This window comes from Lathyrus oleraceus, chromosome 7 (genome assembly GCF_024323335.1).
Source record: "Lathyrus oleraceus cultivar Zhongwan6 chromosome 7, CAAS_Psat_ZW6_1.0, whole genome shotgun sequence".
Lineage (NCBI taxonomy): Eukaryota > Viridiplantae > Streptophyta > Magnoliopsida > Fabales > Fabaceae > Lathyrus > Lathyrus oleraceus.
In genome coordinates, this window is record NC_066585.1 from 103,110,732 (window position 1) to 103,182,820 (window position 72,089).

At 39.2% G+C, this 72,089-nt stretch overlaps 1 protein-coding gene across 1 annotated transcript; it reads right to left on the bottom strand.

The window, feature by feature from the left end:
* Positions 1-7,066: 7,066 nt before the first annotated feature.
* LOC127102246 (uncharacterized) lies at positions 7,067-43,319 on the bottom strand. The gene is made up of 5 exons (XM_051039645.1): positions 42,964-43,319; positions 42,366-42,807; positions 7,744-8,097; positions 7,352-7,438; positions 7,067-7,309 (listed from the first exon to the last, which is right to left on the bottom strand). Exons 1-5 carry the CDS (start codon positions 43,317-43,319, stop codon positions 7,067-7,069), a joined length of 1,482 nt encoding a protein of 493 aa, XP_050895602.1.
* Between the last annotated feature and the right edge of the window lie 28,770 nt (positions 43,320-72,089).

Below are 72,089 nucleotides of genomic sequence, written 5' to 3' on the forward strand. Positions count from 1 at the left end.
ACGACGACGAGAAAATAGTTTGATTGGTTTAATGTATTTTTGGATGATGAGAGAGTTCAGAGTGACAAGAACTATATCTCGATTCCTAACTCTCGTGAATTCGTGGACTACACCCCGCTCCTTTTTCATCTTAATTGCAAAAGGGTTTTGATTGCTTGAGAAAGTACACTCGAAGCTAGTCGAGGTTTATTAAGCATTGTGGAATTGATTTTGAGGATGATGAGAGTTTGGATTAATGAGAACTTCATCTTAGATCTAACTCTTAGGAGCTTATTAACTACACCTCGTTCCTTTCATCTATCTTATTGAAAAAGTGTTGAATAATTGTTAAGTATTTTGAGTTTTATTGTGAAAATGGCTTGACGTTGGATCAAGCATTTGATGAATGATTACAAAAGGGTTTGAATGGAATGGTTTGAAAGATAAAGACGATGGATTGAAAATATACTTGTTTGATTGGAAATGATTGAATTGTTATTGAGAAAATAATCAACGTTGGATCGAGTTTTTATTTTTAATCTTATTTAATAAAGGGTTGATTTTATTCTTGTGTTAGAACTAACTAAATAATTAAACAAACAAAGAAATAAAGCAGTAAAAATTATTACACGTCATGGGAGTGGGGGTACAATTTTTCCAATGAGGATACGAGATAATAAAAAAGTTAAATCAATCCCAATCAATAAACATAAATAAATGAGTGTAAGTGCACAAGAGAATGTTATCATTGTAAGAAGGCCCAAGAGTAAGCCATATGAAAAAATAGTAACACACAAGTTATATGTACAACACGTTAAATAATTAAATCGAAAGAAGTAAAATCAAAGCGTGCACAAATTAAAATCATGATGCGAGGATGTGAATTGATGTCACATAACACAAGGATGTGCGAGGTAAATGGAAATTGAAGTGTAAGCAAAACCCTAGATAATGTGCTCAAAGCCGGTTTGTGCATATTGACAACAACGGAAATGTCGTATGCAAATGGTCAAAACGCGGTGAAATACCATCAATGTATCAGTAAAAATAGGTGGAATAATGACATGTGAAATGTCGAATCCACATATTATAATTCGATGTTTAACAATGAAAGTATTCAAAGGAAATGAGATAAAAATCCACAAGTATCGCATTGTATTGAACATTAAAATGACGTATTTACACTGACCGTAATCGGAGTAAAATAAATGGAAAAAAATTTTGAAAATGTAATGTCACAAATAAGAAATATTTTTCACAAAAATTAAAAATAAAACAAATTTGAATGGGTTAAAAAAATGTAAGAGAAAACAAAAAACAAAGGTTGAAAAAAATGGAAAATATGCAAAAAATCAGAAAAGTGGCAGCAAGGTATTGAACCCAAGACATGAGGGTTGGGAGGCATGTAGCTTAAACCATACCTCCATGGTCCTTTTTCTAATAAACAACTACATCCATAAATATATAAAAGAAAGTGCATTGCAAAAATCGAAAAGAACAAAAACAACATGAAAATAGCAATAAGGGGGCGCACATGGGCATCAAACCCGGGTCATGGAGGTTGGGATGCCGAGGTCTCAACCACTCCCCCACGACCCTCTTTCTGTCATATTATTGCAAACACAAATATATATAATATAAAAACTCTAAAATGAAAAAAATGCAAAACAAATAACAATAAATAACAACATCATGGTTCTAACATATTTTCACTATTCATCTTTATCTTGACTTAAATAAAAAAACACACAAAACAAACACCAACCTCTAAAAATTGAAGCTCAACAAAAACAACATGAGAAGTGTAAATCTAATGAAAATAAAAGCAAACAACACAACCAAAAACAAAGAAAGGATAACAAACACAAATCGTACCGGAAACGAAAACGCACGGCAAACCAACGGAAACAGAAACTTGGCACGATTGCGTGGTGTTCACGGTGGAGTTTATTCGAGTGTGTTTCGTGGTGTGAGTGAGTTTTTTGTGTTCATATTTTGGTGAAGAAGGAATGGTTTTGAAGAGTTTGAGAAGTGTTATAGAGTGAGTGTCACGATGTTGTTGTTGGAAGAAGAGGAAAGTGAGTTTTGAGTTGTTGTGAGCTATTATGGAGGAGCAACACCGTGTTTTATGGAAAGGTGGGGGAGCTTTTGAGGTATTTTGTTGTGTTTGAAGGGTGTTATGGAGGAGAAACTTGAGGGTGGCTAGAGAGGTGGAGCAAGGGAGCAGTGAAGGGTGTTTTGAAGGGTGTTATGGAGGAGAAACTTGAGGGTGATATGTTTGGTGTTAATGGAGGGAGGTAAAGGAGGTTGAGGTGGTTACGTGATGGTTAACGAAGGGAGGTGAAAGAGGTTGAGGTGGCTGCGCAGTGGTTAACGGAGAGAGGTCCAAAAGGGAGAAAATGAGTGAGGGTTTTAGAGTGAAAAGAGAGAATGAGTGAGGGAAGAGAATATGAGTGTGAGTATGAGAAAATATGAATGAGGGAATTAAGATTATAACTGTGCGAGTGAAATGAGTGTGAGAGAAAAATTAGTGTCGTGAGGGTTTATGAAGAGGAAACTAAAAAAGTGAAAATGAGAAAAAATGCGTGAGGGCTGCACCAAAGAGGAAGGATTAAAAATTCAATATTTTTTTTGCTCTCTCTCTCTCTCTCTCTCCCCCCCCCTCTCTCTCTCTCACACACACACACACACACACACACACTTCACGTGTGTGTATGATTTTCATTGGTCCTTTTGCTATTTCATGAAACGTAATACACTCTGAGTGGTGTTTCCACTCATAATGCCAACCAATTTAAAAATAGGGGACACATGGCACATGGAGAGTTGATGATAAGAGATATTTTCAATTTTTTTTGATTTTTCTATGATAAATTAAAATAATACACATAACTTCATCAATTAATAAAAAATAAATGACACAAATAAAAATCAAACAAAAAACACAACTAATTCTGAATAGTCGGCCCAATTATTTTGACTAAAAACATAAATAAATGGATAAAAAATGAATAAAAATTGGAAGCGAAAATGCCCAAAAAATTAAAATGACTGCACCATAATGATTAGTGCGAAATAAACTTCTCGAAAACATATAGGTTTTTGTCAAAATTTAAAATGGAAAACACCCGGTTAAAACGTTCAGACGGATAAAAATGTGACCGAAAAATAATTCGAGCACACCAGATAAAACTAGGTGAAACGTAGATTAATAAATCTGTTGTTTGCAAGCTTGATTTTGAAATTTTTTTGCCTGCTATTTTGATGCACATTTGAAAAGTGATTCAATCGATTTTCCTGTAGATCCGAAAATTTATTTTGACTGATATTATAGGCATTATGTGGTATGAAATGCATGTTATGCTATGTAGAGATGCAATGAATCGGTGATTCAGGGTCAAAATTGGGGTGTGACAGTTGCCTCTATTTAAATATCTTTAACCATAGAATATGAAGTAGGACACTCTTCATATGATCATAATGAGAGATAATTAAATACTAAGAAGACCCGAATTTTGATCCTAAAATGCAACTGTCATGATATGATATGATATACATGGATGCATGACTCTCTTTTGTTTGATTGATTTTGATCTGCTAGAGATATGATGAAACCTAATAGGATATTTCATGATGAATGAATGATGAAAGACATATCTATGGGGGATGATGGAGACAAGGTAAAGGTGGCCCACAAAGAACAAAAATGAGAGTAGAAACTTGATGAGGATAACAATTCAGTTGGAGAAAAGACACTGGTGAATATTCAAAGAGATTTTATGAACAAGTTCATATATGACCTGGTAACACTAAAAAATGTTCAAAGAAAGCTTCAACAACAGATTCATACATGACCTAACAATACCAGGGAACACAAACAAAGAAAGGTTCAACAAACAGGTTCAGACATGACCTGATGAGGACTTGAATATTTAAAGAAAGTTTCAACAATATGTTCATACATGACCTAACAACACTTGAAAATTGAGGAAAATTTCAACAACAAGTTCATACGTGACCTGGCCATTGGAATATTTAGAGAGTTTCAACAACAGGTTCAAACATGACCTGACAACACTGTAATATCAAGGAAAGTTTAATCAACAGGTTCATAAATGACCTGCCAATTTTGGAGATTTCTAATAATTTTATCAACAGGTTCATACATGACCTGACAACACTAGAAAACTCAAAGAAAAATTCAACAATAGGTTTATACATGACTTGACAATATTGGAAAATATACAAAGCAATTTTCATTAATAGGTTCATACATGACCTGACGACACTTGGAGTATTCAAAGAAAAATTCAGCAATAGCTTCAGACATGACCTGACAACAGTGGAATATTCAAAGAAAGGTTCAATAAATAGGTTTAGACATGACCTGACTACACCTTAGAATTGGATTTGATAGCTTAATCAACAGGTTTATACATGACCGGGCAATGTTGGGAAACATAAGGAATTTGAACAACAAGTTCAAACATGACCTGACGACAACTAGAAAATTCAAAGAATTCCATCAACAGGTTCATACATGACCTGGAAACATTGAAAAACATAAAAAGAAATGTTCAACAATAGGTTCATACATGACCTCAACATTGGAACATTCAAAGAAAAGTTCCACCCACTGGTTCAGACATGACATGATAACACTTGGTAAATTCAAAGAAAAGTTCAACAAGTTCATAAATGACCTGACAACTTTGGAACGTTCAAAGAAAATTTCCACCCACAGGTTCAGACATGACCTGATAACACTTGGGAAATTCAAAGAAAAGTTCAAAAATAGGGTCATACATGACCTAGCAACTTTGGAATATTCAAATAAAATTTTATCCACAGGTTCATTCATGACCTGAAAACACTTAAATATTCAAAGGATTTTTTTAACAACAACAAGTTCATACATGGCCTAAAAACGTTGGAATGTTCAAAGAGTTTTAATAACAGGTTTAGACATGACCTGACAACACTAGAAAATTCAAAGAATTCCAATCAACAGGTTCAACCATGACTTGTCAATATTAGAAAACATAAAGAGTTTGATCAAATAGTTTCATACATGACCTGACAACACCTAGACATTCAAATAAGTTTAGTCAACAGGTTCATACATGACCTGACGACATTGGAATAAAAAGTTCAGCAACAGGTTCATACATGACCTGACAACTTTGGGATATTTAAAAAGTTCCATCAACACGTTCAAACATGACCTGACAACACTAAAAACAAATAAAGAAAGTTTCACCAACAGGTTCATACATGATCTGACAATACCGGGGAATATCAAACAGTTCCAACAACAGGTTCAAACATGACCTGACAACACTGGAAAACAAATAAAGGAAGTTTCAGCACCAGGTTCATACATGACCTGACAATGCCGAAGAATATCAAACAGTTCCAACAACGGTTCAAACATGACCTGACAACATTAGAAAATTCAAAGGGAGTATATCAACAGGTTCATACATGACCTGACAATACTTTAGAATGTTCTTGACAATTATGGAGATCTCTCACAAGAAAATCATCCAATAAAAGATTCTAGAGATTCCTAACAGGCAAATTATCCAAAATGAAATTCTGGTATGTAGATATTAGATGTCCTAAGAGATGTTGAGACACTGATATCTGATAAAAACATAATGACAATATAACATACAATTATGAGTACAGAAAATAACAGAACACACATAGTTGGTAACCTAGTTCTATGTACAACAACACCTACATTTGGGGGCTACCAAGCCAGGGAGGAAATCCACTAAATAGTATCAGTTTGTAGACCTTTAGCAAACTATCTCCAGTTTACAATCTACTCCCTAATCACTACCCGTGCTTAACTTCTACCTAAGACTCTCCTAGGTATGAGACCTTTCTCACTTCCCTTTCAATCACAACAACGATGAATCAATATATTTATGAAAGTTTCAGAAGTCACACTTCACAGACACATAATCACTCAATGCTTAAAAGCTTGAGAGTGATTGACATAACTTACAACTCAATAGAGACAGTCCTACTCTTATAGCAAGATCATATTATAGAGGCTCATAATTAACATGAACATACAAACCTAACAACTCAGTAAAACAATATTTGATACGTACTACAATTAGGTTTGTGGCATTATATATATAGCCAAAGTCTACAATGGATTTGGGCTTCAAACACACAGCAAGACAAATGCCAAAAGTCTACAGAAACTTATGCACAAAATTAGGTCTACAATCAAGAGTTTCCTAAAATGTCTCAACATTTAGAAAAATAGAATAACTTTAAATTCATATAGAATCTCTGATTCCTCAATCTTGGACGCCACATAGGATTACTTAATATTCCAAGAATATCCAGTAATTTGTTAATCAAACAAACGTTACCAAGAGTAAACCTGTAACAGACAAGATGTCGGATCCACATGTTAGGACATCTTGTTCAACATGTTGCTTCTAAGTTAGTTTTACCAAAATTACTGCCAATCACAAATACAGAGAATTAACAATCTCCCCCTTTGGCAAAGTTTGGGTAAAATAACCAAATAACCCTTGCACACAAACACCACACTCCAGGTTACAACATAAATACATAGGTTTGAAAAACAAGATCAAACACACACAAATCAGAAGCAATCATGCAGTTACATAATAGACAGGTTCTATACTCCCATTGCCACATATAATCAGGACTCCCCCTCAAGGGAACATCCAAAACAAAATGACTTGTCCAAGTTCAAACATCAGAGGCATATGCAGCAGAAGAAGAAATAATCCTCACACACAAATAAATCCTTAGACAACATGATGTCAGGATATCATGTCTGGCATCTCTTCACAACAGTCAAAAGTTCTAGAACAGGGACCCCCCCTTAAAAGCATCCAGTAATTAATGGTTATTGGTTAGAGCACATAGACATTACTCCCCATTTTTAGCCATAATATGACAAAGGTAAGCAGCTAACCAAAACAAAGAAGCCACATTCATAAAGTTAAGTAGCACAAACAAAAGCACACAAGGGTGCTAGAAATCCTGGTCATTGACCATAAAACAAAACCATAAAAAAACCACACTATAATCAGATATCTTCCTGACTATATGAGTCTGTAGTAGCATACTCCTCTTCTTCAACTTCTTCATCATTCTCAACATCATTGCCACCAGCAGAGTCCTCAACATCAGCTCCAACATTGTCATCACCACCATGTTCAGCTTCCTTTTCCTCTTCTTCCATCAAAGCCTTGATCAATTTTTCAAGCTTTATCTTTGTAGCAGTGCTAGACCGAATGAAATCATCCAATTCTTTACATGTCTTTTTCAACTATGTAATAACACTCTTCTTAGAAGTGGCAGGGCCAGGTACCTGAGAAGATGTCATGACAATATTTGGAAAATGTGTTCCAGCAAACAGTTTGTAATCTAGGGATAAAGGAGATTCCCTTTTCTTCAACTATCAATAACCAGTAAGATTCCAGGATGTTCGTTCAGAATTATCCCATAGATGAGTGAGGGAAAGCAGATATGCATCTTAACAGTAGTTGAGAAGGCCTGCTTCAGAACTTGTTCAAAAATGTACTTCCCAAAATCAAAAGCTCTTATTATTCCAATAACATATATAAACTTCCCAAGCCCAGTATAGATGGTTGAAGTGTGATCTGTAGGCACCCAATTGGCAGTTCGAATCCTATGAAGGATTGCATACTTGACACTCAGCTTTCCAGCAGACAACTTTCCTCTGTTTGGCTAGTGTTTCACCTGCTTGGCAGTTATCTCCTTGCACACTTGGTCATCTGTAATCTCTAGCTCAGCCTGAGGTTCTTCAGTCCTTCCCTGAAACTTGTTGATCACATCAGGAGAAATTTTTATGACATTTCCTTTAACATACACCTTCCTATAATCTTTACTCTTCACATCATCACACCCATCAGGAATGGTCACCACAAACTCCTTGACTAGACTTTCATAACAAGGACCAAAATTTGTGACAATCTTCATTAATCCAACAGCCTCTATAAGCTCCACAACCTCCTTACATTTTAGGGCATCCTTACCGAATTCCCTCTCAAAAGCTATCCTCCTTTGAATAACATACTCGCATCTTCCAGCATTCTTCACATAATGTAATGACACATTGTCTGTAAGACCCCAATTTTGACCCTAAGATCCCTCATGGCATCATAACATTGCATTTACATTGCCTCAAGGATCTTTAGCATCTTGGTTCCCTTTGCCTTTGGGTGGGACTCCTTGTGATTGGTTTGAGATCATCAAGCATGCTTGAATTATACATCATTGTTTCTCTTACTTTTGTTTACTAACCAAAAGCACAAAAATGTGTCACTAACATCTTTTGTTTGAAGCTTGAGTATCATCCAAGACACTTTGTGGGTTCTATTTAGATGATCAGTCAACACAAGGGAATGACTTGAGATACTTCCAACAGGTTCAAATGGGGTCTATTCGTCAGTCAAAACGTTAATCTTGAAAGGAGCAAAAGTTTGTTCATGAGCTGTCATGCTTGCTAGGCGAGCAGAATGGGTCGCCTAGCGAGTCCCAAGAAAAGCCACCAGAATCACCTACGCTCAGAGGAATTTCTTGAACTGTCATCCTCGCTAGGCGAAGCCCACGTGTTTAAAAAAAAACGAATAAATAAATAAATAAATAAATAAAATATAACAGAAAAATTTTGGACTTGGGCCTCTCACATTTGAGCCCACATCTCCACAAAAATCAGGTTATAAATTCAGAGTTTCAGTGAAACAAAATTCTATTCCTATTACCCTGGCAGGGAAAAGATAGTGAGAGAAGAGCTAACAGAGTTTAGAGCAACCTCCAGAGACTGAAGGGAACTCATCGGCAAAGAACCAATTCCCTCTCATATAGACCCTCAGATTGCTTTGCAAACCCAACCGGACAATTCAATTTCATTCGATCTCTCCAGTCAGGTTTGCCTTATTCCCATTACTTTATGCTTTTAATTTGAATGCTCTGAATGTATGAGGTATTATGGGTGAATTTGATACCCTTTTGATGCATGTGTTTGACAAGAGGTTTGGGCCTCCTACCCTTGGTTGCTTTTTGTGAGCTTTTTGTGAATTTTAATGGCATGATTCATGTGGTTACATTTTGATTTGGGGACAACAATTGATTACCCTATCTTGTTTCTCTAACCTGTTTGTTGGGTTTTGTTTTGTGAGGGCTCATATGACTCTTGCAGAGATGGCTTGCCTGGTGTTCCACTTTATTTATGGGGTACCACCTAGAGGTCTATTCCGATTACCTGTACTGACTCGCTTCCTTTGATGGTGTTTAGCTTGGAAGAGTCTTTGGGTTTCTTATTTATCTAATTGCTGTTACTTCGGATCTTTATCCATACGGTAGATCTCTCGATCCCTTTACTTTTCCCGCATGTTACCGATTTCTTAGGTTTCGTATAGCCTCTCGTGGCATGTCATTTAAGGTAGCGCGGTTCCTTCATCTAGGACTGCCTTTTTGCATGAGCATCCCTAAACACCCCAAACTCATTGAGTTTTCTTCTCCTAAGAACACGTTATCTCCTTCTACTACATGCGAGTAAGTCTCCAAAGGTCGAGCATCCGGTAGATTGCGTAGTAACGTCGTTCACCCCAAAACACAACCCTTACCCGTAGTTGGTCGAACTACGTTTTGCTCTGATTTTCATCCCAAATGAGATACGTAGGCATAAGACGCGATGTCTTATCGAGCACACTCCTCTTTAACCCTTAGGTAGCCGAGCTACGAAGACTCTGATTCTCAGATTCAGATGAGATACGTATGCAGTGGATGCGACGTCCGTGTGAGTCATTTTCTTTTGACCCTTCTTTTAGTAAGTAGTACATTAGATAAACATACACGCTTTTCTCATCCCTTCAATCATGTTTGCACAAATAAATTTTCAAAAAAAACACAACCTTTGCAACAAATGTGAAAAGGGCTCCCTAGGAGTACCTAGGATGCTTTGGGTGCCTAATACCTTCCCATTGCATAACCAACCCCCTTACCCAGATCTCTGACATTTTTTACTAGTTTTTGATTCGATAAAACTTTTAGGTTTTTGTTCGCTTTCTAACCATTCCTTTGGATAAATAGAAGTGCGGTGGCGACTCGACTTGTATGATTTACCTTGGATTTAGTCAATATCTCTAATGGTAATGAATACCCCGCTACAGAAAAGTGGCGACTCTGGTGGGGACTATAAATCCTAGTGGGTTTTGCCTACTTTTCATATTTGTTGTATTGTATTGTATATTTTTTTTTTGTGACACATTTTTGTGCAATTTGGGATTACTGTATTATATGTAATGATTGAATTGCTTGAATATTAATTCCTTGTATGCTTGCTGATCTTTGTGAGATGAGTTCTATACCCGGACTCGAGTGCACTTAGGATAGGAGAATGGCATAGTCTTGTCGACTTGTGTGGAGTTATTCCTTAGCGAGTTGACTTGCAAGTCGATTCACTTGGTGGATGTTATGTTGGGATCAATAATGTCACACAAGTAAGTTGTGGTTAGACATTACTCTTTCCAATATAGACCTTAGAAGCCAAGGACCTTAGTTTACCAAGCCCATCTTGGCCTATTCGTAGGATGTAGTGCGAAAGTCGTTCAAGTGTAAGATTTGATACGATTGTTACGCGATACTACACTCATAAGAGTCTCTCTTGAGAATATTTTTGGAATACGAGTAGTCGTTTCTCCGATAATATCCAAAAGATGGGATGATGATTTTGGGAACCTGTTGTAGAACATGTTTGGCAGGTTTAAACCTTAATACACTCCCTTTGGGTGGTTCTTAACCTAAACTCCATGCTCGTGACTTACAACAAACCCTTGATTCATGGTTGATCCATTCAGGTATCCTTAATATCAATGGAACTTGGGTGTTGATAAGGTGTAAACCATAATCCACCAAAATGGATGGTTGATATTAAGGATAACATGATCCATCCCATGACCTTTGTTTGGTGTGCTTTGCTTGATCCTTGAGTGTGATTGTTGCATTCATGCATTCATGCACCCATTTGCATTCATATCATTAAAATAATAAGAAAATTTTCAAGGAACTTAAGGGGTTTATTTGCAAAATTTTCAGACATGGAAAGACAAAGAAGGAATACAAAGAAGTACAACTTCAGGCAACCAGATTTGAAAGAGTTAAGGAATCTGACATCCTATGTATTAGATCCTTTGGGTTTCAAGGCTCGTTTTGGGAAGCTTCTTCCTCTTCTGACTACTCAGGTGGATGAAGGATTGATGAGTGTATTGGTGCAGTTTTATGATCATTTGTACCGTTGCTTCACGTTTCCGGATTTTTTGCTTTTTCCTACACTTGAGGAGTATGCTTATCTTGTGGGTATACCTGTTCTGGATCAGTTGTCGTTCAGTGGCTTGGAGAGTATTCCTACTTCTCAAGAGATAGCTGACATGTTACACATAGATGAATCTCTGGTTGGTGCTCATATGACTACCAAAGGTGGAATTCAAGGTCTCCCTTCTGAGTTCCTCATTGCTCAAGCTACTATGTATGGGAAGGCCATGAGTGAGGACGCCTTTGAGGCCATATTTGTATTTCTCATCTATGGGCTAGTGTTATTCCCCAACATCGACAAGTTTGTGGATGTGAACGCTATTAGGATTTTCTCTACTCTTAATCCCGTTCCGACTCTGTTGGGCGATACCTACTTCTCTTTGCATATGAGGAATGCAAAGGGTGGTGGCGCCATTGTGTGTTGTTTGCCTCTGTTGTATAAGTGGTTTATTTCTCACTTACCTCAGACGGTCGCTTTCAAGGAGAACAAGAAATGTCTACGATGGTCCACGAGACTTATGTCTCTCACTAATGATGATATCTCTTGGTATAACCGTGTGTATGATGGTGTGCAGATTATTGACTCTTGTGGCGAATTCTCCAATGTCCCTCTTCATGGTACATGTGATGGGATTAACTACAATCCTGTTTTGGCACGTCGGCAGCTTGGGTTCCCCCTAAAGGATAAACCCAATAACATTCTGTTAGAGGGTGTATTCTTTCAGGATGGTAAAGATCCCCAAGGATTGAAAGCTAGAATGGTCCGCGCTTGGCGCAAGATTCATAAGAAAGGAAGGAAAGAGCTAGGTCCTAAGAATTGCATCGCTTTGGAGCCTTACACTGTTTGGGTTAGGAAAAGAGCGTATGAGTATCTCATGCCTTACGAGTATCCGAGACCTACACCTATGATTATGGCTGGGCCTTCAACCCTCCCTAATCAAGGAGTAGGGGAGTTGAGAGACGAAGACCGTTCACGTGCCTGGATCCGTGAACGTGAAGAGTTGCTTTAGCAGATTAAGGAGAAGGATGCTTCGATTGAGTTTCTTGAGCATCAGGTTATTGATGACCCTGATGATGTATGGACTTCTCTACTTCCTCAGTCTTCTAAGTTCTGGAAAAGGAAGTACGATCGACTCGCCAAAGAGAAGGCCGATATGGAGGCAGCCTACGAGAGGGAGGTGAAGAGGCTTCGCGCAACTTATCTTCCTGTGTCCCGAGCTTTAGATGATTGTTTCTAGGGATCCATAAGACGATTATTTTCCTTTTCTCTTGTATATGATTGACGATGCTGCACTTCTTTTCCCTGATATTATTTGATGAGATATTTCCATATGTGATAAAATGCTTAATATTTCCAGAATTTGCAAATAAAACTCTAAAGTTCCTTTGAAATAAAAAACAAATCATATGCACAAGCATTGCATGCATCATATGCATAAGCAGGTTTTGTTTCTGGTCCCTTGCCCTGTGGTCTAACTTTGTGTCCTTCATTTATTTTGAAGACAAGCTGACTCACCGGTACTACACTAGAGCCAACATTTCAAGACTGGTGGATCACTTAGAGCAAGAGAACCGCGAGCTGAAAGAGGAAGTGGCCAGATTGACTGCCCTAATGGAGTCATTCATGGCTGCCCAGAGCCAGTCTTCTCCAACACCTTCAACTCCTCCCCAGAGGAAAATTATCTCTGAGATTGTCTCCTCTACTGTGCCTGCTGCCAGTGCACACTTTGTTCCAACAGCCATGCCAATCGGGTTCCCGTGGGGGATGCCTCCCAATTTCATGCCTGAGGGTCCTGTTCCTACCTTTGCTTCTCTGCCGGCATCTAGCCCGGTCCTTGCCGTTCCTCCTCCCGTCGTGCATACTTTGCCCAGGGTAGACGACACCATCTATCATTCTGAGCCGTCTGAGGGTCCAAATGTTTATGAGAAGATGGATGCTATGAACGATCAATTTCTTGAGCTTCGCAAGGAACTGAAAACTCTCAGAGGGAAGGATCTTTTCGGCAAGTCTGCTGTCGAACTCTGCTTGGTTCCAAATGTGAAGATCCCTTGGAAATTCAAGGTCCCTGATTTTGAAAAGTACAAAGGAAATACTTGTCCTCTCAGCCACCTGGTCATGTATGCCAGGAAGATGTCAACTCAAACCGATAATGACCAACTACTCGTCCACTACTTTCAGGACAGTCTATCCGATGCCGCTTTGCGTTGGTACACGGGTTTAGACAGCGCGAACATCCGATCCTTCAATGATCTCGGTGAAGCCTTCGTCAAGCAATACAAGTACAACGTGGATATGGCTCCCAATAGAGATCAATTGAGAGCCATGTCCCAGAAGGATAAAGAAACATTTAAGGAGTACGCCCAGAGGTGGCGAGAGGTGGCAGCACAGATCGTGCCTCCTCTAGAAGAGAAAGAGATGACTAAAATCTTTTTGAAGACTTTAAGTTCTTTTTATTATAAGCGGATGATTGCTAGCGCTCCTTCTGACTTCACCGAGATGGTGAATATGGGGATGCGTCTAGAAGAAGGGGTCCGTGAAGGACGGTTAACCAGAGAAGAAGGCTCTTCTGCCAAACGTTATGGGGCGTTTGCAAAGAAGAAAGATGGAGAGGCACATGCTGTGACCTCCCATGAGAAACCAAGAAGACCCTCTGTGAGGAGGAAGACTGTGCGTCCCGCCGATAACCAGCACCAGGTGGTTCATATAGCACATGTCTTTAGAGATAACGAACAGTACCAGCATCACAACAACAATCAGCAACCACCTCAGCAATATCAACCACAACAGCACCGACCGCAGCAGCAGGCCTACCAGCCTCGAAACAGTAATCAAACCAGCACGAGTTACGAGAGGAAAAGGGTTACCTTCGATCCTATTCCTATGACGTACGCAGAGTTATATCCCTCTTTGATTGAAAGGAAGCTGATTACTCCGAGAGACCCACCGGCTATACCTGCTAACCCCTAGTGGTGGTATAAGCCTGAGTTACATTGTGTTTACCATTATGGTGCTCCCGGCCACGACGTGGAGAATTGTTACCCTTTGAAGAAGGTTCAAGACCTTGTGAGGTGTGGTATTCTATGTTTTGAGGACGTAGGCCCTAATGTGAAGAAGAACCCATTGCCCGAACATGGGAAATCTGTCAACATGGTCCAGGGTTGCCTTGGAAAATAAAAGGTCAAATATGTCAGTCATATTCAACAGTCTCTGGTCCAGATGCATCGTTTGTTGTGTGACTACAGTCATTACGAGCATGACCATGATAGTTGCCGAGTCTACTCTGTTAACCGATTGGGTTGTTGCCAGGTGCGCAAGGATGTTCAGAAAATGCTGGACGAAGGAGTCATTGAGATCCTTCAAAACAGGAATGTTGATGAAAATGAGCCTGAGGTCAATGTGATCTCCCTAGTGTTCCGGATACCCGAGCCTGTTATCATAAAGTACAATGGTAGCAAGCAGAAGGCTTCTTCCGCTCTGATCATTAAGCCTGCTGGTCCTGTGCCTTACTCTTCTGAAAAGGCAGTTCCCTATCGCTACAACGCCGTAGCAGTAGAGAATGGGAAAAAGGTGTCCTTGCCCTCTTCTTCTGTTGTGAATATTGCCGATGTTAGCGGTTTGACCCGTAGTGGCCGTGTATTTTCGGCACCGCCGAAGCCTCAAATTAATGCTGATTTTGTTGAACGCCCAATCGGGAACGCTGTGAATTCTCTGAATCCGGCACTTACTGTTAAGCCCTCCTCCGTACCGAAAACTCCTACTTCTGTTGGCCCGAGTGGCAATGTGAAAGAAGACTGTGATGAGATGCTGAGACTCATCAAAAGGAGCGAGTACAATGTTGTAGACCAACTTCTACAAACGACATCCAAAATATCTATGTTATGCTTACTCTTAAATTCAGAACCACACCGAGAGGCTCTGCAGAAGGTGTTGGATGTGGCATATGTAGATCACGATGTCACTTTGGAGCAATTCGATAGCATTGTTGCAAACATTACTGCTTGCAACAACCTGAGCTTTTGTGACTCTGATCTCCCTGAGGAGGGAAGAGACCACAACTTGGCTTTACACATATCTATGAATTGCAAAGACGACGTCATGTCCAATATGCTGGTGGACACCGGGTCATCATTGAACGTATTGCCAAAGTCCACTCTCTCAAAGCTATCATATCAAGGGCCTCCCATGAGGCAGAGTGGAGTAGTTGTGAAGGCTTTCGATGGGTCTCGCAAAACTGTGATTGGGGAAGTTGATCTCCCAATCAAGATCGGACCAAGTGATTTCCAGATTACCTTCCAGGTTATGGACATTCACCCATCGTATAGTTGTCTCTTAGGCAGACCATGGATTCACGAGGCAGGCGCCGTGACATCCACCCTACACCAAAAACTGAAATTTGAGAAAAACAAGAAGCTGGTGGTGGTAGGGGGAGAAAGGGCTCTCCTGGTTAGCCATTTGTCTTCCTTCTCTTATATAGATGCTGAGGTTGAAATTGGAACTCCTTTCCAAGCTTTATCTATAGCTGAGCCTATTGAGAAGAGAACTCCTTCATTTGCTTCCTACAAAGATGCAAAGTTGGTCATTGAGCGTGGTGCAACCACTGGTTTAGGAAAAATGATTGAGTTAGAAGACAACGAGTCCCAGGCTGGCATAGGTTTTTCTTCTGGTACTTTCAACAAGCAAGGGTTATTCAAGAGTGGAGGTTTCATCCACACTGGTCTAGATGAGGAGGCTGCTGCCGTTTTAGAAGAAGATACAGAGGATTCTGGCAATTTCATCATCCTTGGAGGGGTCTGCAACAATTGGGTCGCTGTGGATATTCCAACTGTTGTCCATAAGTCAACGTAATGATCACTTTGTTTAAAAACCCTTCTCCCATGCCAAAAGGAGGAGTGATGACATCGTTGGCGCATAAATACAATGATATTTTCATTCAATAAATTCATGTTAAATGTTTGTATTTCCATTTATTTTCCCTTTTCGCTTTTGCATGAAATTGGTGATCACATAAAACCTCAAAATGGAATAAAATCAATCTTTTTCATCTGCATAATGATTGCCTTGTTTGATTTCTAAAAAGCTTTTCATATCCAAAATCATTATACAGGTTGATTTCTAAACCCATTGAACATAATGACCCAACACCATCTCCCAATTTTGAATTCCCTGTATTTGAGGCAGAGGAAGATGATGTTGAAGAGATTCCTGATGAGATCACCCGTCTACTTGAGCATGAAGAGAAGATCATTCAGCCGCATCTTGAGAATCTGGAAACAGTCAACTTGGGGTCTGAAGATTGTGTGCGAGAGGTAAAGATTGGGGCACTTATGGAAGAATCTGTTAAGAAGGGGTTAATTAAGTTGCTACGAGAATATGTTGACGTCTTTGCCTGGTCATATGAAGACATGCCTGGTCTAGATACTGATATTGTGCAATATTTCCTACCTTTAAAGCCTGAGTGCGTGCCTGTGAAGCAGAAGCTCAGAAGAACTCATCCTGATATGGCAGTGAAGATCAAAGAGGAAGTTCAGAAGCAAATTGATGTGGGGTTTCTGGTGACTTCTACATATCCTCAATGGGTGGCCAATATTGTGCTCGTGCCTAAGAAAGATGGAAAAGTCCGGATGTGTGTGGACTATAGAGACTTGAATAAAGCTAGTTCGAAAGATGATTTCCCTCTACCACATATTGATACATTGGTAGATAATACAGCTAAATTCAAGGTCTTCTCATTTATGGATGGATTTTCCGGATATAATCAGATTAAAATGACACCCGAGGATATGGAGAAGACAACATTCATCACACCTTGGGGAACATTCTGTTATCGAGTGATGCCCTTCGGTTTGAAGAACGCCGGAGCCACGTATCAACGAGCTATGACTACCTTGTTCCATGACATGATGCATAAGGAGATTGAGGTGTACGTTGACGATATGATCGTTAAGTCAAGATCGGAGGCTGTACTCCCTGTAGAGGTGGAGATCCCATCAATGAGAGTCTTGATGGAAGCCAAGTTGACTGATGCTGAATAAGTTCAGAGTCGTTATGACCAACTGAATTTGATTGAAGAGAAGAGATTGAATGCCATGTGCCACGGTCAGTTATATCAGCAAAGGATGAAGAAAGCTTTTGATAAGAAGGTCAAGCCTCGTGTATTCCGAGAAGGTGACTTTGTGCTCAAGAAAGTTTTGTCTTTCGCGCCCGATTCCAGGGGCAAGTGGACTCCGAACTATGAGGGGCCGTATGTTGTTAAGAGAGCCTTTTCAGGTGGTGCTTTGATACTTACAACTATGGATGGGGAGGATTTCACTCGTCCTGTGAATTCAAATGCAATCAAGAAATACTTCGCCTAAAAAAATAAAAACTGAATAGCTCGCTAAGTTGAAAACCAGAAAGGGCGGCTTAGGCAAAAATGAGCGTCTCGGTGGATTGAAAACCCGAAAGGGAGATCCAGGCAAAAGTTAGAGACACAAAAAATAAATAATGATATATGTATCCCGCTAGATTGAGTACCTCATCCCGGGGCAATCTAGGAAAAATTAGGGATTTGGCAAGTAACTGCATCCTGACAAGACTTTGTTCTACAATTATCGTCCGTCAGAGATTCTTGCTCATTATCAACCAAAGCTTCAAATACATCGGATTCAGAATTGGTGGAGAAATGGTCATTATGTTCAATGTATCCCTTTTCCAATATATATCACTAATTTCAAATTTGTAAAGATCTATGGAGCCTTGCCATTCGCAGACTACCATTCTATCAAATAAATTTGAGCCTTTTATCCAATTATTGGCACTCTTATCTGTTTCTATTCAACAAATGTTTTGCATGTTTTGATTAAGAAAATATCATTGTTTTAAACGATCAAATTTTTTATAATTTGTTTTTAAACAAAGTGAACATTCACAATGACGAAAGGATACTTAGGAGCTTCTCAGTGCTCTCCCAAGGGTGGTACGATCCCCAACAGGGTAAGATTTTTGTCCATATTCCTGGCATGACTGTATCTCCTCCCTCCGGAACCTTTTATGGTTTATCCTACCAAGTGGATTGCTTGTTGAGAGTCACCTCTCTTCCCTTCAGCAGAGTAGCAATCTTTCTTCCTCAACAGCTTGGATCTCTTTGGGCAAGAGCGGTATTTGGTGGTTGATCCCGATAAATCCTTTATCTCCTCGGATAGATTCCCCAGAAGAGTTGTTGGTGTGGTGGACCTTGTCTGTGATAACTCTCGTCCCCAGCTGGAATGATTGATGATTTATCCCTTGCAAAGTTCTTTGCTTCCTGGTATCTCTGATCCCCAGCAGATTGGATACTCCCCGGTGAACTTGGCTTTCTCTCTTGAGATGTAGTACCGGGTGGTTGATTCCTGGACCTGGTTGTGTTAGATATGTCTGTTTGTCAGCATACATCATACATAAACCACGCATATACATGCATAATTATAACGTTCAGATATTCATGTTGCATTCTTCGCCATATATCGTTGTTTGTTGTCTCCTGCTATTGGGTGATATATTCCCCCAAGCAGATGTGTGTGTCTGATCTCTCCATATAAAGTCAGCTCCATAAGCAGAAAGCGTCTATCCTTTCTTCCATATTCCCCACCGGGTTATATCCTCGTGGATGTTGATTGTTTTTGTTCCTTCCCAACACATATACTGGGATGGTTTTCCCCATTGAGTTATATCCTCACCGGGACAAGTCTTGATTTGGTGTGCCTATCTAGTTTGATCCTAGATCGGTCTCTTAAGACTCTTTTCCTGTTTCCCCGTGGTAAACAAATAATTGCTCAATATTTAGTAATTATTATCCCCGACGGAGTCTGTGGTTCTCTACCCTCATACAGGTAGTCATAAACCTGTTCTCTGTCCCCTGCAGAGTTAACCTTTTATTCATCATAATCAATGACGGCTACTTTTCCGTGGTTTCCTACCCAGTATCCGGTAGGTGTAATCCCCCCTTAACGGTTATCTTCATCCAATATTCGGTGTTGATATTCCCTCTTTTGCTTGGATAATTGCCCTGATTACGCAATTTATCCCCAGCGGGTCATCTCTCGTCAACCTTGTTGTTGTTGGTAACGATTGTTTCTCCCCTGAATTGGTCATCATTATATACCTAGTTTCGGTATCCCGATGCCTTTTCTTTTCGGTCGATTTATCCTTTATTAACCCAGTAACCGGTTGTGGATAATCGTTCATGCGAGTATATTATCTATGTTTTGACGGTAATAGATAGTATATCTCATGCACTCTCAGGTCTGAAGCCTTTTGTTCTTCCCCAGTTGAGTAAGATTCGTATCCCCTTTGTGGAGTCGAATATCCATCCTGTAATCGAGTTTGCTTTTAGCCCTCTTTTGGATGATGAGTGTTTTGGGAATATTCCCCAATTCACGCCTTGGTTGGTCACCTATTATATGCCCGGTAACCGGTATCCCTGGTGTTCCTTCCTCTCTGCTCCCTATTATGACTTTTTGTCCCCTATGGAGTCAGAATCCCTGAGTTGAAGTATACCTTTTAGGTTTTCCTCAGACGTTTTGAAGTTTTGATATCTCTCACCCTTATACCGGTCTTGGATATTCATCTCTTCCTGAGCATGTTGTATCTCTCACCCTCATACCTGGCATTCAGATCACATGTCTCCTTGAGCTTATTACCCAGTAACCGGTAATACCTCGTCCCGCTGCTTCCCCAGGAGTGTCCTTGTGGACATCCCCAGCGAAGTCCCTTAGTGGATTGTTTTCATCCGGATTTTATCCGAAGTATACGCTGTGGATAGTTTTTTGCTGTATTAGCATATTCCCCAATACATGCATCTTCGAGTCAGCTCGAGTCTTTCCATTGGATCTTTTCCCTTTGGAATTCTGTTCCCCACGCTTTGAGTCGTGACCTGCTCGCGCATTTTTATCCCTTTTCTATCCCCAGGAGAGTCCCCAGGGTCTTGGTCCCATGGAGTGAATTGCTCATATGGATTATCAGTGGCTTCTGATTTCTTTGCTTTTGTGGACACATATCTCCATAGAGTGCTACCATTTTTCATACCTACATTTGCATCATGAGGTCTCTTAGGGACCAAAATTCGTCTCTTTGTTATTATTTAAGCCCATTCTACCCCGTCGAGACGAAGATTTTAACCTTCACTTCTCCGGCTAGAATGACCTTAAATAGGGGCATCTGTGAGACCCCAATTTTGACCCTAAGATCCCTCATGGCATCATAACATTGCATTTGCATTGCCTCAAGGATCTTTAGCATCTTGGTTCCCTTTACCTTTGGGTGGGACTCCTTGTGATTGGTTTGAGATCATCAAGCATGCTTGAATTATACATCATTGTTTCTCTTACTTTTGTTTACTAACCAAAAGCACAAAAATGTGTCACTAACATCTTTTGTTTGAAGCTTGAGTATCATCCAAGACACTTTGTGGGTTCTATTTAGATGATCAGTCAACACAGGGGAATGGCTTGAGATACTTCCAACAGGTTCAAATGGGGTCTATTCGTCAGTCAAAACGTTAATCTTGAAAGGAGCAAAAGTTTGTTCATGAGTGTCGCAACCTGAAAAATGGAATGCGAAAAAAAACAACCGGCGAAGAAAGACAAGAGAGTCACCACCGTGCATTATTTATCCCAAAGGAGGGAAAGGAAACGCTCGAAGTAAACCTGGAAAAAGGAAAGGACAAAACAGGGTCTCGCAACCAAATCTTGGGTTCAGAAGTCGATTATGCGAAGGGAAGGTATTAGCACCCCTACGCATCCGTAGTACTCTACGGGATCCACTTTTATAGTTCTTGTCTAAAGGGTGTGGGTTTATCTAATGTGTTATTTACTAAAAAAAAGGGGTCAAAAGAAAATGACTCGCACGGATGTCGCATCCACTCCATACGTATCCCATCTGAATATCAGAATCAGAGTCTTCGTAGCTCGGCTACCTAGGGGTTAAGGGGAAGTGTGCTCGCTAAGACATCGAGTCTCATGCCTACGTATCTCATCTGGAATGAGAATCAGAGCAAGCCGTAGTTCACCTAACTACGGGGTTATGGATTGGGTTTTGGACGAACGACGTTACTACGCAATCTACCGGATGCTCGACCTTTGGAGACTTACTCGCCTGTAGTAGAAGGAATTAACGTGTTAGGAGAAGAAAAATCAATGAGTTGGTAGGGTTAGGGATGCTCATGCAAAAAGGCAGTCCTTGACGAAGGAACCGCGCTACCTGTGGGGATACGAACACATACATAACAAACATGTATAAAGTAAACGTGCCAACAAGGAAATCAGAATAAATCTCCCAAATGGTATCCCACAAGCAAAGTGGAATATTCAGCGAGCTATCCCTGCAAAAGTCATGTGAGCCTTCACAAAAACTCAACAAAAGGGTTAGTGAAACACGATAAGGATTAGGAGAAAACATGCTATGACAAACGTAAGTCAGATTAGAGTAAAACAGAAAAAAGCAAATGCTGCTGTCGCGATCGCTACTATCTCGCCTAGCGAAGGCTTGGCGAAGCGTCGCTGCGTGCTCGCCTAGAGAAGGTGCTAGCGAGCGCCTGCGGGTTTTGGATTTTTCATGGATAACAGTATGGTTTCAGAAACCTCAAACCATGTGGCATACACTTCAGAAATTAAATGATTAAGCATTCAAGGCATACATTCATACATAATTATGAACCCGTGGGCAAAAACCTAATGAAATTCATCCATCATACCTCAAACATTAAGAGTATTCAACTTCAAAGCGCAAAGGTAATGGGAATAAAGGAAAACCTAATTGGAGAGCTTGATTGAAATTGAGTTGCACCCGTGAGGTTTACAAAACAATCTTTAGGGTTTATGTGAGGCAGAGGTGATTCTGTGCAGTTGAGTTCCCTTCAGGGTTTGAAGGCTGCTCTGAGTTCTCTATCAGGTAGTCACTCTAGGTTTCGTTCAGGGTTTTGTTCCAAGGAAACCTCAGAGTGTTTTTGCTTCTCTTTCTTTTTCTGTCTGTTCTCCCTCTTTTATAACCTGATTTTCATGGCTTTGTGGGCTCAAATGAGAGAGGTCCAAATCTGAGATTTTTTCTTTTATTTATTTATTTATTTTTTATTTATTTAAAAAATTTTATAAAAAAAAAAAACGAATATACCCCTGTTGGAAGTAACTCAAGTCTTTACCTTGTGTTGACTGATCATCTAAATAGAACCCACAAAGTGTCTTGGATGATGTTCAAGCTTCTTGGAACTAATCTCGATTGACATGATCAAATGCAATGTATCTAATGTTAAATGACCTAAAAATGAATGCGTGAATAAGGAGGGCAAATTTTGGGGTGTTACAGCTGCCCTTATTCAGTCATCAGCTAACCCGAGCAGGATGAAAGCGAACAGCTTATCAGACAAACAAGGTGAGCTGTGATTGAATACCAAAAACAGACCGAAAATTTGTGCTCTGAGAACACCACAAAAATGCTGAAATGCACCACACTGTTTATTTCTCTTCCGATCCTCTGGTTGAATCTGAATCAGTCTTCTGACTTAATCTGGAGTTTCGATCCTCTGGCTGAATCTATACTCAATTTAGTCCTCTGGTTGGATGTTAATTTTGATCCTCGGGCTGGATACGATTTCAATCTTCTGGCTAGATCTTCTTCGATCTTCTGGCTAGATCTTCTTTGATCTTCTGGCTAGATCTCCTTTGTTTCGATTCTCTGGCTGAATCTATTTTCTTTGATTCTCTGGCTGAATCTACTTCGATCTTCTGGCTAGATCTGAATTGTTTCGATTCTCTGGCTGAATCTATTTCCGGTCTTCGGGCTAGACCTGACTTCGATCTTCTGGCTAGATCTTCTTCGTTCTTCTGGCTAGATCTGAATTGTTTCGATTCTCTGGCGGAATCTATTTCCGGTCTTCAGGCTAGACCTGACTTTGATCTTCTGGATAGATCTGGATTGTTTTGATGATAAATTCCCATCATCAGGATCTCGCATCTGAGGCATGCACTAGTTGACCCCCCTTTCGAAATCTACACTCAATCTTCATGTTAGATATGCATCTTCGAGAATATTCCACTTTTTGGGCTTCGTACATATTCTTCAGGCTAGAACATGTTATAACGACTCTTCGATTAGACTTTGTTTTTTAAATGCGATCCGCGGGCTGGATCCTCTTGTAAGATGATTTTCTGTTGAGCTGTCAATCTATTCCTCTAGCCGGCTCGCTGGGGAAATAACACTCGTAGTCGACTCTCTGGCTGAATCTTCAAAACGAACCTTATGCTGACTCTTGGGAAAACGATTCTCAGGCTGAATCTTCAAAAATGACCCTCAGGCTGGATCACTGGAAAATGATTCTCAGGCTGAATCTTCAAAATGACCCTCAGGCTGGATCACTGGAACACGATTCTCAGGCTGAATCTTCAAAATGACCCTCAGGCTGGATCACTCACACTTGATCCTCTGGCTGGATCTCATGACTTTGGTTGTAAAGTAATTCTTCAGTCTGCTTTGAAGAACCTGTTTATCAGCTTATGTGTATGCTTGATATGTATGCAAATGCGAATGCAAATGTTATGCATGGTGCAAAAGAAAAAAGAAATCTTCTTGGGGAAGCAACTCTGGCAGGGAGCGGATCGCTGTATCAATCCTTGAATGCTTTGTGGGGAACGATCCGTCTGCCGGGACCAATGAGCCACCAAAAATAAATTGGCTGCTTGAAAAGTTGACCTTGCTGGGGGAGTATCAACTATGGGAACTTTGTTCGGCGAGGCTCTGTGAGGAGAGTCTGTGAGGAAAGCGCTTCCTGGGGAAATGTCGTAGGAATCGACCCTTGCTAGGGATATGAACTTGCTGATTGTCCTCAGGCTGGGGATTAAAACAAATCTGTTAAAAAATAATCTGCTGGGGACAAGATGAACACTGGGAACACCACCCTCTTGTCTGTTGGGTATGCAACCACTCCGCTGTTGCTGGGAAGATACAGTCTGGCACTGTCAACTCCGCTGGGGATATACAGTCTGGATACTGTCAACTCTACTGGGGATAGACAGTCTGGATACTGTAAACTCTGCTGGGGAACATGCTCTGCTGAGGAGAGACTTTGTCAACTGCTTGGGGATGAGGACTCATGACTTGGCATCCGGTTCCTGTGACTTGTAATCAAAAAATACACGTATGCCCCGGGGAATTACTCGATTTGAATTCACCGTCCGGGATTAAGCACATTCAAAGCAATTTTAAATGTTTTCCTGTGCAAATCATCTGCAAAAGTCACCATTATATTCAGATGCAATATGTTTCCTCAAGAATTCAGACATCTTTTGCAAACAAACTGATAAATGAAAAATAAAGAGGCTTTTTAACTGAATTATTCGACTTTTGTTGGTTGAAAAATTTGTGCCAGGAATAGGCGAGTACATCAGGAAGCTGATCCTTGGAAAGAGGCGATTGCTATAAATTGAACAAGAGAAACTATCCTAATGGCAATGTGGAAACGGGGTCCCACCGAGTTTCGACTCTGCTATGGCTCATATGTCCTCAAGACGCTATGCGCATCTTGCTTTCTGAAGTGGATGATTAGTCGATCTTTTACCTTCGAAGATTGCCGGATTGAATGAAACGGTGATATAACACGGATGAACTCAGATCGCAGTTATTCGCTTATTCCCTAACTTTTGCGTGGACCGCCCTTTTGGGTTTTCAATCCACCGGGATACCCTTTTTTGCCTGAGCCGCCCTTTCGGGTTTTCGACTCACCGGGTGTATATTTTTATTTATTTTTATATCCCTAATTTTTTCCCGAACCTCTTCATTCCTTTTTTTTGGTTCGTCAGGATGCCTCTTTTTTGCCTGGACCATTCTTTTTACTATCCAGCGGGTCTATTTTATGCGAAGTAGTTTTTAACTGCGTATGAGTTGACAGGGGATGGGAAGCTTCGCCATCCATGGTTGTTAGTATCAAAGCTCCGCCGGGGAAAACTCTTTTAACCACGCATGGACTTTCATAGTTCGGCGTCCATTTGCCCCTGTGGTCTGTGTTGGGAGGAAGAATTCTTTTGAGTACCAATTCACCGGCTTGATACTCCCGAGGGCGCACTTTCTGATCAAATGCTCTCTTCATCCGTCTCTGATATAGTTGGCCATGGCATATAGCTGCTAGTCTCTTTTCCTCAACTAGGCTCAGTTGATTGTATCGAGAACGGACCCATTCTGCTTCGTCCGGCTTCATTGTTGGTGTAGGGAAAAGTTATTCTGGCACAAAATTGCATATGAACCCCCTCCGGCGTGATCAACACTGCACCAACTCCGCGACCATTGACGTTGACCGCCCCATCAAACATCATAATCCATTTGAATTCAGGGTCAGGCCCCTCCTCCGGGAGTGGTTCCTCGCAATCTTTCGATTTGAGAAACATGATGTCCTCATCAGGAAAGTCGAACCTCATAGGTTGGTAATCATCAATCGGTTGCTCGGCAAGATAGTCTGATAAGACACTTCCTTTGATGGCTTTTTGTGAAGTGTATTGGATGTCATACTCTGTCAGCATCATTTGCCACCTAGCAACCCTTCCGGTAAACGCGAGCTCTTCAAAAATATACTTGACTTGATCCATCTTTGATATCAATAGAGTCGTCTGAGTCAACATATACTGTCTTAGTCAGCGAGCAGCCCATGCCAAAGCGCAGCAAGTTTTCTCGAGCAGTGAGTATCTTTGTTCACAGTTGGAAAACTTTTTGCTAAGGTAGTATATTGCATGCTCTTTTCGACCTGGCTCGTCATGCTGACCGAGCACACAACCCATTGACCTTTCTAACACAGTCAAGTACATGATCAACGGTCTTTTCCTCTCGGCCTGTAGACTGGCCCCGATCTTGATCTCTTTCTTGTCGTCTTCGGTACCAATATTGATGGTCTCAACCACCTCCTGATAAGGGGTGATAGCCCGGTCCTCCTGTTTCAACAACCTGGCTAACTCTTCAGGCAATTCACAATCTTCCTCAACCCTTCTTCGGCTTGATAGATAGGATTGTTGAAGTCATACTTGGCCATAGCAGTGTCGTTAGCAGTGAGATCCGGGTGATCAGTTTTACGAGGTGTTTTTTGGAAAGAAAAACGAAAAAGAAACATGAAAAAGAAACATTGTCGTTTTTGTAAAAGTAAAAATAATTGAAAGAAAGAGAACACAAAATTGTTTGCAAAAGCTGTCCTTTATTGATGATGAAAATAATTGTGAAATGTAACTAAATGGATGGCCCTACAGATGAGTCGTTACACCTTGGTCAAAGTGTAAGACTTTATTATGCATGTGATAAAAGGAAAACAATAAAAATTACTCCTTCAGTAGAGTAAACCGGACAACTTTTTCAGACGACCAATTGTCGAACGTTTCTCCTGGGACACACGGGCGAATCCAGCTATCCAAGTCATAGTCGCTGTCAGCCTTGTCTTCATCAGCAGCATTGACGGTGTGGGGAGAAACCAAACCCCCACTGGAGAAAGTACCGACTTCATTCTTCTGAGACCCCGGAGTATACCCCAATCCAAACTTGTCTTCTTTTATGATTGGCTCCACAAATTTGCCCCAGCCTTGGGCATTACCAGCCTTAACCACTTCAACAGCTTGCTTGTATGAAGAGATAGAAATCCCGACCTTCTCAGACTCAGGTGAAAAGACAGCTTCGGGCACGACCTCACTGATGTTTATGGCTTCGAAGCCCTGACACAGCATCTCATGCATCTCGCCATCCATCTCCACATACTTAAATGTAGACAGGTGGCTAACAAAAATATCCTCTTCACCACAGACAGCGACGATCTGACCTTCTAGTCCGTATTTGAGCTTTTGGTGGAGAGTAGAAGTAACAACACCGGCAGCATGAATCCAGGGCCGACCTAGTAGACAACTATAGGCAGGCTAGATATCCATCACATAAAAGGTACTCTTGAATACCTGTGGTCCAATCTTAACTGGCCACTCAACTTCGCCACAGACAGCTCGCTTAGATCCATCAAATGCCCTTACAACTAAATTACTCGGCCTCAGGGTGGCGTCATCGCAATCCAACTTCGTTAAGGCTTTCTTTGGAAGAACGTTCAGAGAAGAGCCTGTATCAACCAAAACATGGGAAAGCATCGTCCCTTTGCATTCATTGTGATATGCAAGGCTTTGTTGTGATTCCTGCCCTCAGATGTTAGGTCAGAATCGGTGAAACCTAGCGCATGGCTAGTGTGTACATTTGAAACTACCGACTCCAGCTGGTTAACAGTTATCTCTGGTGGAACATAGGCCATATTCAGTACTTTCAACAAGGCTGCTCTGTGTGCCTCAGAGCACATCAATAGTGAGAGAATGGAGATCTTTGAGGGTGTCTGATTTAGCTGGTAGACTACCATGTAGTCACTTTTCTTGATAATCCTCATAAACTCATCCACTTCCTTCTCGAATGCGGTCTTAGGAGGAGCTTCCTCGGTAGTAACCTCTTCGGTGGATACCTGTTTTCCTTTAGCCTTGGCAGCTGTCTCAGCTTCAGCATTCGTGCGCAATGTTGATGGTGCAAATAGGCGTCCACTGCGAGTGAGCCACCAATTCCTCCAACATTGTCTACAGCAGAGCTACCAATGTCAATGTCTTCTTCGTTAACTTTCTGCCCCTGGCAGTAGATATCAGCCTCATAGTGCCACGGGATAGCACTGTCTTTCTCATACGGAACAGGTCCTTGTACCGTGATGGTGACCGGACCAATCAAAGTCGGTTGAGGGTTGTTAGAGTAAATTGGTGCTGGACTTTCTGGGAAATATATTGTTGTCGGAGCGGGTATCTTGGGAACATATATTTCTTCATGAGTGAAATAAAACATTACTGTCGACACATCATTCTTCACTGGATTGGTCTGATCGAACTGAAGACAACCTTCATCTATCAGTCGCTGAATACCCCTTCTCAAACTGTCACATCCGTTCTCGGCAGCTTGACAATTTCCGCACTCTTCCCCACAGCCCGGGAAAATCTGTCCTTCCAAAAGTCGGTCTTTAACTACCGATAGCGAAGTCTTCACTTTAGCCACATCAGAAACCAAATTCAAAGTTTCCCCACTATCAACAGCATTAATCCTCTGCTCGCCGTGAGCTGGCATCGGGTTTTGGATAACATTAGGCACCGGAGAAAAATTGATGGCCTGGGCATCTCTAAAATCTTGTACCTTTAGCTGGAGAGCCTTGCAATTATCTGTAGTATGGCCAGGTGCGTTGGAGTGAAAAGCACATCTGGCGTTGACATCATAACCTCTAGGCAAATTATTGGGATCGACCGGTGGGGCCAGAGTTCTCAACATGACCAGATTCATGTCAATCAGCTTGGGAAGCAATACAGAATAAGGCATTGGGATTGGCTCAATGACCCGGTCTGCCTGTCTTGGACGTTGTTGATAGTGTCTCAGCTGACCCGGGTTACCTCCTTGTTGTTGATTGTTGTACCTGGGTTGCTGTTGCGGATGATACTGCGGTTGAGGGACAGGTGTTGGAATAGTGACTGCGGCCACTTGATCTTGATAATAATTAGGGCGTCCTCTGCCCCTGCCTCTGCCGGCATGTACAACGCTTGTCTCACCTTCTCTTCTTCGCTGACCGTTACCAGCAAACGGTTTCTTGGGAACTGATGAGTTGGAAGCACTATTGTCTTGAATTCGGCCCATCTTCAACAGACTCTCGATCCTTTCTCCAGCAATCACTATCTCTGCAAAGCTGATTGACGGGCAAGCAGCCAATCTCTCGATATAATTACCTTGAAGAGTGTTCATGAACATGTCCGCCATCTCCCTTTCAGACATAGGGGGTTGGACGGATGCAGCAATCTGTCTCCAACGCTGAGCATATTATCTAAAGGTTTCCTTGGCAGTTTGAGACATTCCTTGCAACAAGGTCCGATTTGGAGCCATGTCCAAGTTGTATTGATATTGCTTGATAAAAGCCTCTTCCAAGTCTTTCCAGCTCTTGATGGTAGTGCGAGACAAATGAGAATACCATTCACGAGAAGCTCCAGTTAGACTGTCTTCAAAATAATACATCCACAACTTTTCATCTTCCGTGTGAGCTTCCAACCTTCCCAAATAAGATTGGAGATGAGTGCGTGGGCAAGAAGCCCCGTTGTATTTCTCAAAAGTAGGGGGTTTGAACTTGTGAGGGATCCTTACTCCCTGAACCAGACCAAGATTGGTGACATCAAAGCCTAAGGAATTTTGAGACTCCAAAGATTTGAGCTTCTCAGCAAGCTCATCCATACGGCGAGTAGTCTCGAGGGCCTCGTCGTGCAAAGAAAATTGATCATACTGACAATCTTCAGTAACGGGGCGCCCATTAATCTGAATCCCTTGATTCACATTGTACCTTCCGCCAATACCATTCCCAAAATTTCCCGTGTTGCCAACATTACCCGAGTTTCTATCAACATTTGCGTTACCCGCATTTCCAGTGTTCATAGGGTTATCAGCGTTCACAGGGTTACCAGGGTTCCCAGGGTTACCAGGGTTCCCAGGGTTACCAGGGTTCCCCTCAGCACTTAGTATCTCCACTTCTGGATCAGGCCTCGGTTGCTCAACCAATTTGTTGGTGTAAGCCCTAGAGGCCAATACATTTTGGTACTTGTATCGAATTATTTATTAATAATAAAAGGCATTCTCTTTATTATGGTTGATTAATAAAGTCCCTGGAATAGATAGTCCGTTTAATGTATTAAGTGTGACTTAATCATGAGAACACATTAAACATAAGGACAATATTCCTAAAGTATCCGTAGTCGAGCTTCAGTGTGAAGTGGGATAACATTAAAGCATTAAGACCATTATGTTTGTAGACTGATGATCACATCTCATGGATCATGGATAAAGAGTTATCAAGTCTTAAACATAGGTATGAATATTAAGAGTAATATTTATACCGGATTGACCCGCTATGAGAATACTATATAGAAAGTTATGCAAAGTGTCATAAGTTATTCTCATGGTGATAATGGTGTATACCACTCTTCGACCTGAAACCACTATGGACCCTAGATGTAGAGTCGAGTGCTTTATTGCTGATCCAACGTTGTCCGTAACTGGATAACCATAAAGATAGTTGATGGGTACTCCACGAAGCATGCTGAGGGACATGAGTGAACTATATGGAATTTGCCCATCCTGCGTAACAGGATAAATATCTATGGGCTCAATATTGAACTGAACAAGGATGACACGGTCTATGCCTTGTGTTCAATATAGACATAAGGGCAAAAGGGTAATTATACACATAATTATTATCATAGAAGGTTTTGTCAGATCACATGACATTTTCGTGTCTTGGGTAGTAGTGATGTGTTGCTAGATACCGCTCACTGTTTATTATGTTAAATGTGTGATTTAATATAATTGCCAACGTCACGAAAACCTACAGGGTCACACACAAAGGACGGGTTGATGAGAGATAGAGTAACTAAGGAATACCGTAAGGTACGGTGCCCTTAAGTGAATTATAGAACATCGTAAGGTACGGTGTACTTGAGTAGAATACGAAATATGGTAAGGTACCATGGGCTTAAGTGATTTTGGGCATATTATAAGATATGGGCCAAAATACACTTAAGTGGGCTTTTTAGCTTGAAGCCCACACAAGTGGTTATATAAATAGAACCCTTGTGCAGAAGCATAAAATGGCGGTTGCATTATTTTCGTTTTCTCTCACTCTCTCTCTCTCTCACTCAAAGCCTTCATTCGTACCAGCTAGCACTGAGATTGAAGGAACCCGTTCGTGTGGACTGAGTAGAGACGTTGTCATCGTTCAACGTTCGTGATCGCTTCGTGGATCTGCATCAAAGGTTTTTGATCGTCACAAGAGATCTGCACCAAAGGCTTCGATCATCACAAGAGGTAAATATTCTATCACTGATCATGACCATTCGTAAGGATCTCTAAAGGAGAAATTTTAATTTCCGCTGCGTTTTGGACCGCAATTCTCCTTCAGTGGTATCAGAGCCACTTACGAAACCATGAATCAGATAGTTGTTTAATTTCTCTATTAATATGATTAAAAGACAGAATGAATCAATTAATTAAACGGGTAATTAAATTTGGCATCATGAGTGTACGAGTTGGATGATTGATGTTGACTATGCTTCGGTACCGACATTAGTATGGTGAAGCAGCGATACATCGATCGTCCATAGGTTACGCAATTGAGACCGATCAGCTTATATATGATATAAGTAATCCTAATGCAAAGTACGGTATATGTGATATACTGTTTCTGTTTCGTTCATTCAAACACTAAAGGATTGTTTTCCTTTGAGCAATCAATAGTCATTTGCTTCGGAATCCGACATTAGTATGGTGAAGCAATGACCTGTTGATCAATCATACTGAATCAATAATCGAGGTGTGTTTGACGGTCTGAAATTGGCGCATTAGGGTTGGTGACGGCGCAAGGGTTGTGCCGTCAAGGAGTTGTGAATTTAGGGTTTTTGGAACAGGTCTGTAGACTGTTTCAAAGTTCTGTTATTTTGGATGCGTAACTGTCGTAACAAGACGCGTGACGTTCGTAACAGACCCATGACGGTCGTAACAAGGACGTGACGGTCGTCACGTGCTTTGTGACGGTCGTCACACTCACAGATCCAAAATTGTAGGCGTTTCTGTTTTGGCCCCGTGACGGTCATAACATATGCCTGTGACGGTCGTAACATGCTTGTGACCTGTGACGGTCGTAACATGCTTGTGACGGTCGTCACACTCACAGGGTCAGAATTCTTGGGGTTTCTGTTTTGTGACTACGCAAGGGTTGTGTTCATGCAAAACAATGTCCATTTCAAATGAATTGTTCATTAAAATTTTGGACAGGGGCGCTGCCCCTCCAACCCCGCAAGGGCAGCGGAACCCCCGGCTAACTCTGCGTAGTGTGATCGGTCGCCGAAATTTAATTTAGTTTTAATTAATTAAAGGAATTAAAATTAATAATAATAATGTGTTTGTTATTATTGCCTTGTGGTGATCAGTTATGGCCTTAGTCTTCCTTCATTTTGTTTTGGGTTTTAAAATATGACCTGCGTGTCGTGCCTCTCCTTTTGATCTCTTAATGTAACTTCTTTTCTCATCTCAAACCCTCGTATGTAAAACGAGTTTCTTCTGGAATGTAATGTTATGAAGAAAGAAAAGAAGACAATGTTATGAAGAAAGAGAGGAATTCAATATCAAAGGAGGACAACCTTGAAGATCTTGCTTGGAGAAGCTTAGAGAAGAATTCAATATCAAAGGAGGACAACCTTGAAGATCTTGCTTGGAGAAGCTTAGATCGTTATTAGGTTAGCTTAGGTTCTCTCATTGGCTTGGGAGAACAATTGCGCTAGGGGCCATAACTGTTTCATTGTGTATGTATGTTGATGCATGTGTATGTATGTTGATGCATGTGAGAGACGATTTATATGATAAATAAGCCAGTGAGATCAGAACAATTGCAATTCCCTCAAACTAAAATATTAAGTTTATGCTTTCCAAGTCTTAGCACTCATCAAGACTAGTATCGGATAATGTAGGTTTCGCCAACGCGAGGTGCATGTTCTATATTAGTAAGGTGCGATGGGATAATTGTAATATCCACACGCTAAGACAATGGGTAAAACTTAACTAAACCAATTATAATAATATTATATATGTTTGCTTTCCAAGTTTTAGCACTCATCAAGACTGGTATGAATAATGTAGGTTTCGCCTACGCGAGGTGCATGTTTTGTATTAGTTAAGGTGCGATGGGATAATTGTAATATCCAACTGCTAAAACGATGAGTCAAACTTAATTATAATTTTATTATATATGTTTAGAAGCAAGAGTTGGGAATAATCCATATGATGGATTGGAATAAGGAGTTATTCACCCAACTGAAATTTTCGAGAGTTGTATGAGATACAACTGGAAGGAGTTCCTACCTAAATAACCTAGTTTTGTGTAATCCGCCTACGCGGACTTAGAACGAAGTGAAATATGGATCTCGACCCACTAGAAAATCTTCCAACGGGATTTTCCGAATCAAATGATGAGGGTCATTTGTTTTGAGTAAAATAGTGGGAGCATATTTGATTAAAGGCCTAATTAAATATGTCAATGATACTTATATTTTCTTAATCCTTATGTAGATAACCATGACAGCAAACACCTCTAACAACATCTTGCGATCAATCCTTGACAAGGAAAAATTTTCTGGGACAAATTTTCTGGATTGGCACCGAAACCTGAGGATTGGCCTCAAACATGATAAAAAGTTGTATGTCTTGGAGACACCTGTTCCTAAAGAGGAACCTCCTAGTTCTGCACCTAAGGCAGAAAGAGATGCTTATAAGAAGCATGTCGATGATGCCAATGAAACTGCTTGTCTCATGCTGGCTACCATGAACTCAGAATTGCAAAGGCAACATGAGAACATGACAGCGTTCGATATGATCGAACACTTGAAGATGCTCTATCAAGAGCAAGCAAGGCATGAGAGGTTTGAAGTTTCAAAAGCCCTTTTTCAAAGCAAGTTAGCTGAGGGAGCCCCTGTAGGTCCCCATGTACTCAAGATGATTGGGTATGTGGAAAACCTTGAGAGATTGGGTTTTCCCCTCGAAAAGGAACTTGCGACTGGTTTGATCTTGCAATCGTTGCCAGATAGTTTCAGTCAATTCGTCCTAAATTTCAATATGATTGATATGGACAAATCTCTTCCTGAACTGCTCGCCATGTTAAGAACTGCCGAGCAGAATCTGAAGTCAAAAGGGAAGTCCATTCTGATGATCGGAAATGGAAAGAGACAGAACAAAAGGCCCACCAAGCAGGGTGATAAAGGGAAAGGCAAGGAAGTTGCCAAACCCAGACCCACTGTTGCTGCTTTGAAGCCTAGTGGAGGCATAACAAAAGAAGGCACCTGCTTCCATTGCGGTAAGACCGGACACTGGAAGAGGAACTGCCCAAAGTACCTGGAAGATAAGAAGAATGGAGTAGAGACTTCAACTTCAGGTATTTTTGTTATTAACTTATCTACTTCTGCATCATGGGTATTAGATACTGGATGCGGTTCTCACATTTGTACAAATGTGCAGGGGCTGAAAAGGAGTAGAGATTTGGCAAAAGGTGAAGTTGACCTACGAGTTGGCAATGGAGCAAAGGTTGCTACTTTAGCCGTAGGATCTTATGTATTGACTTTACCTAGTGGTTTTATAATTCAGTTAAAGAACTGTTATTATGTACCTGTAATTAGCAGGATTATTATTTCCATTTCTTGTCTGGACAAGTTTGGTTTTTCATTTATAATAAAGAACAATTGTTGCTCAATTCATTTGAATGATATATTCTATGCTACTGCGCAAATGAGCAATGGACTTTATGTCCTTGATCTCGAAAGGCCTATTAATAACATTAATACTAAAAGGGTGAAACCTAACGAGTTAAAACCAACTAGGTAAGAATATTAAAACTCTTCGATCAGATCGAGGTGGTGAGTATTTAAGCCTAGAGTTTGATGACCATCTGAAAGAGTGTGGGATCCTATCCCAGCTTACTCCTCCTGGAACACCCCAATGGAATGGTGTATCTGAGAGAAGAAATCGAACCCTGTTAGACATGGTCCGATCCATGATGAGTCACGCCGATCTTCCAAACTCCTTTTGTGGACATTGACAGCAGCTTACACACTTTAACTGTGTTCCATCCAAAAGGGTTGAGAAGACACCATATGAGATATGGAGTGGTAAGAAACCACATATGTCTTACATAAAGATTTGGGGTTGCGAGGTTTATGTGAAACGACAAATTTCAACTAAGCTTGAGCCCAAATCTGACAAATGCTTATTTGTGGGGTATCCTAAAGAAATAAGAGGGTATTACTTCTACAATCCTTCTGAGGGCAAAGTGTTTGTCGCTCGAACTGGAGTTTTCCTAGAAAAGGATTTTATTTCCAAAGGAACTAGTGGGAGGAAAGTAGAGCTTGAAGAAATTCAAGAATCACAAAGCATCGACACACCTATGGAGGAATTGGAGCAGGAAACACAAGTAGCTGTGTAAGAGCAACCTGCTCAAGTAGAACAAGACCAGCGTAGGTCAGGCATGATACATCACCTACCTGAGATATATGGCTCAAGGTGATGTATCACTCATGGATCAAGATGAGCCTGTGACCTACTCATGGAATTTTCGTTTTGATGAAACAGTAAAACAATATGGATTAATCAAGAACGAAGATGAGCCTTGTGTCTACAAGAAGGTTAGTGGGAGCATGATCGTATTCCTGGTATTATATGTAGATGACATATTACTTATTGGAAACGATATGCCTACCCTGCAACAAGTAAAGTCTTGGGTGGGGAAATGCTTTTCTACGAAGGACCTAGGTGAAGCAGCCTATATATTAGGAATCATAATCTATAGAGATAGATCATAAAATGCTTGGCCTAAGTCAGAGTACATAGACAAGGTGCTGAGACGCTTTAATATAAATGATTCCAATGGTTATGTGTTTTGCTGAAATGGTGGCGCTTTGAGCTTGAAAAGTTCAAAGCAAGATACAGTTGTTGATTCTACAACCGAGGCTGAGTGTATTGCTGCCTCAAGTGCAGCAAAGGAAGCTGTTTGGATAAAAAAGTTCATCAGTGAACTTGGCATAGTCCCTAGCATTGTGGATCCCATTGGTCTATATTATGATAACAATGGTGCTATCGCACAAGCTAAGGAGCCTAGATCTCACCGACGATCCAAACACATACTCAGGCGTTATCATCTCATTCGAGAGATAATAGATAGAGGAGATGTGAAAATATGTAAAGTACCTACACTTGACAATATTGTTGACCCACTAACAAAGCCTCTTGCGCAGCAGAAGCATGATGGCAACACTAGATCAATGGGCATAAGGGGTATGCCTGATTGGCTCTAGTGCTAGTGGGAGATTGTTGGTGTAAGCCCTAGAGGCCAATACATTTTGGTACTTGTATCGAATTATTTATTAATAATAAAAGGCATTCTCTTTATTATGGTTGATTAATAAAGTCCCTGGAATAGATAGTCCATTTAATGTATTAAGTGTGACTTAATCATGAGAACACATTAAACATAAGGACAATATTCCTAAAGTATCCGTAGTCGAGCTTTAGTGTGAAGTGGGATAACATTAAAGCATTAAGACTATTATGTTTGTAGACTGATGATCACATCTCATGGATCATGGATAAAGAGTTATCAAGTCTTAAACATAGGTATGAATATTAAGAGTAATATTTATACCGGATTGACCCGCTATGAGAATACTATATAGAAAGTTATGCAAAGTGTCATAAGTTATTCTCATGGTGATAATGGTGTATACCACTCTTCGACCTGAAACCACTATGGACCCTAGATGTAGAGTCGAGTGCTTTATTGCTGATCCAACATTGTCCGTAACTGGATAACCATAAAGATAGTTGATGGGTACTCCACGAAGCATGCTGAGGGACATGAGTGAACTAGATGGAATTTGCCCATCCTGCGTAACAGGATAAATGTCTATGGGCCCAATATTGAATTGAACAAGGATGACACGGTCTATGCCTTGTGTTCAATATAGACATAAGGGCAAAAGGGTAATTATACACATAATTATTATCATAGAAGGTTTTGTCAGATCACATGACATTTTCGTGTCTTGGGTAGCAGTGATGTGTTGCTAGATACCGCTCATTGTTTATTATGTTAAATGTGTGATTTAATATAATTGCCAACGTCACGAAAACCTACAGGGTCACACACAAAGGACGGATTGATGAGAGATAGAGTAACTAAGGAATACCGTAAGGTACAGTGCCCTTAAGTGAATTATAGAACATCGTAAGGTACGGTGTACTTGAGTAGAATACGAAATATGGTAAGGTACCATGGGCTTAAGTGATTTTGGGCATATTATAAGATATGGGCCAAAATACACTTAAGTGGGCTTTTTAGCTTGAAGCCCACACAAGTGGTTCTATAAATAGAACCCTTGTGCAGAAGCATAAAATGGCGGTTGCATTATTTTCGTTTTCTCTCACTCTCTCTCTCTCACTCAAAGCCTTCATTCGTACTAGCTAGCACTGAGATTGAAGGAACCCGTTCGTGTGGACTGAGTAGAGACGTTGTCATCGTTCAACGTTCGTGATCGCTTCGTGGATCTCCATCAAAGGTTTTTGATCGTCACAAGAGATCTGCACCAAAGGCTTCGATCATCACAGGAGGTAAATATTCTATCACTGATCATGACCATTCATAAGGATCTCTAAAGGAGAAATTTTAATTTCCGCTGCGTTTTGGACCGCAATTCTCCTTCACAATTCCCTCAGCTTTGCCTGGCCTTCTACCATACCAGTCATCAATGTCATGAACTGATCCATCCTTTCACACATATCAGCCAGTTCTTTCTGTATCTAGTCCATTGCTAGTCGTGGACGGTTTTCCTTTGTCGGGTACCTGTGAACTCACTTGGGACCAATAACTGCCTGAAACAGGGAACAAACATTAGACACTGCGGTGACACCTGCAAAACAAATAAGGGTTAGTATGCATGGTATGCGATGCACTGCTTATTCAATTTTAAGGCCCCCTCTTAAAAGGGAATACCCTGCAAATGAATAAGCATGAGATGTTGGATGCAAATATGCGAATGATGTTATGCAATGCAATGGCATGTCAATCAGGATGGCTGGATCCGCTTGAACATCTGTCAGGTTACACTGCCTGGAGAGAAATTAAGAGGATCAAGCAAAGCACACCAAACAAAGGTCATGGGATGGATCATGTTATCCTTAATATCAACCATCCATTTTTGGTGGATTATGGTTTACACCTTATCAACACCCAAGTTTCATTGATATTAAGGATACCTGAATGGATCAACCATGAATCAAGGGTTTGTTGCAAGTCACGAGCATGGAGTTTAGGTTAAGAACCACCCAAAGGGAGTGTACTAAGGTTTAAACCTGCCAAACATGTTCTACAAAAGGTTCCCGTAGTCATAATCCCATCTTTCGGATATTATCGGAGGAACGACTACTCGTATTCCAAAAATATTCTCAAGAGAGACTCTTATGAGTGTAGTATCGCGTAACAATCGTATCAAATCTTACATTTGAACGACTTTTGCACTACGTCCTACAAATAAGCCAAGATGAGTTTGGTAAACTAAGGTCCTTGGCTTCTAAGGTCTATATTGGAAAAAGTTATGTTTAACCATAACTTACTTGTGTGACATTATTGATCCCAACATGACCTCCACCAAGTGAATGGGCTTGCAAGTCAACTTACTAAGGAATAACTCCACACAAGTCAACACCACTATGCCATTCTCCTATCCTAAGTGCACTCAAGTTCGGGTATAGAACTCATCTCACAAACAGAACCAGCAGATACGACAGTCATATGTATACAATGCAATAAAGCAGGTAAATGCTGAAAGATAAATAACTGTACAAAAGAATAAAAACCCAATAAACAAACAACCTACAAAAGCTAGGAGGGACTCGCTTAGGGAAACCGAGTTGCTTCCCCAGCAGAGTCTCCAGCTGTCGCAACCTGAAAAATGGAATGCGAAAAAAAACAACCGGCGAAGAAAGACAGGAGAGTCGCCACCGTGCGTTATTTATCCCAAAGGAGGGAAAGGAAACGCTCGAAGTAAACCTGGAAAAAGGAAAGGACAAGACAGGGTCTCGCAACCAAATCTTGGGTTCGGGAGTCGATTATGCGAAGGGAAGGTATTAGCACCCCTACGCATCCGTAGTACTCTACGGGATCCACTTTTATAGTTCTTGTCTAAAGGGTGTGGGTTTATCTAATGTGTTATTTACTAAAAAAAGGGGTCAAAAGAAAATGACTCGCATGGATGTCGCATCCACTGCATACGTATCCCATATGAATATGAGAATCAGAGTCTTCGTAGCTCGGCTACCTAGGGGTTTAGGGGAAGTGTGCTCGCTAAGACATCGCGTCTTATGCCTACGTATCTCATCTGGAATGAGAATCAGAGCAAGCCGTAGTTCGGCTAACTACGGGGTTATGGATTGGGTTTTGGACGAACGACGTTACTACGCAATCTACCGGATGCTTGACCTTTGGAGACTTACTCGCCTGTAGTAGAAGGAGTTAACGTGTTAGGAGAAGAAAAATCAATGAGTTGGTAGGGTTAGGGATGCTCATGCAAAAAGGCAGTCCTTGACGAAGGAACCGCGTTACCTATGGGGATACGAACACATACAAAACAAACATGTATAAAGTAAACGTGCCAACAAGGCAATCAGAATAAATCTCCCAAATGGTATCCCACAAGCAAAGTGGAATATCCAGCGAGCTATTCCTGCAAAAGTCATGTGAGTCTTCACAAAAACTCAACAAAAGGGTTAGTGAAACACGATAAGGATTAGGAGAAAACATGCTATGACAAACGTAAGTCAGATTAGAGCAAAACAGAAAAAAGCAAATGCTACTGTCGCGATCGCTACTATCTCGCCTAGCGAAGGCTTGGCGAAGCGTCGCTGCGTGCTCGCCTAGCAAAGGTGCTAGCGAGCGCCTGCGGATTTTGGATTTTTCATGGATAACAGTATGGTTTCAGAAACCTCAAACCCTGTGGCATACACTTCAGAAATTAAACGATTAAGCATTCAAGGCATACATTCATACATAATTATGAACCCATGGGCAAAAACCTAATGAAATTCATCCATCATACCTCAAACATTCAGAGTATTCAACTTTAAAGCGCAAAGGTAATGGGAATAAGGGCAAACCTGATTGGAGAGCTTGATTGAAATTGAGTTGCACCCGTGAGGTTTACAAAACAATCTTTAGGGTTTATGTGAGGCAGAGGTGATTCTGTGCAGTTGAGTTCCCTTCAGGATTTGGAGGCTGCTCTGAGTTCTTTGTCAGGTAGTCTCTCTAGGTTTTGTCCAGGGTTTTGTTCCAAGGAAACCTCAGAGTGTTTTTGCTTCTCTTCCTTTTTCTGTCTGTTCTCCCTCTTTTATAACCTGATTTTCATGGCTTTGTGGGCTCAAATGAGAGAGGTCAAAATCTGAGATTTTTTCTTTTATTTATTTATTTATTATTTATTTATTTATTTAATTTAAAAAAAAAACGAATAGACCCCTGTTGGAAGTAACTTAAGTCTTTCCCTTGTGTTGACTGATCATCTAAATAGAACCCACAAAGTGTCCTGGATGATGTTCAAGCTTCTTGAAACTAATCCCGATTGACATGATCAAATGCAATGTATCTAATGTTAAATGACCTAAAAATGAATGCGTGAATAAGGAGGGCAAATTTTGGGGTGTTACAATGAGCTGTCATGCTCGCTAGGCGAGCAGAATGGGTCGCCTAGCGAGTCCCAACAAAAGCCAGCAGAATCACCTACGCTCAGAGGAATTTCTTGAACTGTCATTCTCGCTAGGCGAAGCCCACGTGTTTAAAAAAAACAAAAAAAAACAAAATAAAAAATAAATAAATAATTAAATAATAAATAAATAAATAAATAAATAAATAAATAAATAAATAAATAAATAAAACATAACAGAAAATTTTTGGACTTGGGCCTCTCTCATTTGAGCCCACAGGTCCACAAAAATCAGGTTATAAATTCAGAGTTTCAGTGAAACAAAATTCTATTTCTATTACCCTGGTAGGGAAAAGATAGTGAGAGAAGAGCTAACAGAGTTCAGAGCAACCTCCAGAGACTGAAGGGAACTCATCGGCAAAGAACCAATTCCCTCTCATATAAACCCTCAGATTGCTTTGCAAACCCAACCGGGCAATTCAATTTCATTCGATCTCTCCAGTCAGGTTTGCCTTATTCCCATTACATTATGCTTTTAATTTGAATGCTCTGAACGTATGAGGTATTATGGGTGAATTTGATACCCTTTTGATGCATGTGTTTGACAAGAGGTTTAGGCCTCCTACCCTTGGTTGCTTTTTGTGAGCTTTTTGTGATTTTAATGGCATGATTCATGTGGTTACATTTTGATTTGGGGGCAACTCTTGATTACCCTATCTTGTTTCTCTAACCTATTTGTTGAGTTTTGTTTTGTGAGGGTTCATATGACTCTTGCAGAGATGGCTTGCCTGGTGTTCCACTTTATTTGTGGGGTACCACCTGGAGGTCTATTCCGATTACCTGTACTGACTCGCTTCCTTTGATGGTGTTTAGCTTGGAAGAGTCTTTGGGTTTCTTATTTATCTAATTGCTGTTACTTCGGATTTTTATCCGTACGGTAGATCTCTCGATCCCTTTACTTTTCCCGCATGTTACCGATTTCTTAGGTTTCGTATAGCCTCTCGTGGCATGTCATTTAAGGTAGCGCGGTTCCTTCATCTAGGACTGCCTTTTTGCATGAGCATCCCTAAACACCCCAAACTCATTGATTTTTCTTCTCGTAAGAACACATTATCTCCTTCTACTACAGGCGAGTAAGTCTTCAAAGGTCGAGCATCCGGTAGATTGCGTAGTAACGTCGTTCACCTCAAAACACAACCCTTACCCCGTAGTTGGTCGAACTACGTTTTACTCTGATTTTCATCCCAGATGAGATACGTAGGCATAAGACGCGATGTCTTAGCGAGCACACTCCTCTTTAACCCATAGGTAGCCGAGCTACGAAGACTCTAATTCTCATATTCATATGAGATACGTATGCAGTGGATGCGACGTCCGTGCAAGTCATTTTCTTTTGACCCTTCTTTTAGTAAGTAGTACATTAAATAAAGATACACGCTTTTCTCATCCCTTCAGTCATGTTTGCACAAATAAATTTTAAAAAAAAAAAACAACAACCTTTGCAACAAATGTGAAAAGGGCTCCCTAGGAGTACCTAGGATGCTTTGGGTGCCTAATACCTTCCCATTGCATAACCAATCCCCTTACCCAGATCTCTGACATTTTTTTACTAGTTTTTGATTCGATAAAACTTTTAGGTTTTTGTTCGCTTTCTACCCATTCCGTTGGATAAATAGAAGTGCGGTGGCCACTCGACTTGTATGATTTACCTTGGATTTAGTCAATATCTCTAATGGTAACGAATACCCCGCTACATTGTCTAGTGGAGCCACGGGCACAACATCATAAGGCTTCTTCTTAGCATATCTTCTCACATAAGTGATGTCCTGGACATCCTCTTCGACCTCAAACTCATAATCACTTGAATAAACAACTTTCCTTTTCCTCGTAGGTGTATTAACTTTACTCCATGATCTAGCAGGACCAACATGAGATTTTCCTTTGGAACTTCTAGAGGGAGTGCTTTTCATACCACCGGATTTTCTTTTTACCTCCTTAGAAGGAGAATCTTCAAACATCATAACCTTTCCTTTTCTTCTCGGAAGTCTCTTGGCTATGCCAAGAGTCATGATGTTGGTAAAAGGTTCCTTATCAGATGTTAGGTCATCAACATTGACAACATGATCATCCTTCTTCTTACTTATTCTTTCATGAGTAGCTTGCTCAAGGACACATTCATCAACCTTCTTCTTAATCCTTCTTTAATGAGCAACTTGCTCAGGGACACATTCATCAGCCTTTTCACTCGAATCACCATCAGGGCTAGTTTCTTTTTCCAAAGATGTTTGAACATTTGGAAAAACATGTGAGTCCACTTCCTTCAACATAGAGGAAACAAACTTCCAAAGTTACTTATCAATGGTTATCCTTTCCACTCCAGTTTGATTCTCAATGACACCTGTATGCTTCGTAGGGTTTCTCATCTCATAAACTTTAGACCTAGAACCCTCTTCAACAACAGTCTTATCTCCACTAAGGATTGTAGGCTCAAAAATAGAAGATTTACCAGAAGTCTTGACATTCTTTGAAATAGATGGCGTTGCTTTCTTCTGAGTGGATGGATGAATCATGGATAAGGGAGCAACATCCAAGACAAGATCAGACAGATTGATCATTTGGAATGGTTCATCTGCTCTAGCAGTTGGAGATGATGATCCACTGGTTTCAGTTGAGACATGCATGTGCTTGGGTGAAGATTGTTTCGACATCTTAGGTAATACTTGACACAGATTGAATCGGGAAAGACACGTGAGATGATGTGAGCAATTTTTTTTGGAGAGGAACGAAGCGTTTGAGTGAAGTGGGTAGCGTGTTTTTGTCCAAAAGGATACACAGTGGAGCAATAGGCTTAGATAAGCGTGTCATGTGTAATTATGAGAGTTAAAAACTTGTCTGACACTCTTAAATAATTGTGATTGCTATAAATGCTCATTAACATAAATACCAAGTTTTCCTCTTAATTTTTCAAACTGAACTGCATCCAAGGCTTTGGTAAAAATGTCAGCAAGCTGATTTTCAATACTAAAATGTTCAAGTGTTATGAATTTGTCTTCAACAAGTTCTCTAATAAAATGATGCATGATGTCAATGTGTTTAGTCCTACTGTGTTGAATAGGATTTTTGGAGATATTAATAGAACTTAAGTTGTCACAGAATAATGTCATGACATCTTGTGTGACATTATATTTAGTCAACATTTGTTTCATCCATATTAGTTGAGAGAAACTGCTACCTGATGCTATGTACTCAGCTTCAGTAGTAGAAAGAGATACACAATTATGTTTCTTGATGAACCAAGAAATAAATTTGTTTCCCAAAAAGAAACATCCTCCAGAGGTACTCTTCTTGTCATCAGAACTACCAACCCAATCAGCATCACAATACCCCACTAGCATGGAATTTGAATAATAAGAATACAACATTCCATAATCACATGTGCCATTCACATACTTCAGAATTCTTTTTACTTGATTGATGTGACTCACTTTGGGTTCTTCTTGATATCTAGTACAAACTCCAAAAACTAAAGTTATATCTAGTCTTCTTTTTGTAAGGTATAAAAGACTACCAATAATGCATCTATATAAACTCTGATTAACACTAATTCATTTTTTCATCTGTAGATAACTTCAAGTGAGTAGGAGCAGGAGTTCTTTCATGACTAGCATTCTCCAATCCAAATTTCTTCACAATATTCTTTGCATATTTTCTTTGACAAAGAAAGATGAACTCTTCCATCTGTTTGACTTGGAGTCCAAGAAAGTAAGTTAATTCACCTACCAAACTCATTTCAAACTCAGATTGCATTTTCTTGAAAAAATGTTGAACCATCTCATCTGACATCCCCCCAAATACAATATCATCCATATAGATTTGAGCTATCATAGGTTTTCCATCATTCTCTTTGACAAAGAGAGTCTTATCAATTCCACCATTACTATATCCATGGTTGATGAGAAACTCAGTCAACCTTTCATACCAAGCTCTTGGAGCTTATTTTAAACCATATAGTGTATTCTTTAGTTTTAACACATGATTTAGGAAAGTAGGATCAACAAATACTTTTGGTTGTTCAACATACACATCTCCATTTAAATAGCCATTTGAAAAGGCACCTTTAACATCCATTTGGAACAACTTGAACTTTAAAAGACATGTCATTCCAAGTAATAATCTGATAGATTCCAAGCGAGCCACAAGAGAAAATGTTTCTTCAAAGTCCACTCCTTCCATTTGAGTGTATCCTTTTGCAACAAGTTTGGCTTTGTTTATGGTAACAACACCTTGTTCACCATACTTGTTCTTATACAGACATCTAGTACCAATAACATTTGTCCCTTCAGGTCTTGGTACCTAAACCTCATTTTCTTTTGAATTGGCCGAGTTCATTTTACATAGCATTAATCCAAAACTCATCAGTCAAGGCCTCCCTGATATTCTTGGGTTCAAATTTAGAAACAAAACATGCATTTGACACAACTTCCCTTGATCTGGTAATTATCCCTTCATTTAGATTTCCTATTATAAGCTCCTTAGGATTATATTTCTAAATTCTAATGGAAGGTCCTTTGTCAGTTGACTCAGTCTCTACAGGTTCAATATTAGCACTTGAGTTTGCAACATCTTTAGAAACATCATTCATAGATGTTTCAACATCATTTGTGACATCATCTTATTTAGTTGAGTCATCAACAGCAATATTTATGGATTCCATCATCACCTTGGTTCTGGAGTTGAATACTCTGTATGCTCTACTGTTTGTAGAGTATCCTAGAAAAATTCCCTAATCACTTTTAGGATCCATTTTTCTCCTCTGCTCACGATCTACCAGAATATAACATCTACTTCCAAATACACGTAAATACTTCAAAATTGGCTTTCTTCCTTTCCACAGTTCATAAAGTGTAGCCGATGTACCAGATCTGATAATCACTCTATTAAGGATATAACAGGAAGTGTTCACGAATTTAGCCCAAAAATGATATGGTAGTTTCTTAGCATGAAGCATGACCCTAGCACATTCTTGAATAGTCCCATTCTTGCGCTGAACCACACCATTCTGTTGAGGGGTGATGGGTGAAGAGAATTCATAACTAATCCCTTCAGAAGTGCAGAATTCATCAAACTTGCTATTTTCAAATTCCTTCCCATGGTCACTTCTAATTATGACAATACCATAATCCTTCTCTCTTTGAATCTTTTGACATAGTTCTTTAAATACTTCAAACACTTCAGACTTCTTTTTGATGAAATTCACCCAGGTGAACCTTGAGAAGTCATCAACAACAACATAGGCATACCTATTTCCTTAAAGACTTTCAACATGCATAGGTCCCATCAAGTCCATATGAAATAGCTTAAGAACTTTTGAAGGGTGTCATATGTTAGAGCTTCTTATGTGACATCTTTGTTTGCTTCCCAATTTGACATTCACCACAGATTCTTCCTTCATCAATTTTCAGCTTGGTAATAGCTCTGACTACCTCTTTTGACAAAACTTTCTTTATACATTTCATATGTAAGTGACCAAGCTTTTAATTCCATAGCTTAGTCTCATCTTATTTTGATATTAAGCATGTGGAGAAACAATTTGTTTCTTGAGGAGTCCACAAATAACAGTTATCTTTTGATCTATCTCCCTTCATGATAACTTTATTATTCTGATTTGTTACCATGCATTCAGATTTAGTAAAGTTAACTTTGAGACCTTGGTCACATAGTTGACTAATACTTATCAAATTAGCAGTCATCCCTTTAACAAACAATATATATAATCAAGACTATGCAGTCTAGGATAGTCCAACTTTCCAACACCCTTTATTTCTCCTTTTGATCCATCTCCAAAGGTGACATAGCTAGTGGAATATGATTTAATATCCACCAAGAATTTCTTGACACCAATCATGTGTCTAGAACAACCACTATCAAAATATCAATCCTCTATAGCAGAGGTTCTGAGGGAGGTGTGATCTATGAGTCCAGAAGTGCCATTTATGGGAATCCACTTTTTCTTTGCTTTAACAATAGTCTGCTTTCTTCTGGGTTGTGAAGCAGGTTTGGGATAGCCATATAGTTTGTAGCAGTAGGGTTTTATGTGACCAAATCTCATACAATGATGACATTTCCATTGTTAGGTCTTGCTTCCCGAGTAATCATCCTGATGTTGGGACATTTGAGTTGACATATTTTCTTCATGTTTTCTTTTAGGATGAACAAAATTCATTGCAACCCCTTTTTCCTTTGTTTATCACAACTTGATTCTCATAACCAATACCTTTAACATTTCCAACATTCTTACCAGTTCGAAGAATCTCATCCAGCCCATCAAAAATACCGTTAAGCATTTTTACAGACTTAGTCATATTATCAAGTTTTGAATTGAGCAATATAACTTCATCCTTCATATCAGAGATGATAGACAGATGCTCCACTTTTTCAGCCTATAGTTGAGCAATGACTTTCTTTTGATCTTCTCCCAATTGACACACTTCTTCAATTCTGAGGCACAACTCCTTGTACGAATCAATAAGTTCCTCAAAGGTGAGTTCTTCATAATCTGATTCTTCATCAAAATCACAAGTTCTAGTTAAGGCAGTAACATGTTTGGCAGGTTCCACTTTAGGATCACTTTCAGAATCATCTTCTGACCATGAGACAGATAAACCCTTCTTCTGCTTTTTGAGATAAGTGGGACACTCAACTCTTATGTGTCCAAACCCTTCACATCCATGACATTGGATTCCTTTTCCTTGGTTAGTCTTTTCTTCAGTTTTGGGCATTCTCCCAAAATCCAAACTTTTGTTGATGTCGAATGACTTATTCTTGACATTTGATCTTGTCTTCTAGTCCATCTTCTTCATCACTTTATTGAATTGTCTTCCAAGTGATACAATAGCATTAAATATCCCTTCATATATATCCAGGTCACATTCATCTTCTAAGTCTTTAACATTAGAAACAAAGGCTATGTTTTTCTTCTTTTCAAATTTTTCACAGATCCCTAATTCAAAGGTCTGAAGAGATCCCCTAAGTTCATCAACTTTCATCTTATTTATATCTTAGGCTTCTTAAATGGTAATTACCTTCATGTCAAATCTCTTTGGAAGAGATTTTAGATTTTTTCTGACCAACTTAGCTTCTGACATCTTCTCCCCCATGGCACTTGAGGCATTGGCTATCTCAATAATATTCATGCTCTCATCCTCCTTCATTCTTAAGTTCTCAAACTTAGTGGTAAGAAGTTGAAGTCTTGACATCTTCACCTTAGAGGTTCCTTCATGAGCAGTCTTTAAGATCTCCCAAGAATCTTTAGCAACAATATAATTATTTATTAGTCTGAAGATGTTCTTGTCCACTCCATTGAATAGGGCATTCAATGCTTTGGAGTTTTCTTAAGCTAATTTATCATCTTCATCATCCCAATCTTCCTCAGCCTTCTGGACATTAGTAATCTTACCATCTTTATCTCTAGTCATTGGTGGATCCTATCCCTTGACCATAAATTTCCAAGCCTTGTTGTCCATGGATTTAATAAAGGCCACCGTACGAGCTTTACAGTAGTCATAGTTGGTTCCATCAAGAATGGGTGGTCTGTTCACAAATCCTCCTTCCTTGTCCATTGTACTAGAAAGTATCTTCCCTTAATCTCACCCAGACACAGAGCTGCTCTGATACCAATTGAAATTCTGGTAGGCAGATATCAGATGTCCTAAGAGATGCCGAGACACTAATATCTGATCAAAACACAATGATAATATAACATACAATTATGAATACAGAAAATAAAAGAACACACAGAGTTGTTAACCCAGTTTGATGTATAACAACACCTACCTCTAGGGGCTACCAAGCCAGGTAGGAAATCCACTAAATAGTATCAGTTTGTAGACCTTCGGCAAACTATCTCTAGTTTACAATCTACTCCCTAATCATTACCCGTGCTTAACTTCTACCTAAGACTCTCCTAGGTATGAGACCATTCTCACTTCCCTTTCAATTACAACAATGATGAATCAATACACTTATGAAAGTTTCAGAAGTCACATTTCACATACACATAATCACTCAATACTTAAAAGCTTAAGAGTGATTGACAGAACTTACAACTCAATAGAGACATTCCTACTCTTATATCAAGATGATATTAGAGAGGCTCACAATTAACAACTCAGTAAAACAATATTTGATCCATACTCAAATTAGGTTTGTGGCATTCTATATATAGCCAAAGTCTGGAATGGATTTGGGCTTCAAACACGCAGTGAGACAACTGCCAAAAGTTTGCAGAAACTTCTGCATAAAATTAGGTTTATATTCAAGAGTTTCCTAAAATGTCTCAACATTTAGAAAAACAGAATAACTTTAAATTCATATTGAATATATGACTCCTCAATATTGGACACCACATAAGATTACTTAATATTCCCATAATATTCAGTAATCTATTAATCAAACAAACGGTACCAAGAGTAAACCTGTAACAGACAAGATGTCAGATCCACATGTTAGGACATCTTGCTTGACATGTTGTTGCTAAGTTAGTTTTACCAAAATTAGTGTCAATAAATAATAGAGAGAATTAACAAAAAACAAGGATAAACGGGATTTTCTTATGAAAATATCATCAAATCCTCTGAGGAGTTCCTTTCAACGAAAGAGTCGAACCGATAACTTTCTAGGAAACATCATGACAAACAAAGCAAAAAATCTGAATATGCCAAACAAAGGTTAGATTCTGAAAATGCCCACAAAATTGGACTTATCACAGGGTACTAGTGACAAATGGATTTGGAAAGGTTCCAGTAATAAACAGACTTGGGGTCAAGGGATAAGAATTAATAATAAGATATGGTTCAATGCAAAATGAACGCGGCGAAATCTTCAACCATCCACTGATTTGAATTTGCTTTTATGAATGATGTATGAATGATCATGATATGCAAATGTTGACATACACGAAATAACATGATGTGAGGATTTAAGAGATGCCTTATTAGTGAATGGAAATGCAAGGTGAAATCACAGGGGCAAGAAGTAATCCACTACTCCAACTACTTGCATGTTCTTCGAGAATAATCTTCTGAAGAAGTTCCAATCGGGAAGACTACTGTCAGGGTTCTGCTAACAAGCATAGAGTAGTTGACTGGAGTAACAATGGTTGCCTTCATATGAGGATGATACATGGTTCATGTTATGTTATGATTGGATATGCCTTGATGTGCATCTTGATTAATGCATGTAATGTTATGATTACTTGGTGTAGTTTGAAGGAGAATTGCCATCCAAGGCGCAGCGGAATTTAAAATTTTCTCCATTTAGTGATCCTTACGAATGGGCATGATCAGTGATAGAATCGTTACCTCTTGTGGCGATTATAACCTTTGATGCAGATCTACGGAGCGATCACGAACGTTGAACAATGACAACACCTCTACTCAGTCCACACGAATGGATTCCTTCAATCTCAGTGCTAGCTGTTATGAATGAAGGCTTTGAGTGAGAGAGAGAGAGAGAGAGGGAAACGAAATTCCAATTAGAGAGTGACAATGCTTCTACCCAAGGGTTCTATTTATAGAACCACTTGTGTGGGCTTCAAGCTAAAAAGCCCACTTAAGTGTATTTTGGCCCATATCTTATAATATGCCCAAAATCACTTAAGCGTGTGGTACCTTACCATATTTCGTATTCCACTTAAGTGCACCGTACCTGACGATGTTCCTTAGTTACTCTATCTTTCATCAATCCGTCCTTTGTGTGTGACCCTGTAGGTTTTCGCGACGTTGGCAATTATATTAAATCACGCATTTAACATAATAAACAGTGAGCGGTATCTAGCAACACATCACTGCTACCCAAGTCACGAAAATGTCATGCGATCTGACAAATCCTTATGTGATAATAATTATGTGTATAATTACCCTTTTGCCCTTATGTCTATATTGAACACAAGGCATAGACCGTGTCATCCTTGTCCAGTTCAATATTGGGCCCATAGACATTTATCCTGTTACGCAAGATGGGCAAATTCCATCTAGGTCACTCATGTCCCTCAGCGTGCTTCGTGGAGTACCCATCAACTGTCTTTATGGTTATCCAGTTACGGACAACGTTGGATCAGCAATAAAGCACTCGACTCTACATCTAGGGTCCATAGTGGTTTCAGGTCGAAGAGTGGTATACACCATTATCACCATGAGAATAACTTATGACACTTTGCATAACATTCTATATAGTATTCTCATAGCGGGTCAATCCAGTATAAATATTACTCTTAATATTCATACCTATATTTAAGACTTGATAACTCTTTATCCATGATCCATGAGATGTGATCATCAGTCTACAAACATAATAGTCTTAATGCTTTAATGTTATCCCACTTCACAATAAAGCTCGACTACGGATACTTTAAGAATAATGTCCTTATGTTTAATGTGATCTCATGATTAAGTCATACTTGATACATTAAACGGACTAGCTATTCTAGGGACTTTATTAAACAAACATAATAAAGAAAAAGCCTTTTATTATTAATAAATAATTCGATACAAGTACCAAAAGTATTGGCCTTTAGGGCTTACACCAACAATCTCCCACTAACACTAGAGCCAATCAGGCATATCCCTAATGGCCATAGATATAGTATGGCCATCATGCTTCTGCTGCGCTAGAGGCTTTGTTAGTGGGTCAGCAATATTGTCAAGTGTAGGTACTTTGCATATTTTCACATCTCCTCCATCTATTATCTCTCGAATGAGGTGATAACGCCTAATTATGTGTTTGGATCGTTGGTGAGATCTAGGCTCCTTAGCTTGTGCGATAGCACCATTGTTATCACAATAGAGACCAATGGGATCCACAATGCTAGGAACTATGTCAAGTTCACTAATAAACTTTTTGATCCAAACAGCTTCCTTTGCTGCACTTGAGGCAACAATATACTCGGCCTTGATTGTAGAATCAGCAACTGTATCTTGCTTTGAACTTTTCCAGCTCACAGCGGCACCGTTCAAGCAAAACACATAACCAGATTACGATCTAAAGTCATCCTTATCTGTCTGGAAGCTGGCATCGGTGTATCCAATTAAAGCCAACTCTTCCTGACCTCCATATATCAAGAATGAGTCCTTAGTCCTTCTCAAGTACTTAAGGATATTCTTGACAGCTACCCAATGGGTATCACTAGGATCAGATTGGTACCTACTCGTTGCACTTAAAGCATACGAGACATCTGGTCGAGTACATAACATGGCATACATGATAGATCCTATTGCAGATGCATATGGAATCTTATTCATGCGATCCCTTTCTTCCTTAGTTGAAGGGGATTGTGTTTTTGATAGACACAAGCCATGTTGCATAGGTATGAATCCTTTCTTAGAATCATGCATGTTAAAGCGTCTCAGCACTTTGTCTATGTACGTACTCTGACTTAGGCCAAGCAGTTTTCGTGATCTATCTCTATAGATTCTGATTCCTAATATATAGGTTGCTTCACCTAGGTCCTTCATAGAAAAGCATTTCCCCAACCAAGACTTTACTTGTTGCAGGGTAGGGACATCGTTTCCAATGAGTAATATGTCATCTACATATAATACTAGGAAAACGATCATGCTCCCACTAACCTTCTTATAGACACAAGGCTCATCTTCGTTCTTGATGAATCCATATTGTTTACTGTTTTATCAAAACGAAGATTCCAGCTTCTGGAAGCTTGCTTCAATCCATAGATTGACCTTTGTAACTTACATATCTTTTGGGCTTCTTCTGGTATGTCAAATCCTTCAGGTTATGTCATGTACACATCCTCAAGAAGATTCCCATTAAGGAAATCAGTTTTGACATCCATCTGCCATATTTCATAATCATGATATGCAACGATAGCAAGTAAAATCCGAACAGATTTAAGCATTGCAACTGGTGAAAAGGTTTCATCATAGTCAACCCCATGAATTTGTTTATATCCTTTTGCAACCAATCTTGCCTTATAGGTATGTACCTTACCATCCATGTCAGTCTTCTTTTGGAAGACCCACTTGCATCCTATATGGTTAACTCCTACAGGAGGCTCTACCAAGGTCCAAACTTGGTTTATGTACATGGAATCCATTTCGGATTTCATGGCTTCTAGCCACTTCTCAGACTCGGGACCAGTTATGGCCTCTTGGTAGGTCACAGGCTCATCTTGATCCATGAGTAATACATCACCTTGATCTATTATGAGATATCCATATCTCTCAGGTAGGTGACGTATTCTGCTTGACCTACGCTGGTCTTGTTCTACTTGGGCAGGTTGTTCTTCCACAACTACTTGTGTTTCCTGCTCTAATTCCTCCATAGGTGTATCAATGCTTTGTGATTCTTGAATTTCTTCAAGCTCTACTTTCCTCCCACTGATTCCTTTAGAAATAAAATCCTTTTCTAGGAAAACTCCAGTTCCAGCGACAAACACTTTTCCCTCAGAAGGATTGTAGAAATAATACCTTCTTGTTTCTTTAGGATACCCCACAATTAAGCATTTGTCAGATTTGGGCTCAAGCTTAGTTGAAATTTGTCGTTTCACATAAACTTCGCAACCCCAAATCTTCATGTAAGACATATGTGGATCGGACCATGTGGATCGGACCATGTCTTACCACTCCATATCTCATATGCTGTCTTTTCAACCCTTTTGGATGGAACACGGTTAAGTGTGTAAGCTGCTGTCAACAGTGCATGTCCCCAAAAGGAGTTTGGAAGATCGGCATGACTCATCATGGATCGGACCATGTCTAACAGGGTTCGATTTCTTCTCTCAGATACACCATTCCATTGGGGTGTTTCAGGAGGAGTGATTTGGGATAGGATCCCACACTCTTTCAGATGGTCATCAAACTCCAGGCTTAAATACTCACCATCTCGATCTGATCGAAGATTTTTAATATTCTTACCTAGTTGGTTTTGTACTTCATTCTTGAATTCCTTGAACTTTTCAAAGGACTCTGATTTGTGTTTCATTAACTACACATAAGCATATCTACTGAAATCACCAGTAAATGTGATGAAGTATTGAAAACCTCCTCTGGCTGGTATGTTCGGTGGTCCACATACATCAGTATGTATGAGGGCCAAAAGATCATTAGCTCTTTCACCTTTTCCTGTGAATGGAGACTTTTTCATCTTTCCAATTAAACAAGATCTGCATGTCTCATATGATTCATAATCAAAAGAGTCCAAGAGTCCATTTTTATGGAGTTTGGAAACACGCTTCTCATTTATGTGGCCTAATCGACAATGTCAAAGGTAAGTTGGATTCAACTCATTAGGTTTCATCCTTTTAGTATTAATGTTATAAATAGGTATTTCAAGATCCAGGACATATAGTCCATTGTTCATTTGTGCAGTAGCATAGAATATATCATTCAAATAAATTGAGCAACAATTGTTCTTTATTATAAATGAAAAACCAAACTTGTCCAAACAAGAAACAGAAATAATATTCCTGCTAATTGCAGGTACATAATAACAGTTCTCTAACTGAATTATTAAACCACTAGGTAAAGTCAATACATAAGTTCCTATGGCTAAGGCAGCAACCTTTGCTCCATTGCCAACTCGTAGGTCGACTTCACCTTTTGCCAAATCTCTACTCCTTTTTAGTCCATGCATATTTGTACAAATGTGAAAACCGCATCCAGTATCTAATACCCATGATGCAGAAGTAGATAAATTAATTTCAATAACAAAAATGCCTGAAGTTGGAGTCTCTACTCCATTCTTCCTATCTTCCAGGTACTTTGGGCAGTTCCTCTTCCAGTGTTCGGTCTTACCGTAATTGAAGCAGGTGCCTTCTTTTGCTATGCCTCCACTAGGCTTTAAAGTAGCAATGGTGGGTTTGGGTTTGGCAACTTCCTTGCCCTTCCCTTTATCATGTTTGAGGACAATCCTCAGGTTTCGGTACCAATCAAGAAAATTTGTCCCAGACAATTTTTCCTTGTCAAGGATTGATCACAAGATGTTGTTAGAGGTGTTTGTTGTCAAGGTAATCTACATAAGGATTAATGAAAATATAAGTATCATTGACATATTTAATTAGGCCTTTAATTAAATATGCTCCCACTATTTTACACAAAACAAATGACCCTCATCATTTGATTCGGAAAAATCCCGTTGGAAGATTTTCTAGTGGGTCGCGATCCATATTTCACTTCGTTCTAAGTCCACGTAGGCGGATTACACAAAACTAGGTTATTTAGGTAGGAACTCCTTCCAGTTGTATCTCATACAACTCTCGAAAATTCCAGTTGGGTGAATAACTCCTTATTCCAATCCATCATATGGATCATTTCCAACTCTTGCTTCTAAACATATATAATATTATTATAATTAAGTTTGACCCATCGTTTTAGCAGTTGGATATTACAATTATCCCATCGCCCCTTACCAATATAGAAAATGCACATCGCGTAGGCGAAACCTACATTGTCCGATACTAGTCTTGATGAGTGCTAAAACTTGGAAAGCAAACATATATAATATTATTATAATTTGTTTAGTTATGTTTGACTCATTATTTTAACAGTTGGATATTACAATTATCCCATCGCACCTTACTAATATAGAACATGCACCTCGCGTAGGCAAAACCTACATTATCCGATACTAGTCTTGATGAGTGTTAAAACTTGGAAAGCATAAACTTAATATTTAATTTGAGGGAATTGCAATTTTTTGATCTCACCGGCTTATTTATCATATAAATCGTCTCTCACATGCATTAACATACACTCACATGCATCAACATGCATACATACATAATGAAACGGTTTTGGCCCCTAGCGCAGTTGTTCTCCCAAGCCAATGAGAGAACCTAAGCTAACCTAATAACGATCTAAGCTTCCCCAAGCAAGATCTTCAAGGTTGTCCTCCTTTGGCATTGACTTCTTTGCTTTTTTCATGTCATTACATTACATAAAAGAAACTCGTCTTACATACGAGGGAGTGAGATGAGAGAAGAAGTTACATTGAGAGATTAAAAGAGAGGCACGACACGCAGGTCGTATTTTAAAACCCAAAACAAAATAAAGGAAAACTAAGGCCATAACCGATCACCACAAGACAATACTAAACACATTATTATTATTATTATTATCAATTTTAATTCTTTTAATCAATTAAAACCAAATTAAATCTCGACGACCGATCACATTACGCAGAGTTAGCCGAACGGGTGAATTTTGCCTTGCGTTAACCGGTTAACACTATTTGAAATCTGTTCAAAATTTTCTTTCTGTCTTGCGTTAACCGGTTAACCAAATACGTTAACCGGTTAACACTGTTTGAAAATCTGTTGGAAAACTATATTCCGTCTTGCGTTAACCGGTTAACCAAATGCGTTAACCGGTTAACCAAATGCGTTAACCGGTTAACACTGTTTGAAAAACTTAAAATTTTTATTTCGTATTGCGTTAACCGGTTAACATTGTCCCAAAAAGTGTTTAGAAAGTACAACTCTTGTGCAGTCACAACCTCAATCGCATAACTCTCTGACAACACAACCCTTGTGCCGTCACTAACCCTGATGCACCAATTTCAGACCGTCAAACACATCTCGATTGTTGATTCAGTATGATTGATCAACACGTTATTGCTTCACCATACTAATGTCGGATCAAGAAGAAAACAACCATTGATCGCTCAAAGGAAAACAACCATTGAGTGTTTGAATGAACGAAACGAGAACACTATATCATATATAATGTATTTTGCATCAGGATTACTTATATCATATATATAACTTGATCGATCTCAATTTAATCTTTGATTCATTCTGTCTTTAATCGTATTAATACAGAAAATAAACAGTTATCAGATTAATGGTTTCGTAAGTGGTTCTGATACCACTGAAGGAGAATTGCCATCCAAGGCGCAGCGGAATTTAAAATTTTCTCCATTTAGTGATCCTTACGAATGGGCATGATCAGTGATAGAATCGTTACCTCTTGTGGCGATTATAACCTTTGATGCAGATCTACGGAGCGATCACGAACGTTGAACAATGACAACGCCTCTACTCAGTCCACACGAACGGATTCCTTCAATCTTAGTGCTAGCTGCTATGAATGAAGGCTTTGAGTGAGAGAGAGAGGGAAACTAAATTCCAATTAGAGAGTGACAATGCTTCTACCCAAGGGTTCTATTTATAGAACCACTTGTGTGGGCTTCAAGCTAAAAAGCCCACTTAAGTGTATTTTGGCCCATATCTTATAATATTCCCAAAATCACTTAAGCGTGTGGTACCTTACCATATTTCGTATTCCACTTAATTGCACCGTACCTTACGATGTTCCTTAGTTACTCTATCTCTCATCAATCAGTCCTTTGTGTGTGACCCTGTAGGTTTTCGCGACGTTGGCAATTGTATTAAATCACGCATTTAACATAACAAACAGTGAGCGATATCTAGCAACACATCACTGCTACCCAAGTCACGAAAATGTCATGTGATCTGACAAATCCTTCTGTGATAATAATTATGTGTATAATTACCCTTTTGCCCTTATGTCTATATTGAACACAAGGCATAGACCGTGTCATCCTTGTCCAGATCAATATTGGGCCCATAGACATTTATCCTATTACGCAAGATGGGCAAATTCCATCTAGGTCACTCATGTCCCTCAGCGTGCTTCGTGGAGTACCCATCAACTGTCTTTATGGTTATCCAGTTACGGACAACGTTGGATCAGCAATAAAGCACTCGAGTCTACATCTAGGGTCCATAGTGGTTTCAGGTCGAAGAGTGGTATACACCATTATCACCATGAGAATAACTTATGTCACTTTGCATAACATTCTATATAGTATTCTCATAGCGGGTCAATCCAGTATAAATATTACTCTTAATATTCATACCTATGTTTAAGACTTGATAACTCTTTATCCATGATCCATGAGATGTGATCATCAGTCTACAAACATAATAGTCTTAATGCTTTAATGTTATCCCACTTCAAAATAAATCTCGACTACGGATACTTTAAGAATAGTGTCCTTATGTTTAATGTGATCTCATGATTAAGTCATACTTGATACATTAAACGGACTAGCTATTCTAGGGACTTTATTAAACAAACATAATAAAGAAAAAGCCTTTTATTATTAATAAATAATTCAATACAAACATAATAAAGAAAAAGCCTCTTATTAGTGAATGGAAATGCAAGGTGAAATCACTGGGGCAAGAAGTAATCCACTACTCCAACTACTTGCATGTTCTTCGAGAATAATCTTCTGAAGAAGTTCTAATCGGGAAGACTACTGTCAGGGTTCTGCTAACAAGCATAGAGTAGTTGACTGTAGTAACAATGTACTTTGAGAGGTTCCAATAAAAGTTGAACTTTTAATATAGATGTTTGATTTTCAAGGCTTAATGTTATGGGAATATGTCATATGACTGCAATGACATACATGGCTTGCAGTAGAGTGAAGCGACATGACCTATGCAAAGACTCGAAGGTTTCTAAAATGACCCTTGTTGAAGTGGGTATGGGATGGAAGGTCCCTTTGAAACAAATATTCTTTTACAAAAGAAAAGGTTAATTGATGGACGATATCATGATTTTATGACACTCGTTTTAAACTCAACGGTTGTTGATGCATTGCGTAATTTCTGCTTGAGTAACTTAAAAGTCTGGAGAGGACTTGCCCTTCAGTAGCTCTCTTATCCCAGTCTGCTGGGTCTTTGAAGACATTCTCCTTATAAGGAGTTTGGAAACAACTAGCCATAATATGACCTTGAGATGGCTTGCCCTAATGTTTAAATCTTTGTAGCAGTTGTTGGCTAATCGAACCTTTGAGTGGTAAACCTCCTATTGTCTGACCTTTGGAGAGCTGGACTCAACTGAGCTCTTTAGGTGGCTTGCCCCTGTCTAAGTCTTGCAAGGATTTGTTCTTTGACTAAACGACTCATGGAGTGATCGGCTCAAATTGACCGATACTCAAAGTGATCTTCCCCTTACTGGACTTCTTTCATATGATCAAGTTCCTCATTTGGCTTCACATTGTTGGGATCCCTTTGATGCTAAATGTTGACTTGCAAATAAAATTGTTCATTCAAAAATGGTAATTTTAATGCAACACAAATGCAATTTTTGAAATCAATCATTATTGAAATGATGGTGATATATAGTGAATGGGTCAATGATCAGACCACAATGTTGATCTAACCATTTACATTGCACAAGGTGTGATCGATACTAATGATTAGCAAAAATCTTTTGGAGTCAGGTTAACACCACCTTGTTGTAGCATGCTTTCAATATAAACCCTGCCTCAAATAGGTCTTTTAAGGGTTGTACACATGGTATGGTTCAAGGTTTAATATACAAAAGGATATAAGGCTCAAAATTTAATTTTAACCCACCCATTCTTCTTGACGACTTCCAGTCCTACGTTCAGTTAAATCGACACAAGCATTCGACTTCTAAGAGTGTTGGAAGGTGTGATGGTAAAGATGAGGATTCAAGATGAGATTTTCTTGAAATGGCAGTCACCTTATTTATGTTTTTATTGGGTGTTTTTATGACCTCTTTTGATTGATTTTTATCCTTAATTTTTGCCTGGACCACTTCTTTGAAGCCTTCAGTCTATCGGGATACCCTGATTTTTGCCTAAGTCGTCTTTTGTGGTGTTCGACTTAGCAGACTTTTTCTTTCCTTTTTCGAAAGGTGGTGACAACCAAGTTATTGGTGAATGGGGATCAACCAATACACATTTTAGCTTTCCTTAGCTTCTTTGACACTTCAACATGTTCGTGAAGGATAACACGTGATTGAACCTCTTTGGAGGGTGTACAGATGGACGAATTATTTTGAAAGATCGAATGCACGGTCAAACTATCTGAACACAACTACCCTACCCCTGGTTAAGATTAAGGGTTTTAATTCCGAAAGAAACACCAACTTCTAGGCTCAGAGTGGTTGACTAGAGATTAACTCCTTATTTCTTTTGTGTTTGGGGATTTGAAATAATGCCTTACATCATCGACAAAGTTCTCTTTGAAAGCACACCACAACAATTATAAGTAATGTTTTTCATTATCCTCCCTCAAGTTTTTGCCAAACAACAGTTTGAAAAAGAAGAGAAACGGGAGAAATGTATATATATTTTTTTATTTTTTACAAGAATGAAGGAAAAATAACTAGAGTGAATACAAATGGATTAACTCAAAGTGCATGATCACTTCATTTATATTACCTTTAAAAACAACAATGTTTAAAAACAAGTAGCATTAAATAGACAAAGAAAATACAAAATGCAAATGATAACAATGTCCAGAGATTGCCAGTATTGAGGAGGATTTCCTGTCTAATCCATTGACTTCGGGAGACGCCTTTTGAGATCTTTACACTTATCAGGGCGAGTGGTTCACGTGCACCACCATGTTTCCTTCTAGAAATGATATGTATTTTTTGTCGATCAACTGTTGAACCTTAGCTTTGAAAGTATTGTAGTCTTCAGTTGAGTGCCCTATATTAGCCGACATGATAATCATATTACACTTCAGGATCGTATTTAGGTGGGTATGGTTGTGGCATAAGCTTTAGAGGTTTGGGATCCACCAATGAGCTTTGAATCAAAGGTTACAGAAGCTGACAATATGACATGGGAATTGGATCAAGAGGAGCATTCCTTCTTTCTAAGTTGTTGTGAGGCCTATGTTGGCTCTGATGCTGATTCTGATATCGGCCATGGGCTCGCTGATTTGAATGAGGAGCGATCCAAGGTTGCAAGTACGGTGCTCTGGGAATTATTGGTTACCCATTTTTAGCCATTCTAAGATTGGGGTCATCAAATTCATCGGCATTGGCATAACAGTCTTCAAGTTCTTTTCCTTCAACCTTATCGTTGGACATAACCCTTTTTGATCCATCTCACACTTCTCCCTTGCTTTTGTTGGCGTGGGTCATGACATTGGAATTCCATGGAGATATCTCAATGATCTCTCAAGGAAATAACAGTATCTCGTTAGCCATATCCTCGACCTTTTCCTTGTCGAACAAAACCTTGGGGGTTCAGAGGTCCATTGCATTTCTCATTATTTGGATCTGAAATTAAAACATATGCATCTGAGCCTCTTCCTCGAGTGCTGGTGACTTTATGTCAATCATGTTTTGCAACTTGAGCCTAAAACTCTTGTATTCCTTGATGGATTGCCCTACTGTTCCGGTACGAAATTCAGATTTGACTCTCGAATGATCTTCTTTCAAGACTGGGCTCTTGTTATTAATCAGATCTTGTACCAAGGCTTTCAGCATTAACCAGTAACAAAGGTCATATCATACTTCCCCTTTATGGAATTCACACATTGCGTTTGGATTGTACCAAGGAAGGTCTGGTGACGTAGGGGTGAGAGCTCGAGGAGTTACCAAAGAATTCTGGATCAATTGTGGGTAAAAGTTACTATACGACACCAGAATCAGGTTGTGGTGATCTTTGTTTCCCTTGTTCTGATTTCTGATTCTTGTTTTGACCCTGACTTCAGCAATTTTGAGGAGGAATAACCAGAGAATGTTAATGTGATGATTTGGTAGTCAAAATTTGAATATGACATCTTGAGGGAAGGCCATATGCCGACAAATAAGGAGTTGCCACACGGAACTGCCTTTGACTTGGGGTAACACTAGATGGATTTAGAGCATCATTCCTCTCTGTTGCAGTAATGGGTACATGGTGACCATCTTTATTCAACAAGGCTTGCAGGGTTTCCAAGACCCATCCCATTTGACTCTTCAAAAGATTCATTTCCTCTTTCAATGCTTCTTGACCTTTCCTTAGCTCATCCATCATCTCCTAAGACATGGTTCTTTATTCTAAACGCGTGTCGGGAATCACCTTGCTGGTCATGGACAAAGGATGGAGTGAGATTTTTATCTGGAAAATGCATGAATGCATGCATGGATGCATTTTTTTTGTTTGCAAAATTCTTGGTTAATTTCAATCATTCATTTCAGCAATGTTACAACATTTGTTCGCAAGTACTTAAAGCAATAAAGCACAATAAATGAATCCAAAAGCAACTTTTCATTAATTCAAATCAAGTTCAAATACAAACAAAATCCTAATGCATTCGGGCCCTCCGAACTGTAGCAAGGTCGGTGGTCAACCCTTCCAACATCATCTTATAAAACTTAATGAAATTAAAAACTTGATGTAGAGTGTTCTCATGACACATGTACCAATCAACCTCTTGCAACTTTCCAGATAGCTCTTGCATGATGGAATTTGCAAATCCGGACATCCTCAAAATGTTTCCATACCATTCAACAATATCTACACTCATTCGAAAAAAGCATATAAGCAACATCATGATGCATACTCTCAAGTGCTTGGATCCTTCAGTTGGCTTGCTCTAACTGATAGTTCAAACGAATACAAGCTCTTCTAGACTCTTTTATTCACAACTACTCACAGGCTAAAGTATCCTTGTACCTCTGGATGGTGTTTTTAAGCTCACGAGTATGAATCTTAGAGATCAACCTGGCTTCCCTCTTCATCTCAAGGGTTCCTTCTACAATTTTGTTCAGCTCTTGAATCTTGAGTACAACTTGATCCAACTCTTGGTTCTTAGTCTTGAACACAAATTTGGTACCTTTTAGTGCATGACCAATTTTTTATCTTCTTTCATCAGACTCTCTAGCCCTTTTTTGGAGGCTTCAAGCTCTTTGTCTTTCTTTTGCTGATCATCCTTCAGATTCTCATTCTCCAAGGTCACTCGATTGAGCTTAGTCCTCAACTCAGTGTTTTCTGCTTCAAGATCCTTAACTCTAGCATTAAGCTTCTCAACATCTTCAGGCAATATGGGTTCTGGCCTAGGGACCAAAGGAAATATGGATGGATCAAAAGGACACAAAAGCTTGATCACTTGGGCTCTCTCTTTCACCCATTAGGTATAAGGTTTCTTTTTAAGGGTGTTCCTCTTTCCCAACTCCTTGATTTTTCTAACAACAACAAGCCAATCTCTTCCAACTCTTTTCATAACTAGTTGCTCACTTCCAAGTCATGTAGAATGAATGGTTCCAAAGCTCTAGTTTCCGACCATTCACAGGGTAACCATGTTTCCTTAAGGATATAACAAAATTATAGTTGATGCATCCCCTAGTTCCCTATAATGGGACATTAGGTAAATCCCCATAGCTAGTGATGATGTCTTTAGTTTCCCAATCTTTAATGTACCACTTGATGTTACTAGCGGTAATAAATCCTAGCTTCTGTGAGCAGTTGAGCTCATAAGATCACAAAATTGTCAATATTAGGGAAGAGCACAATCCCATGAATCATAAGATCCAAAATAACATTAAAGCCTTTCAATTTTCTGCCTTCCCAAACTCCACAGCCAAGTCTTCTAGAAATCTTCTTGAAAAACCTTTGAAGGTCCCCTTTATATCCCAATTGCTCAACACCAACTGGACATCAACACTTAAAGCCAAGGCTATCTTCTTCGGAGTAACATCTTCATTAAGCTTGAGAAAATGGTTATGTTTCTTCAAGCTTCAACCCATAATCCTTTCAATTTCTTCCAATGCAGGCGCCAATTGGAAGTCAGTGAAGGTAAGACACCAAAGAGGAGTGTCATAGAAATGACCTAGAGTAACAATAGCAAACTGATCCACCTTTCCAATTAGAAGGCTTAGGATTCTTCTATGATCTTTTCTAAAGTCATCTCTTGCGGAGAGATTCAACTTGGAGCTCAAATTTTTCAGACTGTCAACATCTGAATTCTTGAACTTGAACAAGTAAGTGCTTCTTCTCTCAAGATTCATTTTGCTTACAAGTGTCTTGAATTCTTGAAACAAATATGAAACGAACTAAGAGTTTTGCTTTTTCTATGCATATGCAATGGATGGATGAATGCAATGATTTTTTTGGTATAGGTTCAAAGGTCCGAGGTAAGGATGAATCTGACTGCTTTCCATAACGGGGTTCTCACCGGGTATGGTCTAAGGATTTTTATATAAACAGAAACAACCCAGAGTCATAGATCCACAAGAATGTTTGTCGATTATGGCAACTACATGTTGGTCGTCAACTCCATCAAGGGAATCTATTTTGGATGAGGTCTTCATACCGACCCTTACAAGAACTACATCTCAGGTACCCACACTACACGACCATCGAATTTGATTTTAGACATGGTTCCAAGAGTTATGAATTCACTTGAATGTTTGCCTCTTACGAAAACTGCATGTCAGGCGTCAACTCCATCAAGAAAATCTATTCTGAGCAAGGTCTTCGTACCGACCCTTAGGAGAACTACATCTCGAGGATCCATACTACGTGACCATCATTCTTAGTTGGATAAAGGTTTAAATGTTCTATAAAGGTCCTTAGAGTCATGGATCCTCGCGAAAAAATCGAAGTTGATGGAAACTACATGCTGAGCGATAACATTTTCAAGTAAACTACTCTAAGTGAGGTTCTCGTGCCGACCCATATGAGAACTATATCTCGGGGACCCGCACTAATAAACCTAGTTATATCTTATATTTTCACTCTATACTCTGGTAGAGAGTCTTTCTCACAAGGTTTGCAATAAGAGTATCCAAGTACCATAGCATAATGGAACCAATACAACAAATATATCAATATAACAATATAAATAACAAAAGCAATGAAGAAAATTTGCACAAGTAAACAACAAAGACACACAAACGACCTAATTAGGCTTTACTCACTTAGGGAAACTGGAATCTCCAGCAGAGTCATCATCTGTCACACCTCGAAAAATGAGAACATGACTTGGTGAATCGCAATACCATGATCGCTATGATGTACTAAACAAAGTCACAGTCAAACTTTATTTATTCCTAAGAAGGAAAGGGGAAATATTGATAAAACCCAAGAAACAACGATAATGATATTGGTCGTCGCAACCAAGTTAGGGTTCAGGAGTCGATGACACAATAGGAAGGTATTAGCACCCCTCACATCTGTTGTACTCAACAGGAACCATTAGATTAGTTGTGCACGTTAGTGTTAGCTTAGAAATGTTAGGCTTCTCGAGTTATTATGAGGGAAAGAATAATAAGATCACAAGAAAAGAGAAAATGTTTTTGGAATTTTTTAATGTGCGAAAAAAGGAACTAAACCTATTTTTTTTATTAATGGGCCTGACAAGATTTACAAATCATGCTCCTATGTATCTCTGGGTGCAATAGAGAACTCAAAGCTTACGTAGTTCTGGGTAGAAAATGTTCTGACAAGAATAAAGTAAACAGAAAAAATGAAAACAAAAATAAAATTGCAAATGTAATGTCACAAATAAGAAATATTTGTCACAAAAATTAAAAAAGAAAAACAATTTGGATGGGTTAAAAAAATGTAAAAGAAAACAAAAAAAAGTTGAAAAAAATGGAAAATATGCAAAAAAAATTAAGAAAAGTGGTAGCTTCAACCACTCCCCCATGGTCCTTTTACTGATAAATAATTACATCCATAAATATATAGTATAAAGTGCATTGAAAAAATGGAAAAGAACAAAAAACATGAAAATAGCAATAAAGAGACGCGCATGTGGGTCGAGCCCGAGTCATGGAGGTTGGGAGACCGAGGTCTCAACTACTCCTCCATAACCCTCTTTCTATCATATTCTTGCACACACAAATATATATAATATAAAAACTCAATAAAATGAAATAATGCAAAACAAGGAACAATAAACAACATCAACATGGTTCTAATGTATTATCACTATTCATGTTCATCTTCACTTAAATCAAAAAACGAAAAAACACACAAAACAAACTCCAACCTCTAAAAATTGAAGCTCAATAAACAACAACATAAGAAGTGTAAATCCATTGGAAATAAAACCAAACAATACAATCAGAAACAAATAAAGGATAACAAACACAAACCGTATCGGAAACGAAAACGCATGGTATACCAACGGAAACAGAAACATTGGCACGGTTGTATGGTGTTAATAGTGGAATTTATTTGAGAGTGTTTCATGGTATGCGTGAGTTTTTTGTGTTCACGTTTTGGTGAAGAGGGAGTGGTTTTGAAGTGTTTGAGAGGTGTTAAAGAGGGAGTCTCGCGGTGATTTTGTTGGAAGGTGAGGAATGTGATTTTTGAGTTGTTGTGAGCTATTACGGAGGAGCAGCGATGTGGTTTGTGGAAAGGTGAGGGAGCTTTTGAGGGATTTTGTCGTGTTTGAAGGGTATCATAGAGGGGAATCTTGATGGTGGTTGGAGAGGTCGAGCAAGCGAGCCTTGGTTTTGTAGTGGTTGTGTTTGGGTGGTGCTTATGTTTGAAGGATGGTGGTATGTTTTGTGGTTAACAGAGGGAGGTGAAGGAGGTTAAGGTCGTTGCGCGATAGTTAACAGAGGGAGGTGAAGGAGGTTAATGTGGTTGTGCGGTGGTTAATAGAGAGAGGTCTAAGAGGGAGAAAATGAGTGAGGGTTTTAAAGTGAAAAGAGAGAATGAGTGAGGGAAGAGAATATGAGTGTGAGTCTTAGAAAATATGAATGAGGGAAGAGAGAAAAATGGGTGTGAGAGAAAAATGAGTGTCATGAGGGTGTCTAAAGAGGAAACTAAAAGAGTGAAAAATTAGAAAAAAATGCGTAGGTCTACCCCGAAGAGGAAGGAATAAAAATTCAATCTTTTTTTTGCCCTCTCTCTCTCTCTCTCTCTCTCTCCACGTGTATGTATGATTTTCATTGGTCCTTTTGCTATTTTATGGAACGTACACTATGAGTGGTGTTTCCACTCATAATGCCAACCAATTTAAAAATAGTGGACACATGGCACATTTGTTGCTACCGGGTTTCACGTGATAATGAGGAACCGGGACTTTTAAAAGAAATGCCTAAAGGGAAGGCAAAATCTGAAGAGTCGCCACCGAATATTATTTGCGTGCCTCTTTCGAAGATGCAAGGGGAAATAGTTGATAAAACCCTCTAAAAGGATACGCGTACGGGAAGCGCTAGAAAGGGATAAGGAATCGGTATCGCGTCCGAGATTTAGGTTTGGAAGTCGATTCTTCAAGGGGGAGTATTAACACCCCTCTCGTCCATGGTACTCCATGGGAACCATTTGGGTTGTTTATATACACGGGGATTTATCTCATTATTATTTTATTTTCTAAAAGAAAGTGTGTGAAAGAGAGGGGTTTTGATTTTTAAATTATGGTGCTCGGCAAGGATTATGGCCCTTGTGCCTAGGTATCACTCATCGGGGATGAGAAATCAGAGTTCTGTAGTTGAGAGTAGAAAATGTTTGTGTGTTGGTTGATTTTACCTTTGAGAAAAAGGGTTTTCGGGATGGGTGCCCTAAGGTATAAAAATTAGGTTTAATGGGTTGTGTTGATTTTACCTTAAACAAGGGTTTATGAAAAGAATGTTTATGATTAGATTGTACTAAAGTCTATGGGCGAAGGTGAATATTCTGGACAATAAGTCAAGCGTCTTGCGTCCAAAATAATCAGAGTGACGGTTCGAATGCTCCATTCTCACTCATTCTCCACCACTTAAGGCTCGTGGCGTACAATGCTAATCATAGTTATTAAGTGTTTTAAGTTTGACTAAGAAAAATCCACTTGACGTTGGATTAAGGGTTTGTTTATTTTATTGAGAAATTTGGCTTATGCAACATGAATGCAAAGTAACCAACAAGAAAATAAAATGTCTCATGTAAGGTAGCCCAAGAGAAATCCTTGTGTGTGCAAAGAAGTGACCTAAGCTAAACAAAGGATAATGGTCTTACAAACATGTCCCCCTAGGGTGGTGCCATGATGTCATTCTTACAACTGGAATGTAAGTACAGATGAAACCCAAAGTTCACAAAGCATCACAAAAGTAATGAAAAAGGCCTCCAAGAAAAGGTCCTAGGATGAGATCCTCTAAGTACAAGTTGGTTAAGTGGAGTGTGTTATTTTTGGTCTTATCATTTTATCATGTTTTTATTGTTTTTAATGTATGATAACAATAAAGATAAATGACAATAAAATAAACATGCATGATGAGTTTATACAAGAATGATGATAATGAATGCTTAAATGTAAATGACATAACATTAAATAACAATGAAATATAACAATGATAATAGTAATAAAGAGGGGTTAGTAATAATCAAAGTTAATAGAGTTAGGTTAAGTTAGGATTATGAACAATGGACCAACATTTGAGGATTATCTATCCTTAGGTCAATAGATTCAAAATATGGCGCATCAGGGGATAACTTATCACTGATGTAGAGTATGGAAGATGATCAATGGATCAACTTACCATATATTTGTATCAATGAAAGTTATCCAACCCCAAGTCCATCTATCAATAGATTGAGAAAAGGAAGACTATGCAAAACTCAAAGTTGAAAGATTAATGATTGATTAAATTGTTAAGTTACAAAGTTATAAGGACAAGGTGTAATATTAATAAGTTAGTAAAGGGTTAGTGTATGATATAAATAAGTAAGTATAATGTCAGTGGGTTAGGATAAACCCAGAGGAAAAATAATGTATCAGATGAATCCACAAGTCAACAAGTACAAGTAAGACTTCATCCATAAGTCAAATGACCCAAGTTATTTTAAATAGCGGCAACCTATCCATGCTTCAAAGTACCATGGATGAATACTTGATCATCCAATGGTAGATTTGAAGTATGGAAGGTTTAATCAACCATATACCAAACAAATCATGACCTATATGAATTTCATTAGTCCATGAGTTCAAGACTCCATAAGTCCCTAAAAAAATATCCAAATGACTTGAAATAAGACAAAATCAAATACTATAGCCAAAAATAACATGAGTTTATGTTGAACATTTTTAAAGAAGAATAAAAAGAAAAAGGTTAAAAAATAAATAAAAAAGGGAAATAAAATGATAACATAAATAAATAAAATAAATGAAGTAAAAAATAAAAAAAGGATTTATACACGCTGGGAGTTGAACCCCTGAGCTTGGGGTCATGAGGGGATCAACCCCCTCTCCCACTGGGCCAACGACTCGGTGGTGTCAACAAACAGACCAAAGTGAATTAATAATAAAAATAAAGTGGATATGGGGTGCGCGCGCCGAATGTCCAATCAGAACACGACACAACTTAGTTTCAAATTAAAATCTCGCGCAAAGCAACGACCTCAGTGTCGTCTTCAACCTTGGAATTTTTGAAAATCAAAACTTGGACCTATTGATTGTGGAATCACATTGTATGATCATAAACAAGTTGTTCTCCACACTCCTGAGCCATTGGTTGGCTCTGAGTGTGGAGTATTCTACCACGAACCAGAAGAAAGAACTTGACCTAATCTAAAAATTAAATCCTAAACATTGAGTAATCAAAGTTGGAAACTTAGGGGAAATGATCAGAAGATCATTTTGAGGGGGATGGTAACTTGTTTGGATGATGGGGGTGAAGGGAACTACCTGATCAAAAACAACTCAGGGAGGTTTTCTGATGACTTGGCTTAGCTCAGATGAAGCTTGGGGAAGGTGAGCTGGAGTTTGAAAAGTTTGAATGAAGGTTAGTGAAGGTTTCGAGATGGTTGTTTGAAGTTAAAACACTTTAAAAGTCAAAAACATGATCTCTATTTTGGATGGTTCATATCGAATGTTCAACAGAGGTTTGAGGGCTTTCAAACTTGGAAAACGAAGGGGACACCTTCCCTTATTTATAAGGAAGGTGTGTGGATGGTTAGGTGAGAGGAAGAGCGAGTTTTGATCAGAAATGGGGAGTGGCTCGAAGCATGCTTTGGATTACCCTGCTTTCACCTCAGACCACTTTGTCTTGGTCCCTTGCATCAATTTGGAACAACCAAAGGACTTAGTTTGGCCTGCTACAAATTTTACTTTTTGCCATTTTGAGAAATTTTTGATTTTGCACATGGGGTCGGGTTTTGATCCTTGGGATGTTTTAGCTTGCAAGTTGACCTTCAAACACACCATAATATAATATGCAACATGTTTTTGGACCATTAGGATCAAATTGGATTGGTATGGAGACTTGGAGAATGGATTTTCAGTTTCTGACTGAGGTGTGTCTGGTTTGTGCATCATGGCAATTGAATAACTTTGAACAAGGGCAAATAAAATTAGCTCGTGCATTTTGTATCAATTTTAGGCCATTTGTTACTTGCCATGATCTTGATTGAATTCAAAAAGAACCAGGTTAAAAGGGTTTGTGTTTTGGAAATGGAAATGTGTCAAAGTAGTGGTCATGACATGATTTTAGGGCATGATGGGCATGTTTGACCAACTTGGCCAATAGAAAAATTGAAGCCCTTCCTCAATGAATTAGGTCTTGGACCTTGAATTTTTTTTGGAGAGGAAGTCATTTACGACATTTGGCTCAATATGGAATTTAAAAAGATTGAAAAATGAGAAAGTTATGGTCTTTAAACTTCCCATAGGCCATTCTTGCCAAAATGTGACCAACCAACATGACCTAAAAATGGGATTTTGTGATTTCTTGACTTCCAAGGCACAATGGTGGATGTTTTGAGTTCATATGATCATACCATCATGGGAAATAAAATTTATACCTTTGTGGGATGATTTTAGGTCAAATTGATGGATGGATCCAGTCATGAAAAGTTGAAAAATCATGAACAAACCAACTACTTGTAACATGGATTAAATGGATGTTTGAATGATGGATTTTGATTGTAGTCGACATGAAATGATATTGAATGAATGTTAGGGCGATTAGATGATAAAAAATGAGAAAGGTAAATGATCAAGGGATCCTCAAATTAGGGTTTCTTGAGCCACAAGTTTCATCAATAACCAAAGCCAAATGAATTAGGGTTTGAGATGCAAGGGTCAAGTTAAGATGTTTAAAGGGTATAAGGCATGAACAAACTTTGGATTTGAGGGGTCCTCAATGGCATGGTTAAAATACATGGTGAATCATGACTTGTACCAACCAAAAGAGGGTCAAGAACTAGGGTTTGGTCCTTGGGTGACCAGATGAATCTTGAAGCTTCTTCAAAGGGGACTCATCACCCAAATTGGGATTAGGGAGTGAGTGAGATATCTTGAGTGATCCTCTAAGCTTTGTGGGATGCTGGAGAATGAGATTAGGGTTAATGTGGCTTGGTAACACCTTAACATGGCCTGAGAAGCTTGATTCTTCATAGATGAATCCTTTGCCCTGAGCTTGTGGATTATTGTGGCCATTAAGAACAAATGAATATAAGATGATATGTATGGGATGTATGCTTAGGGTATAGGGATTAAGAGACTGATATGGGATATGGAAAATTTAAGGTATGACAGCTTCCCCTATTTAATCTTCTCAGACCTGAAGGTATCGATATCAACTGCTTCCAATACATTCATGGTAGGAGGGCATTCAATACTATTAGGATTAACCGAAAAAAGTTCCCTGCTGGATATAATGGTGATATGAATTTATTTGTTAGGTATTATGCATGGTTATGATGGTTATGCATGCAATGCGATTTATGCAACATAAGTATCTTTTGATCTTAAAACCTCAAGAAGATGTGTAACGGTAAATTCATGACCGGGCTATTGGTTAACTCAACGTCAATAAAACCAGAGTCTCCATAGTGCTTTTATTGTTTCCAAAGGAAAAGGGAAAAAGTACGAAAAAACCCAAAGATAAGAAGTTTTCAAATCAAAAATAATAAAATGTCAGAGATTATAGGTAAGGGGGTTGGTGACATAGAGGAAAGGTATTATCACCCAAAGTGTTCTAGGTACTCCTAAGGATCCCTTTTTGTGTGCAAGTGTTTTAGTTGAAAAAATGTTTGTTTAAAAATAGAATGAGGGGATGAGAAAAGAATTCATTATTTGCATTTTGTGTTTGACAAAAGCTTTGGTCTTATGCCTACGTACCAACATAAAAATGAGGGATCAAAACCTCGTAGTTCGTGGTAAAAATTTCAAAGATGGATGAATTGATTTTAACAAAAGCTTAAGGATCTTTTGTTATCAACGAGAGAATACTCAACCAAACATCCACCGGTAATGAGGGCTTTACAACATTTAAGAGGTAGGGATCCAACTTGGATTCAATCAACAAGTATGCCACTAACCCCTAATAAATGGAAAGTTTTACAATCAATATATCATGGAATGGGAGAATTATATCTCAACCAAAGATAACTAAAATCTAAATGCTTCCTTTTGATAAGGTTAAAGGGAAAAGGCACAAAATGGCCAAAATGATTAGATGAGGTTGTTAGCTATTTTTTGTCTTTTTGAAAATAAAGGCATATGATTAAGTTCATTTACAAGTTTGATTAAGAAAATATTTTGAAAATCAATGGCATAAAGACAAGGTTTCTACTCATTAAAAAAAGTCTAAGTTGAAAACAAAAGCAAAGAAGTTTGGAAAATGAGGGAGAGATTTTGGAATTAAAGAAGGAGGAGCAGATGAAGGGACTATCCGAAATAAGATTTAAAAGTTTAGAGTTGAAAAGATCTAACCCATGAGAAGCATCCACAAGACAATAATGTCAGATAG

What these genes read in the sequence shown, in the direction of transcription:
- LOC127102246 (XM_051039645.1), bottom strand. Translation starts at nt 43,319, where the DNA reads ATGTCGAAACAATCTTCACCCAAGCACATGCATGTCTCAACTGAAACC. An exon ending in GAAAGGATAACCATTGATAA is followed by an intron (nt 42,808 to 42,963) that starts GTAACTTTGGAA and finishes TCATTAAAGAAG; the next exon opens with GATTAAGAAGAAGGTTGATG. An exon ending in TTGTCATGACATCTTCTCAG is followed by an intron (nt 7,310 to 7,351) that starts GTACCTGGCCCT and finishes GTTATTACATAG; the next exon opens with TTGAAAAAGACATGTAAAGA.